This window comes from Mytilus californianus, unplaced genomic scaffold (genome assembly GCF_021869535.1).
Source record: "Mytilus californianus isolate M0D057914Y unplaced genomic scaffold, xbMytCali1.0.p SCAF_4, whole genome shotgun sequence".
Classification (NCBI taxonomy): Eukaryota; Metazoa; Mollusca; class Bivalvia; order Mytilida; family Mytilidae; genus Mytilus; species Mytilus californianus.
The window spans coordinates 36,258,940-36,331,028 of record NW_026262690.1 but is presented as its reverse complement, the minus strand read 5'-3'; the positions used below and the strand labels follow the sequence as shown (position 1 = coordinate 36,331,028).

Below are 72,089 nucleotides of genomic sequence, written 5' to 3'. Positions count from 1 at the left end.
GTACTCCTTTGGCAATGGGACATGTTATACTATTAACGCATGCATCCTTGTGAAGTACAAAAGGCGTTTTGATTGAACCAATATATCCATATATATTTGTAGTGGCGCTTTTGATATTTTCATCTGGAAAAAAAATAAATCGATTTTTCATTAAACAATGTCGTCCATTTTAACGAAATTTTCCAAGAAGTGCTTTTCATTATTAATCTTTATAACGAATTTGTACTTTCGAGCCGAATGTTTGAAAAGCAAACGATGTATAAAGATATATGGAACACTTTTAAAAAAAAATGATCCAAACATGATAGCCAGATTTATTCATTTAAGAGATTAAGTCATTTTGACGATATGTCCATTAAAATTGAAAAGACCAATAATCATCTACATGGCTTACCAAACGACTTTGGATTTCCTCGGCAAACACTTAAATACGTATTTCAAGTATATTTTTGTAGAATGCTAAAATGTCTAGCTGACATTTTCAAGTTTAAAATATGCTTAATCATTTTTGATCGTATTTCGGTGTATTTGATAGTATTTTGGTGTACATGTGTGACTAGTTTTTAATGTTTATTACGCATTTCTCTTTTTTCATGATACGTCAGAAATTGAAAGAACAAATGGCAGTCAAGAGTTCGTAAGTGAAAATAATGGTCGAGGTAGTTTTTTTTTTGGTCTAAATAGTGTCCACCTACATTCACATTTATATTTAGAATTCACAAAACTGATGAAATGAATATTTTGACTTACTTGGTGTCAGTTGAACAGTCAGTGTTACATTTGTATTCCTTTTAAATAGACATGGGCCTTTAGGACAATCAGACACTTCAAAAGTACTTATTACTGCTGCACTTGATCCTTTAAGATAATATTACAATGCACAAGTTAATACCTGAGAAATCAAAAACAGATCGAACCAATACCAAGCAATTTCAAACTTATTTCATTATTTGTCATCATTCTGACAAGTAAGAATTAAGTAATAATTCGAAAGCTTTTCTTAATAAAAAAAATGTCATAAATTATATTTTCATTGGAACGCAATTCAAATGATATTCTATCTTAGTGATTATTATTGAACCTTGTAAAGCAATGTCAAAATTAAAATGAATAAGTTTATTGAAAAAGTAATGCAATAAAAGAGTGAAGAATTAACATACCGCAGTCCTTGAATTCAGTACCAACTGCACCAAATATAAATTGTGCTAATATGGACCATATATGCAGAAACACTCGCAAAATCGATGCCATCTTCACAAATTATTACAAGAAAATAGACATAATGTTAATTTATATACATTTCAAGTATTAAAAACTAGTCTTTGGACATTCACTAGTCGAATCAAATTACGAGATTACAAATCCTTATGAATCGAACCATCAGGCGATGTTAATGATGTCTTTACTTTTGATGTTGTGGCTAAACGTCAAACAGAAGGTACAAAGTACTGTCCATGTAGAAATCTAATGAAAGATAGATATCGTTCATATCTGAAGTAAAAGAATTATAAATGTATATCAAATAAAAAAATATACTCGAAATATGTATTCAACAAATAAAAAAAAAACCACACACACAGCCAAGGTAGATGTACTTGTGACAACTGAAAGACAAAATAAAATAATGATGATAATAATAATAAAACACCACATTCCTGAACCAGATTTTGGCATAGGAAGACCGTCAATGAAATAGCAAGTCAGTATTATGGACTTGCACACAAATAAACCCACATGTTATCATAAAGTCTGCAATTGGCGAACAATTTTCGAAACGTACACAGGTATAGGTTGCAATTCTGTAAATACTGACAATGCAATTTCCCATTGGAACTCCCTTTGCGGCTAAAATTGTGACACTTTTACTATGAAGTTTCGTGAAAAATAATATCCCAGAACGGAAAGTTTATATGCACTACTATTTTATTCAAAGGTCAAAATATAGGGCTGTGCGGCATATTTTCAACATTTATATGCCCTGAACTTCTAAGAGTTTAAACTTATACTAAAATTCTATACTACCCTTACCTCCATTTTTGGACCTCCTAAGAATTAAAATTTAGCTGCTACCATGTTTTTCAATACTGGTTACATTCCCAAGTGATGTCTCGATGAGATGAAACACAGAGATCATCAATGGGAACCAGTACGTTAACAAATTAACATACCTATGAATATTAAATATCTCCCCAAAAGAGGCGTGGTTTGAGAAACAGCTGTATTTACAAAGTGCAACCTATAAAGACACGTTGAGGGGTTACAGTTATTTTCTGCATACGTACCTAATAATCTCTTTGCCAAGAGAAGTTCTAGAGGGGATATCTATTGCTTTTAGGAATTTTCTAATGTCAATTAATGCATGATGTTTTTTTACGAAGGTCCACACGAAAATAATTCATCTTGACCATTTATCCATGAATAGATTATTGGCCTTATGGTCGAGATATTAAAAAGTATCAATATGATTTTATAATTTTTATGATTTATAAAGTATAATAAGGTCATCGTGACCTCCATTTCATCCATGAATGGCTTTGGTTAAGTCTTCAGATAGTTTCAAGTAGAATTAAAAACTGCCAATAGCATTAATATCGGAAAGTCTTATACTGACATAACAAAACAAAGGTCGAACACAGATCAAAATGAAGATAAATGTCGTGTCGTAATACAAAAATGGTAAAATAGTCGTGTTTTTTTTTTAAATAAATGAATTAATTCGAGGTGTACTTTAGTTCAGAGATACTCAATCAACATTCACAGATAAGAAAAGGAGTTATAAGGAGGGAGAAATGGTGCTATAATATTGCATTCTCGACTTATGATCATGACGATAAAAAGAAATTGCTTTAAAAGAGGGTTTTAAAACATAAGAAATTTCGAAGATGTTTTTGTGGAAAATTCAGTTCTTAAAGCTCAACGTATTCCGAACACTAACATGCGTTACATAGCGGAGACAATCAGTAACAACAAAGAACAGATAGTAGGTAATTCTGTTCAGAGGTCAAAACATTGTAATTTGGAAATATTGGGCATATAGCTGAGTTGAATTGAACAAGATCGAAAAGACTTCACGAGGAATGATACTAGTGGATAGGTCCGTATGAATATAAAAAGCATAGCTAAATGTGGATTTGTAGGAATATGAATTAAAAGATAAGGCATTTAATTTCCAGGTTGTGGACGATCGTATCGATGGGGATTTGTGGACACACTTTCAAATTCAAATTATGTGCTTACAATATATTTTAAATGTGTGTGGTTGATTTACCGCCAAATAACTCTACACGAGAAAAAAATGTATATGAACTTTTGATGACTTTGATGACTGAAATCTACACTATACCAAATTGGCATATATTCTATTTAAAAGGAGACTACAACAGTCTGTGTTAGAACTTTTCCGCCCTTTTTGAGGGGATCGATAATCCCCGGAATGCAGCAATGTTGATTTTTAACAGAATGCATAAAGCAGCTAAATATCCGAAAACGGCTGCCGTAATAAACCTAGAATAAGCCAAAAAGCTTGCCGGAATATTAACTTTCAAAACTTTGGAATGATGAGTGTGCTGTTGAAAAGACTGAAATGAAATTCTAAAAACTCTAAAACAGATCTACGTCATGTTTGTTTTGAAGGATGAAAAGCTATCGACAGAAGTGTTCAGGTAAAACGTCAGGCACTATTGATATTCTGTATACTGAGCTTGTAAATTCTATTAGCAATCCGAACGAATAATTTGAAGAAAAAAAATCGGAGTCTAAAATGTGTGTTTTCACAACATTCAGATTTACCAGAATGATTGATACCGGATAATTTTTTTTTTTTGGCTTATATCCCGTGTCATAAAGAAATAAACAATTGGAAGTTATATAGTTCACAGTAATTAGATTTAACTCTTTTTGTTATTGTTATATAATACATAATATCAGATTTGAATGTAGCATGCGTGTGAATAAGGTATTAGCAAATCTTTAATTAACATGTGTGGCACTTATTCAACAATTTTCTAATTCCAGAACTGTAAAATCGTCATTTCAGATGCAGAAGGTAATTATATCGAAAGTATACAATGTATTGTAATTGATAATTGAATGGGTATATATTCTAAAGTGAATTCCTTTCTCTTTGTTTTTAGATATAAGTCATTGGTTAACTTTCTTAACAAATTACTTACACTCGTTTGTATAAGATTAGTTTATGAGTTCCTAAATATGCTTGATAACGAAATAAACGCCTCATATTTCAAAATATGTCCCCGGGTCCAGATTAAGTAAGATAATACAAATGTACTATAGATAAACATATGGTGTGATCAGTGAAAGAAACTATGATATAATGGCGTGATATTTTCAAATTTGTGTATTCATATATTCTCATCGCCGTAGAATTTCCAGTTTGTTTACATTTTTATGAAAGTTAGAATAGGATATTTAAACATGTACGCATATTCCAATATGAGGTGATATTTTCAGCCGAGGAATGCTTTTATGTACGTGTCAAACTTGTTATCGAACCATTTTTGAACTGGTTACATGTGACAACCTTTCGCAATGGCATGGAAAACATAGATAAGGTTAGTAATAATTACTCTTATCTATCTTCTCCCTTTCCCGTGTGACCAGTAGATCGTCATGATGTCCCTCAAAATTGTGGTTGTTATTCTGTGTTTTGTAGCATTGCAGTTAGGCTCTGCAACAGTATTCAAAGATTGTGGTAGGTTCATTTTGTTTGGAACTTTTTTTACGTCATTTTTGTTTTTCAGCAACGTAATCAAGTTAATAACTAGAAGAGCTCCAACAAATTAAGGTTGCATTAGTTCTTATTTGTAGAACTTAAATCGATGTTAGAGGCCACTATTCGAGAAACAAAACTGCTTTCGCAACGCATTAAAGAGTTTTTTTTTTTTTAATAAATGATTAATTAATTGGTTGATTTGTTACAGTTATTTGTTAAACGTCCAATGTCAATAATTTCGGGAATATTATGGATGATTACAAGTTTTAAAATTTACGATAAATTCATTATGTTGGAACATCCCCGAAGGATCTACCAAATGCTTCAGGTGGAAATTTTCAACTGTTGCTTGAAAAGATATATTAGATAGCGGCAGAAACTTTTTCTTTCTTCATCAGGTCATCAAAGGACGCCCTTAAAAATTTATCGGAAGGTTTTTTTCACGTGCAGAGAGAGCACGAGGCTCTTTGTGAGACATCAAATGAAACGTCACCATTCAGAACGGACGTGAATGTATTTATAATATAAATCCAAACCGATGTACATCTTTACATATGTTTTAAAACCCAATAGTCCAGGTGACCATATTTTGTATTCCCAAGTGAAGCCTTTTGATCTATTCTGAATAACTGAATGGTATCGAATGATTTGAAACATTACAAATTTCGCAAATCCGTGGAACCTTTAATCAAATTATTTCATAAAAAAAACAAAAAAAGAAGAACGGTTATCTACTGCATGTCTCATCTGTTATATTAGGTATCCACTGCATGTCTCATCTGTTATATTAGGTATCCACTGCATGTCTCATCTGTTATATTAGGTATCCACTGCATGTCTCATCTGTTATATTAGGTATACACTGTACAGCCACGTACTTATACATCACAAAAGTTAAGTGACGAATATTCAGTTGCTCAATATAGAACCTTTACTATTTTATTGGGCAGTTGCCTTTATGCTATAGTGAGACTGATTTTTTTTAGACTTAGATTCATTCCACATTGGTCGAAGTAGATTTCTCTTCTGCTTTTATGAATACCGGTATCCTATTTTTTGGGGGGTTATTGTATTTAGAAACAATTCAGTTAAAGACAACGGTGAACTGTTTCAAAACATTAAATAAACTCATCATAGATACCAATATAAAAACTTTGTCAGTGGCTATTCTTCCGGCTAGCCGGAAAAATAGCCAAACATGTCTATTCTTGCTTTTCTCTGCTATTATGCTATTTTTGCGGCCATACGTAACAATGAATAATAAATATGTTTTTAGTTCAGTGGTCATTGTAGCATCCAGTGGAGAATGCATTTGCAAAAATTTCCTCCCGTGCAAACACTGAGAATTGGAACTATTCATTTTTGCAAGTTCTACGCGCGGACGTTACTGATTATAAACTCAAGATAAACCGTTCTGGAAAATTGTACTACTAGTAATAAAAACAAAAATAACAACAGAATAACTAGGGGAATAAAATCCTCAGGTATACCAAATTTTTTTTTTACTTGCTGTTCTTTGGAACACGCCGAATCTCATTAAATAAAAGCAGCTTGCCAAAAGAGATGAAAAGAAGAATATTAACAAAATCGATTGATAAACAACAAAGACACTTTTGAATTAAAGCTACTTGGCAAAACTAAAACAAATCAAAATTCAAATGAATTTATTTCATAGCATACAGCATATTCAGACTTTGTTCTTGCTTCTATGTTCTACCTATGAATTTCCCGCAAGGTTAGTAGTCGGGCCAGTGATTTATGGCATCCGCGAACGTCTATGATTCCTAAAGAAGATCCTCAATTTATCTTCTCCTGGAAGTTTGGTTCCAATTTATTCGTCAAATGATTTTGCACGATTTTTATTTAAAATTTTCAATGATTTTTTAACACATAGAAAACGAGAGAAAAGGGTAGGCACATGTAAACTGCCCCCAAAGTAAAAAGACTGTGTCCATAATAGCAAAAAAAAATATTTATTGGGAAGATAAACAAAAAAGAGTAAAATGAAAAAAAGGGGGTTTAACTTTATACCCCAAGTCTGGAATACTATTCCCAGCCCAGGTATATCAGTTCATGTTAATAGATCTCCGTTGTAGTAGTACTTACACATCATGCAGCCAAGTTAGTATATTTGATTTAGCCGTTTTCCTGTGAATTAATTTATGTGTTTTGCCTTCATCAATACAGGTAAAGGAAATGGGGTAAATCATCAATTTCAGTCTGATTACACGCTTTATTCCTTTCAGTTTACGTGCACAAGCTATTGTTCTGGAGTCTGTCCCATAGAAATTTGTTATAAAGCAATCACATTCTCTGTCATTCTCTTTATGACATCTTTAAATATAAAACACGATCTCCAATTTTCACAACGTCCATTGCATACGCGCGTTTGCATTTCCGACACCTCATCCGGGTGACTGTCTGCGCCACATGACACTGCTGCTGAATTAAACATTTGGGCATGCGCTAACGGATTGCCGGAAAAATAGGCATTTCACCTATTTTACTGGTTTAATAGCCGGAACAATAGATATTCCGTAAGATTTTGTACGCCAGACGCACAGTTCGTCTACAAAAGACTCATCAGTGACGCTCGAATCAAAAAAGTAAAAAAAAAAAAAAATTAAAAAAAAGAGCCAAATAAAGTATGAAGTTGAAGAGCATTGAGAACCCAAAATTCCAAAACGTTTTGTCAATACAGCTAAGGGAATCTATTCTTGGGGTCGAAAATTCTTACTATTTTGAAAAATTTAAAGTTTTGTAAACAGTTAATTTATAATTATTAAAAAAAAGTATTAACAAAAATACCAATGCAAATTCAAAAAGTCCACAAAACTAGACAAAATCAAACGCTCGACTACATCAACCAGCGGAACGAATGAAAAACAATTGTAATTTTCCTGATTTTGTACAGACATTTTCTGAAGAAAATGGTGGGTTAAACCTGGTTTATAGCTAGCTAATCCTCCCAATTGTATGACAGTTGTTTATAGTTCCGTTAGATTGGCAAAACTGGATGAGCAACCAAAACATACATAATTAGTTAACAAGACAATAATTGGGATCCAGCAACCAAAAACTGGGTAAATATACATCACAGAAATACAAACACAACTGACTTAAAAATTCAGACAAACATACAAATATTGATAAACGAACATACAAATATTGATAAACAAACATAGAAATATTGATAAAAAATATTGATGTATTTTGCATTATTCATGTTTACTGATTGAATACTCAATTCACGTTAGATGAACTAAGTAGAAATCCGAATGCAAAAGGGAATTTTTATCCTTCTTTATCGTTCTTTAGATTGTAAATATTACATTATGTCAGTTGTTGATTATATATTGAAAATTCAAATAAACAAACATTATATCAGTATTTAGTTAGAAACACATCAGTTTTTGCCACAGCATTTGGTAAACAAATACTACAATCCTCAATCGGGACCTTCACACGTTTTACTGTGAAATTGCATTTAATTATAACTCCATCACGAGTACACTACTTGTTAACGTACCAGTTGTGTGATATAAAATTGAGAACTTGGCCCATTGAATTTGTATACTGGTCGTATGTTATTTCGAAAAAACTATGTCCGCAAACAAATCGAAGTATTTCCTACACGTAACGCGAGCGTGCGTGAAAAGATTCTGATTTTCTTTACTTTATTACAACATGATTATAATGGCATTAAGTTAACGCTTGATCCATTAATTGCATTAAACACGTCATAATTCCTTTCCAATTGGCTCGTCAAAGGTTGTTTATTTTTGTAAAGTTTCCTTCGTCTACCATTGAAAAGTTGATACAAACCACGGATCGATCAGAGGCGGACCAACTATGGCCGAAATCTGTATTTTTACGATAATATAGTTACAGACAAATGCATGGTTCAGATGACTGGAGAATAATGCACTCAAAAGTAAAATGTCGCATTCAGCGCCCATTTTACAAAACTTTGAATTTTTCGAACTACCAAGGAATAGATAATCTTAGCTGTATTTAGCAAAGCCTTTCGGAATTTGGGTCCTCAATGCTCTTCACCTTCGTACTTTATTTGATTTATCTTCGGATTCGCCAAAATTTCTTAAAAGCAAACAGTTACTATAAAGGATTTGAGAAACAGGTATATTGAAAATAAAACACATACATTAAAGTGTTAGGAGCCTAGAAGCAATCAAACATTTATGTTATTTCTTTCTTGTTTTAGGAACGAATGCAGGTACCCTTGCAAGTGTAGATGTTTCAGATTGTCCTCAGAATACAGTTCCATGTCCGTTTAAGAAGGGAACAAATGTTACATTGGTTGTTAAACTGACACCATGTAAGTTTTAAATGAACATCCAAGCTATTGCAAAGTTTCATCGAGATGTTTATGAATTTTATAAATTTATTTTATTGTAACTAATTATTACACAAATATTCATACAAATATCAACTCCGTACATTCTGAAATTTCAAGAAAGGCTTACTAAAACAGAAAAGAAATTAATCTAATAGAATTTTATTAGTCCATATTAGTTTAAGAATATGCCATCTGAAAATTCTTTGTAGTCTCTATATATAATAGTCATTTAAATACTATCAAATGATTACTTATACGGCTTGTCATTTTCCTTTTTTATAGAGTGTTTTATTGTTTATGATTATTTTACAGAATCAAATGATAATCTTTAACAAATTAAAGAAGAGTTCAAACATTAAAAAAACCTGAAAATCAACGTGTATTTCATGCCTACAAGTATCTGATAAACCAAGTTATAAGTTTTTAGGTACACGATTGTAATGAAGCACTGTAGTAATTGTTTAACCTAACGACAAACTATGCTAGTTCGAAATGCGCAAACACTTATTATGCATTAGTTATACATATGTATCTTGGCGTTTAAGGTAAATGTATACATCATTGCATGTTTTTTTTTTATTCTGTACAAGCAGCATGCAAACTTCCGTGGACAACTGTCCTTGTTTATTAAAGGGATGTTATGCTTAATCATTTTCCGGGGTATTTGTATGCATAATTATGTTTAAAAAATCGTTTCAGCCGAAGCCTCAAAAGGAGCAACATTAAATCTTTACGGCATAATTGCTGGAATAAAGACACCTTTTCAAACAAAAGTAGATGCTTGTAAAAACGACATTACTTGTCCTATTAGTCAGGGACAAGCAACAACGTTCACAGCTATAGTTTATGTTCAACCAGCATATCCAAAGGTAGGGAATGTATTCTTTTAGCTATGACCAGTACGCCCGGGCGTGGATTGGTTTTTAATAATTGAGAGACGTTTATCCAATACCAGAGGGGTTGGACCAGGAACAATTATATGTAAAAACCGTGAGAGAGACAGAAGAAAAACGACTTCAAATCGCTGAAGATACTTCACATAAAATAATTTTTTTTGTTTATTTATGAGAAATAATCAATAAAAAAGATATTTATATAATAGAATATTCAAGCAAAATCACACTAATGATATAGGCGTGAAAGGTATCTTGATGAAATGTTAAATTTTATTGCCAAGTTTTAACTCGCTATTATTTTAAGAGTCATTCTCTGTAAGCAACACATTTTCTGATATAGGGTTGGAAAGTGAGGACCTCAAATTGCAATGAAACTTGATACTTTATACTCAAATGTCAAACTTGTTTGAAATAAAGTGTTAGACTGATACACGGGTTGCCGTTGCCATGGTTTCCATACATTACCAAATATGGGATCTACAAAACGGTCCTTCGAGCTGTGAATTACGAGTTTATGATTTCTGCTTTTGTCAGTGTGTCTCGGTCACTTTTATTGCAGATACGCACACATTTCGATGTTTTAAAGCAGATACATTTTTGTATAAAGCTCATGAGTTTAGAATTGTTCTTCAAATTATTTCCTTTTGGCTTTAAAGATTTATTGAAAGAAGTTTAGAAAAAAAACTATTGTTGTTCAGTCGTTGAACCACTAAAACAAAAATTTTCTGCATTGAAATTCTGTATAAATAGTTTGTTCGTGTCTATGAATTGTTTATAATGTTGCTACAAGTATATGCAATGATCTACTCTTAAGGTCTTACGATTCAGTTATAGGGGAGGTAATGATGTTGCTAACGTAAAATGTTATTTTTCACGACGTCAAACTGTGACATATCGTGAAAAGATGCATTTTCGACTGATTTTTATCATTCAGATTGATTTAACTTGAAATCAAGTTCATGGACCCCTCTTTAAAAATGAAATTTGGCTTGATTATGTATGAAGATTCTTTGTTCCAATTTTTATGAACAAATCACCGATGAAATGTTTTCAAATTAGATAAGTATACATAAAAAAATACCGTTCTTTGACCAAAATCAAGAAAATGTGATAAAAATTAATAATTTCCAAAGAATTGTTACACAAATTCAAAGCACACTTATGTAGAGAAGATATTCCAGATGCTTTTACAAAAATCCGCTTGTGTTATCTTTTGAAACAAAAAAGTTATGTATGTCTTTCCAAAGGATAGAAATGTTTAAGAAACCGAAATTTCCAGTAAATGTCTGAAATTTCAACCCCATTTATTTCTTAAAGTAGCACATGAAGGTATATTTTTTATTACATATTTGAATTGACTAGGTGAAAAAATAGCTTGTATGCAAACTTTCGTCAAAAATTCACCTGGGGATCAAACCTGTATCATATGCCCTTAAGTACAGCGACCGATATAAGAATGCAGGACAGCATGAATTTAAATCGCCACGTTAATTAATTTGAGCTTGTCTTAGGAAATGCGAGTTGTAAAATTGTTTATTATTGTTTTGGCGCTGATTATATATTATAAGTAAATTATTGAGCTGTGCCTTTCTTGTACTGATTTCTAAGGTATAGAAATAAGGAGATGTTGTATGATTACCAATCATACAAGTAGCCATTCAAGACCAAAGGATAACTATTGTACAATGTGTCATCGTACGTGACTTCAACAATAAGCAAAATCATATCGTATAATATAAAGGCCGTCGGCTTGGAAAATGTGAAACAATTCAAGAGAAAGCCAACGGCCGGACATATACTACAACAGTAAAACGAAAAACCTTTATGGCATATTGCAACAAACGAAAACCAATTCATTAAAGGTTTTTTGATTTGAATAGGAACATAAAAGAATATGGGACAGTGCAGTAATGACACAACATAAGAACATACTGAAAATATCAGTTGTCTCATTAGATCGGTACTTAGAACAAAAACGAATACAAAAAGGTCAAGAGACACTAAGTATCGATTCAGGAATACCCGCAGTTAATGAAAGCTAGTTCAAAGGCCAATTACATTTAATAAATAAGCCATATTTTCTAAATTATGTACCTTTTGTTAGTCAACGGATCGAGATTAAAAAGAAGGGTTGACTATACAAATATTAACAGATTCCCCTTCATTACGTGTTTAAATCTAGTGTCCATTTATGTTAATGTATGTAGGATCCCATCAAAAGATTGAACTGCTGAGAGATATTGTTCATGGTAAATCGCTTGTATTTAATGATGCATTTCTATTAACTAGGGATATTCTGTAATATTTGATCGAGTCGATATTTAACATCAAACTATTAAATAGCATGTGAATAGTTATATATTTTGTTGATATTTTGTTTCAGCTCCGCCTAGTGGTAGATGTAGAATTGACATCAGATGATGGCAAATTTCTTGTTTGTGTCCAAGTTCCTGCTGAAATAACAGACTAGTTTAATATTTGAATGCATTGCCTGATAACATATTATGTTCTTACATACAATATCACATACTTATTGTTCTAAACGAAATAAAACTTTAAAATTCTGAGAGTAGAAATACAAAGAAACGTTCATTTTATTTAACTAAGTATTTTCATTGTTGTGTCTATCGGAAGCATGCTTTTCAATCCTTTGTTCTAAAATAAAAAAAAAATATAAACAAAATACCGAACTCCAAGGTAAATTCAAAAAGGAGAAGTCCATAAAAACTGACAAAATCAAACGTTAGGCTTTATTAACCAAGGGAACGAATGGAAAAAAAACTGTCATATTGCTGACTTGGTATAGGCATTTTCTGAGGAAAATGGTGGGTTAAACCTGGTTTTATAGCTAGTTAAACCTCCCACATAATATATCACTTCTGATTTTCCTAACCAGTCGTAACATACTGAAAAACAAACATGTAGATGTTGTCAGAAACAAGTCGGAGGAAAAAGTCCTTAGTGTACGATGGATTTACTTTCCGAAACGACACAACACCTGTCTATTTTACCAGATTCCCTTTTTAGTCTTTGGGCATCACTACGGTCAGCAGAATCCAGGCGTACTACAAACGGTCCGGAATCATTCCATGCTTACTAAATTGAGCAATTTTATTCAGCACATCCATGTATTTTTGTATTTTGTGTTTTCTTAAAGCAGTGGTCTTCAAATATACAGTACGTTACGACATGTAAAATCAGTACTTTTAATCTTTAGATATGCTATATTTTTACATTTTTATCTGTATATATTTCAAGAAATAACTGCTTGTGCATAATAAAACGAGCGTATCCTGCTCTAAAATAACAGTTGCATAAATAAATAAGTATAGCCTACCTGTATTTACCTGAGTTTACTTGCAAAAGAATGCGTGCAAATGTAATCAAAAGATGCGCGCAAATGTAGTGGGAATGCGCGCAAATGTAATGCACCGACTTTTCAATCCTTTGTTCTAAAATAACAGATCATTTCTGATTTTCCTAATCAGTCGTATATTAAGAAAAATTACATAATTGACGGCTTACAAATTTGTTTGTATCCATTATAATACCGATCGATAATGGCTCAACGGATAAAAACAGAAGTATGATGGATGTTACTAGTGAAACACAATCTATCGCCACTTCCAGAGAAACTGAATTCTACTTTTTCGAGTAGTTTGTGTTTCTCAATCAGCTTTTTCTGTGTGTAAAGTTATGTAGACTTATTCATCTTTTTACCACTATGCTGTTGTCTGTCTCTCGTCGTATAATTTTGATAAAACCCTTTGTATCATCTTATTTTTCAGGTTTGAAACATCCCTAAAAAATAGTTTGGCTACCTAGGGTCCCGTCGTATACATTTACATATGTTTAATTATTATGACAAATGTAAGAACACTGAATGCAATGTTTGTATGGAGAGTTCAAAAGAGTTATTTGTGCACCGATTAGTTTAGCTTCAAAACACTTATATGTGGTTTTTTTTATTGGTGAACAACCGTTTGCAACAAATACGCCTTCAGTGAATTTTGCTATTATAAACGTTCTTTATAATCCTTCTACAATTACTAACGCTCATAGACTACCCAACTCTATACACATAACCACAGCCTCATAACACTAATAAAAACCAAACTAATGTTTCAAATTGAATACCCACACGACAGTGCCATGTGCTGATTTTAATTGCACATTATGATACATAATATCATGTCGACAAAATATAGTCAGTAATTTATAAATACTACTGAAATCAAAACATTAGATATAACATGAAATAAATTCACATAAGCAAGATAAATTTTAAACTGTGAAACGTCTATTCGAGACGGCCCTGTTGTGCTGAATGGTTACCGGTATATCCCATGAAGCGCGGGAATAAAAATAACGGTCTATGGGCAGACAACTAGAAGAAATTAATTTCAATCTAATTCAGTTCCTTCAAACGGTTGAAATTATATTTTCATCAAAACGATGAACTTAATATACTTAAATATTTTATGGCAAGTCATAACCACATTAATTAATTAATTAATCCTAGTTTATATTTAAAGATAAACCGAGATTATCTCGGCTGAATTTCCTACACATCTAATATTTCCAGAGACGAGCATTACCGAATTACTTCGTGACACTCCACAGATCAATCAGTGCAACTATTAATACAGAAAATATAACGAAATAAAAGAAATTCTTATAAAGGATGTGAAATTTAACTGATTTTGAATTATGTATACAGGCAACATCATGGTCTGAATTGAATTTAATAAGATTTATCACTGCCTTTGATGCTGATCGGTAGGTCACATTATTCTATGCATCATACAAATATGTCCCTCGCGGCGGGATATAAGTATAAATTTATGCACATTGAATATATATATAAGAATAAATTTTAATCCTTTGACAAGATGAAAGGTTTTATAATCATGATAATCCTTGTCACGTTTTAGCTAATTTTCAACTCATAGGGTGAAGATATGTAAACAACTTATGTTTTGTATTTGTTCGATAACGGTTCATAAGATATAGGTTTTCAAAAGTAGTTTTTAATTTGAATTAATTCGACACCTGTGGCAAAACATTAATCATATCATTGTTTGTATAAATATACTAGATGTATTAAGCCATAGATAAAGTACTCAACATATGCCCCTTTACATATCCTTGGCATAAGAATTGATACAATTAATTTCTGCAAATGCTAAAATTTTAAAATTTAAGTTATGATTTTTTTAATAATACAGCTTTCTCCACGAAGAGGAAAAACGTTTTTTTTTCTAAAAAGTCTGATTGCAAAAAAATAATCTGAATAAAACCTAACGGAATATAATTGCCATCAGGGTTAAGACTGCTGAAACACTTTGAGAACATGCCAAATGTGCACAATGTGTAAACAGGCACATTTGTCAGTGTTATATGCCTGATTACAGATTTTCGTTCGTTTGTTCGTTTAGATAATGTAGCGCTGTACCTCCATGTTTACAGTGATTTGCAGATGATTAAACTGACTGCAGTCCTTTTATACCAATACCTAGTTTTATTTTTGAGATATATATATATTTTGTGTCAAATTTTATTTTTCAAAAGTATCAATTACGCCAGAATACGAAATTCATTTACTTCAAATTACATATAGGCCTATTTATCAACTTATAACTATGTTTACCTGTTAGATAGTTCAGGCCTTAGTAAGTTATGGAATCTTAAATACAATAATATATGGAATAAACGGGACTGCTGTACTTCACGTTAAAATGCCAGATTTTGATTGGTTAATACGAGGGAGATATTTTTTAATGTCATCGTCTCGTGCAGACCAATAAAACACATTGATGATTTAAAAGACATTACATCAATCTGTTTAAAGACAATGCTAAAGTTCAACGTATCGACCTCAGGCCTGATTCATAGACTGTCAATAACGAAATAATACATCTTGCTTCACTTTTGTTACGTTTCTAATGACTGTTATGTTGTTATGTATATAAGGTCATATTTATACCCCAACCCCCAATAATGAATTGTGAACATCTTGATAAGACCTTTAAAGGGGGGTTAACTACGTGATATAAAAAAATTAAATGTCATTTCTTTTTTGTTCAATCGTTAATGAAAGTGAAATGATGTTTCGCTTTTATAGGCCAATTTGGTTCAATTTTGTCAAAATAAGCTAAGAAACATCGCCGATGAATTATTCACTTGCAAGTGAATAATTCGCCCTCATTGAATCCTTATTCATGTAACCTTCAATTTAACCCCTTAGCTGGAGATGGGTTGCGCATGTATTCAGCTATTAAAAGGAAAAGAATGTCAACATTGAAAGTGAAACAAGGATTAACCATTTGGTTGACTGATTCGATCCACAAAAGAATCATTCTTATACAGGTAAAAACGATGATAAACACACTTTCTCACCTGCAATATGAAATCAAACAGACCTAGAAAAATCCAATTACACGTGGTCGCTATCTATTTATATTTATTTTTACTAGACCACACCCGCGACATAGCGGGTCCATGACTGAATTGAGTTATCTAATCATGTATAAGCCTTATTTCTAATCTGGATTTTTAGTATTGGTATTGTCATATGATAAAGTCATGTTGATTATAAGAGGCACGGTTTTCTCTGCTTTCAAAATCTTTCTGTTTGAACCTGTCGACCTGGAACTTATTAATTACTATTAGTATTTATTATTTGAAAAACAAATGGGCCTGGAGTGGTGTAATTTGTAATCAACATCATTGTCCTATATTAGTTATATATAGTTGAATTCTTTAATTCGCCGTTTTTACGTCATGCCGGCTAACAAATTGGAAATTGTACCTACGCCTTTATTCAAGTATGGATTTTTGTCTCGCCTTGACGGAGTCAAAAAGCGAGACATAGGTATACTGTTTCCGGCGTCGGCGGCGGCAGCGACGGCGACAACAATGTATTAGTTTGTGATTAGGTCTAGTTCATGGTGAACCACTAGTGGTAGGTCAATGATATTTGGTATGCAGTTGTATAAGCATTGGTATGGAACGCCATAGCTGTCTTATGTGTCTTTTTTATTGCTTTTCTATTATACGAAGGTGCTTTTCTATTATACGATGGTGGTTTTCTATTATACGAAGGTGCTTTTCTATTATACGAAGGTGCTTTTCTATTATACGATGGTGCTTTTCTATTATACGAAGGTGCTTTTCTATTATACGATGGTGGTTTTTGATTATACGAAGGTGCTTTTCTATTATACGAAGGTGGTTTTCTATTATACGAAGGTGCTTTTCTATTATACGATGGTGCTTTTCTATTATACGATGGTGCTTTTGTATTATACGAAGGTGCTTTTCTATTATACGATGGTGCTTTTTTTATTATAATAAGGTGCTTTTTTATTATGTGATGGTGGTTCCCGTGATTAACCGGAAGCGTGGCGTGTATTTGAATCTCACCGAACCAACATGGCGGCCATGGCTGTGAATACTAAATACTAAAATGTTAAATATTTTACAGAAATTAAACTTGCAGCAAGCATTTCCAAACTTTGAGAGAGAGAAAATCACTCCAGACATTGTATGTAGGCTTTCGACACATGAAATGGAAATATTAGGTGTATCTAGTAGGGCAGATATGATGAAGTTAAGAACTGAATGTGTAAAATATGGAACGTCTGCCCCTTATAAAATAAACTCTGAATGCGGCCCTCCGAAATTTGATATTCCAAAGTCTGTTCTAAAAAATGTTCTGGAAAATGGATTTAAAATATCCGACATTTCTAAATTGTTGTCCGTGTCTGAAAGCACCATTTACCGAAGAATGTCACAGTTCGGATTAAGCAAAATGAATTTTACACAAATTGATGACAGTTATATAGACTTGACACTTGGACAAATAATGAAAGAGTTTCCATTGTGTGGCGAAACACTATTGCAACAGATGCTTCTATTAAAAGGCATAAGAGTACAGAGATGGAGACTGAGGGAGTGTATGCATCGATTGAATACCTCCGGTGTACAGGCGAGACGTACTGGTAGGCTTCATAGGCCTGTTTACAATGTAATGGGTCCAAATCACCTCTGGCACATAGATACAAATCATAAACTTGTCCGGTGGAGATTTGTTATTGTAGGTGGCATTGACGGGTTTAGTCGATTGATAACATTTTTAAAATGTACCGACAACAACACATCAAGAACAGTTTTGGATTGTTTCTTCTCCGGTGTTGCAAAGTATGGGATACCCAATAAAGTTAGGTCTGACAAAGGATTGGAAAATGTTTCTGTGGCAAACTACATGTTGATTCCAAAAGGCCCAAACAGTATGGTAACGAGAAAAAGCACTCATAATCAACGGATTGAGAGACTATGGAGAGATGTGTATGAAGGTGTGCTTAGTTACTTTTACAACTTATTTTATTTCATGGAAGATGAAGGTTATCTAGACCCACTAAAACTGACAAACTTAGCTGCTCTCCACTTTGTTTTCATGGACGAAATAAACAGAAAGCTGCAATTTTGGGCAGAGGCATGGGCTGGTCATAGACTACGCACTGTCAATTCATCTCCATTGAGCTTGTGGACTTCAGGTCAACTTCAAAATGCCGTAGGAATTACCGAAGGAGAAACAAATTTGCAAGATTATGGAATAGAATGGAGATCAAAATGATGTAGAAGAGGGCGAGAGACCAATATTTGGACCCCTTGCACACATGATAAGTGATCAATGCAGGCTGGATTTAACTCGACAATTGATAAGAAGCAATACTAACTTTGGAATAGATTATTATCTTGAATGTTTGGAAGTCATTGAAAGAAATAACTAAACTGGTTATTAAAACTTATTTGTAATTTACTAAATTGCCTTCATATCTTGAACGTAAATGGATAACTGCATAACTTCTTTATATACTTAATCTTATGAAACCCCATGACTTTTCAACAACTTCAAGCTTTAAAGTGGTATATTGGTTATATGAAACTGTATCATTTTGTGTAGAGGTAGTACATGTACAATGTACAGATCTGTATATCCTCTAACTATTTTAGTATTTTTTATAACCAATTTTTCTAACTTATATGGATGCTGAGTTGGCAATTGTATTGTGCAAGCCTTTTTGCTGCGCGTCTTTCGAATCTTGATAGGAAGTCGAGTAGATTGAGGGGCAAGGTTAGTGTACCCATAAAAAATGGTCCAACCCCGCCACTCTGCCAAGTTTTGCCTGAGTGCCTGTACCATGTCGGGACTTCTCTCTACCTTCTGTACATTTTCCTTTTTGTGTTGTCGCTGTATGTCTCTATTTTGATGGCTTGATTGGTGGTGTTGGTGCTGTTTGATGTTTTATATCGAATTATTGTCCTTCCCTGTTTTATCTTTATTTTTTATATATAAAGGTTGGCTACATGGTTCAGCTAAATGAAATTCTTCGGTAATGCTTTAAATGAAAACTTATGTAACTGTGACTTGTACATGCATTAAAAGAATTTGGCCGATAATGAACAAATATTTAAATGTTTGTGTTTGAACTGAAATTTATTAATTGTGTCCTGAATATTAAGTCATTGGTCTTACAATTTGCCAAATTAAAAAGTACTTCAACCAGAGACATATTATACTAGAGATAAGCAACTTTGTGAAATCTCGAGAAATATCGCAGCCACATGCTTTGATAAGAATATAACATGTTTAAGAGTCATATATAAAGAAAGAAAGTAGTTAAGTTTTCAGAAATAATCTTTAATTTTTCAAAAACTTAACAAGATGTCTAAATATACCGATCACAGAAGTTGTAAAAGAAGTATCAAAAATCAACACATGCCCCTCAATACTTTGTTATTTAGTAAGTTTCAAAATATTGTCATGATAATATGAAAACTTCATTTTGTCATAAAATGTTCCAGACCGAAACCTCTTCAATTTTCTATTGTATAATATTCAGAGTTTCCAATCTCTTGTTTAATATGTCTCTACTTCAACTAACTGTACTCGGTTCGGTTTAGACATGTTTTACTGTGTCACAAGTATTGCGGGAGTACACAAGTCCATTGATTTTTAAAAAAATGTGTCGGCAAGCTTTAGCGAACATGTACTTTTCGAAACTGTCCGAGGTACTAGTATGTAGCTGAATGTATTTATTTTTACTATTAGATTTGGGTTAAAATCAATGCTAATATTTGCGAAAATGCTTTCCAGTGATTAAATTTGGCTAAATAGGAGTATCACCTATCTTGAACTTGAGCTAAATTTCATTTCAAGGCATCTTCTACCGTTCTCCTACTAAGAACAGTCTCCAACTTGTGTGGTGATGCTCATCTATAACGCAGAGGTGTTTATCTAAAGTTAGTCTATCAGTAAAATTTGAATGTTCTCAGTTTTTTTTAGTAGTATCAGTGTTAAGGGCCAAATGCGAGAAATTTTCTAAGAGGGTCTGGAGGGCATGCCCCCCCCCCCCCCCCAGATACCTTTTTAAAACTTAGAGTCATGGTATGAAGATATCAAACACAGAAAATTCAAATTAAATAGATTTTTTCTACTGAAATTCCTCCAGTCAGGTTTACTAAAATAAATAAACTGTTATCATAGAGATATGTCTCCCTTTTTGGTAATTTTTATAATGCATATGTTGAAATTAAAATAGCAACATTTTAACATGCAAGTTTTGCAAATATTCAAAGTCCATGAACCATGACTGAAGGTACATGGCTAAACAATCTCCATGGAAATGAGATGTGCCAATGCTAATACCAAATACCATTGACTTATCATAATTCCCTTTAAACAAACTTAAACACAAACTAATACATGTAAACTAAGCAAAATGTCAAAGTCAATAAACCATAACTGAGGGGGCAAGGTCAAATAATCTTTGTGGTAATGAGGTGTACCAATGTTATGACAACTGCATACCAAATATCATTGACCTACAATAGTGGTTCCCGATAATTACAAACTAATGCATGAAAACTAAGCAAAAGTTTAAGTCAATAGACCATGACTGAGGGGCGGGGCCAAATAATCTCCATGGAAATGACATATGCCAATGCTTATACAACTGCATACCTTAAAAAAGCTTCTTATTATAATAAAAAAGCACCATCGTATAATAGAAAAGCACCTTCGTATAATACAAAAGCACCATCGTATAATAGAAAAGCACCATCGTATAATAGAAAAGCACCTTCGTATAATAGAAAAGCACCTTCGTATAATAGAAAAGCACCATCGTATAATAGAAAACCACCTTCGTATAATAGAAAACCACCATCGTATAATAGAAAAGCACCTTCGTATAATAGAAAAGCACCTTCTTATAATAGAAAACCACCATCGTATAATAGAAAAGCACCTTCGTATAATAGAAAAGCAATAAAAAAGACACATAAGACAGCTATGGCGTTCCATACATTGGCATATCTCATTTCCATGGAGATTATTTGGCTCCGCCCCCTTAGTCATAGTCTATAGACTTTGAAAATTTTGCTAAGTTAACATGTATTAGTTTGTGATTAGGTCAGTTCAAGGGGAACCATTAGTGGTATGCCAATGTTAATTGGTGTTCAGTTGTATAAGCATTAGCACATCTCATTTCCATGGAGAAAATTTGGCCCCGCTCCCTCAGTCATGGTCTATTAACTTTGAAACTTTTGCTTAGTTTACATGTATTAGTTTGTGATTAGATCAGTTTCAGATGAACTGCTAATGTTAAGTCAATGATATTTGGTATGCAAATTTATTGGCATTTGCAAGTATCGTTTCCGTGGAGATTATATAGCCCCACCCCTATTCATGGTTCATTGACTTTGAAACTTTTACATAGTTTACAAGTTAATGTTTGTGTTTAGGTTTGTTTAAAGGGAACGACTTATAATAAGTCAATGGTATTTGGTATGCAGTTGTATTAGCATTGGAACATCTCATTCCAATTCCATGGAGATTGTGTAGCCATGTGCCTTCAGTCATGGTTCATCGACTTTGAATATTTGCATAACGTCTAACATGTTAAAGTATTGCTATTTTAATTTCAACATTTGCATTATCAAAATTACAAAAAGGCGAGACATATCTCTGTGATAACAGTTTATTAGTATTTGTAATTGTTATCTTATAAAGTAAAACTGACTAAAAAAACTACAAACGAAAACAATGTGACAATGATTGAATTGAGTAGTGTCAACCCTGTATAATGACGAAGTTTAGGTGTGTTTATGACCCGTGTATATAGCAAATGGTGGTGCGACTGACAGATGTGGAATGTACAGATTAGGTAATAGGTAACAGGTGACATATACTATTGGTATCGGTATCGACCATGTACTTGTTAATTATTGATAATATTAATTATGTTGAAAACAAAAGGGCCTGGTATGGTGTAATTTTTATATCAACACCATTGTATGTCCTATATTAGTTATATATAAAGTAGAATTCTTTGATACGTCGACTGAGCATGCGCGAAAGCGTATAAGACACGGATCGATAACGGTCTCCGAATTTGGATATTTTCTCAAAAATTGGCATTTTCTGTGGAAAAAAAGATTGTTTCAAAGACAAAATTAGGAAGTACAAAACACTAAATTTATACGTCATATCACAAATATTTCCAACTTTGTATGGTTTCAGAGGAGTTGCGGCTCAATGAAATCGGTCTCTTCCTTTAGTAGTATAGATGTTTATTTTGGTGTTTGTTTTTAGTGAATTAAAATTCCCTAAATGTTTCAGTTATAAAATGTGTTCTTGATCCTATTCATACGATCTTTAATTGCCAGTAAGGTCGTATGAAAAGGAGCAAGAACACATTTATTGATTGAAAATAAGTAGAAATTAGAAGAAATTTTGTTTAATACGCGTATGGGCGGGCCATATGAGTATACGCACATGGTCATGACCATACGCGTATGGTCCAAATACTCATATGGTCCGGAACATTTATATCGGGTTAAATGACCGTCGGCAGTCTTTGGAGGTCATCTCGATGGTTAATTTGATAACGTTTAGACAAAAATACACACGAAATGTTGATACATATTTTCGAGTACTTGCATTGTTAATTGTTTATTTAAGACTTTTTTGTAATTTGGATATACGTTTTAGTATGTTATAAATCAAATAGGATAATTTGAGTAAAATCGGCGAACATGAATTTGACAGCTGATGCCCCTTTAAGTTTACAAATTAAAGTAAAAAAAAGAGATGTTTGTGTCAAAATTCGTTTTTTCAACCTTATAGTCGATACTTCCGATATTAAAGATGATAATATCAAGATTAAAAATGGTATTATCAAGATTAAACACATACAAATTAACACTATGTTCCTTGTACACTCCCGTACGTCTATACAACCTGATGGTGCATTACTTAAAAATGGAAAACAAAAGGAAATAATTTCCTACTTGCAAATGCACACAGAATATCAGCTAAGAGGAAACGAGACGATCAGAAACGCCCACAAATTTTGACTTTGGTAATAGTCAAAATTTTAGAATTCAATACTTTGGCTTTAAGTTAAAATGTCCACTTTTAAACAACCGAGTTCACTGGTTAGAATAGTTGAATTTTTAGTTTTATAGCCTAAATTTTAACATTTTATAGATGATTTTTTTGCATGAGGTATTGTATGCATAATTGAATAGTAACAGACTTCAGAAAATTTGTTGTTAACATATTATGTATAAATACTGTTATATAATAGTATAAATTTCTTCGTACTGCAAATTTAAATTTACATAAGTTATATATTTGATTTTAAAAATGAATTAAAACTCTGTGTTCAGAATCAAAAAGAACGCATCCTTGCGTACAGTTAACCACATCATCCGATCCTTCATCCAGTAAGTGATAAAAAACTCATGAAAGAAAATTTATTTTAATCGATATAAAAAAGATTTCTAATGATTATAATATCATGTGTAACTGTTGTCAAGGTGTATACAAGTATATAAACATCGTCTCTTATGCAGTCGGATTATATTGGAAAAGATGGATCTGAAAGTTATTATCGTGCTTATAGGCGGTCTTTGTGTGACAAACGCCAAGTCGTGGGTAAGTCATTTAGTAATTTCGTTTGTTTTGTTTTGTTTTGCTGTGTATAACACTAAGTAGAAGAAGAATCTTACCTTGATATATGTTTTTCACTTGCACTGTACACGTGTCTTAGGCAATTTTGCTATGAAGAATGGTCAGTTATATTTTCAATAGTGTCCAATGCAAAACTGAAAGCCTAACGAAGACATATATTTTATATTAACATTGATCAAGCACCATGAAAGAGACACCAGGTGTAGACAGGCTGATCTTTTCTTTTTTTTTCTTTTTAAAATTGTCCATCATTGTAAAGGGATTCATATTTTTTGGTCGATCTGTAAGTTTCAAAGGATTTAAAATTTACTATGACCCGAAACTATCATTTTTGGTCGAGGTTTTCTATTAGTTCTAAATATTGATGCGAACTAAATATACAATGCAAAACTGAAATATTGAATCATGACCAATGCCGAAATAAAGAGCATTTTCTGTAGAAAACGCTACTTCTGTCAAATATTGTGTTTACTACAGTGCCCTCTTTGATATAGATCAACAACTGTCAAATATTGCGTCTACCTAAGAGCTTTCTATGGTGGAGTTTAATTATTGTTAAACATTGCGTCAACTGCAGAGCCTTCGTTGATGTAAACCAACCACTGTCAAACATTGCGTCTACCGCAAAGCCTTCTAGGGTTGAGTATAATCACCAATCAATCAATCAAGTATAATCACTGTCAAACATTTCGTCAACTACAGAGCATTCGTTGATATTTCAGTTTATAGTAGATCAACCACTGTCAAACATTGCGTCTACCACAGAGCCTTATTTGGTTGAGTATAATCACTGTCAAACATTGTATAAACTACAATAACCTTTGTTGATGTAGTTCAACCACTTTCAAACATTGCGTCTACCACAGATCCTTATATGGTTGAGTACGTACAACAACTGCCAACCATTGCATCTACTGCAGAGCTATTCTTGGTTAACTACACTCACTGTCAAACATTGCATCTTCTACAGAACCTTCAATGATTAAGTACAACCAATTTCAAACATAGTTTTTATAAGAATTCTTCGATTGTTTTATAAATTGTTTATTTATCATTGTCTCTTGTGGAGAGTTGTCTCATTGGCAATCATGCCACATCTTCTTTGTTATATATACAGGGTTTCTTTGAGTTATTTACATTCTAATGGGAATTTATCTCAAACTCTACCCTTTACAACTCTAGTTCATGTTTGTCAGTTAGTTTCACAAGAGTAGATTTTAAAATTTGATTTCCTTTTACTTATGGGTTCAATGGAAACAATATTTCATCATTGTCATGTATGCCACCCTATTAGTACTCCTTTCTAATATAAGAATTCTTAATTCAGGTTTTTCAATCGTCATTCTTTTGAACACAAATAACTTTGTGTTTTAAGAGAAGAAAAAAAAACAGATAAGTGAGCAATAGAAACAAGATTTGCTTCTGGTAGCAATACATTTCAACTGATTTGAAGCAAATAAATATTATTTTTTCAAAAAGCCTTCTATCAATTATTTTTTGGCAAGTTTGATAAATGTAACCTTAGTAAAATCATTGCCGCTATGTTTTCTTTCCAGTTAGCAAAACTTTAGAAATATCTGTTCTATCCACAGTTCATATTTTCTATAAAGTCTAAAAACGTTCAGCCAATCCGTTTATTATGATAAGATGTTTTGTAGACTGGCCAATCAACATCGAGGGCAGATTATAGTTATATAGAAATCTTCGTATCATTTTTCTCATGAAGTTTATAAACAAAAAATAACAGTTTCATAAAACTGCGTGCAACATTCCAGTAGCGCCTGCAAATGATATAGATCCCAGTTGATACGATATTCCAGGGCTTGTATTTTCTAATTGATAAAGGGTTGCTGCTCACAAGGAAGCTATTAAACAATGAGTTCCAAGTGGTGAAGTTGAAATAATCCCTTCGTAAATGTTACGGACGCCATCAACATCAACATGTTCCCGAATTGTCGTAACCACAACTCGGTCCTCTTTTCTCCGAATTAGACTAATCACCGGATTTATACTTACATGAACAACACGACGGGTTCCACATGTATAGCAGGATCTGCTTACCCTTTCGGAGCACCTGAGATAACCACCGGTTTTGTTGTGGTTCGTTTTGCTCGGTCTTTGGTGCTCTATGTTGTGTTTTGTGTAGAGTTGTTTGTCTTTTGATCGTTTACTGTTATTGCCATGGCATTATCAGTTTATTTTCGACTTATGAGTTTGGATATTTCTTTGGTAGCTGTCGAAATGCGCTTTAGTAAAATTGGTACCGTAAATGTTATTACAAATTTAGAATATCATCTCGCAATGGCTTCTGAATTGTTTTACTTAATTATTGCTTTTCTCACTATTGCAAATAAAATGCAATGACTTAATCATATATTTTCAGGCAAGATCATATGGCCAGGATAAATATGAAGAAAAATTAATACGGGACTTATTGAGAAAGTCTGATGATGGTGGTATGTTTTTTTTTTTGTTTGCACGCTTGAAATATTTTTTTATATCTTATGACCAGAACCAGACAAAAATATAACAATGTCTTCAAAACAATAATTAGATTGAAGTATATGAATTCAAAAGAGTAACTGTCAGATAAAATATCAGGAGCAAACTTTAATACTTTGATAAGCGCAATCTTTGGTTACCAGGGTGAAGCTAATGAAGTACAAATTAAGACCGAACCATATCTTAGTGTCAAAATGTCTATAGTTGGTTGCTAAGGACTATAAACAATAGAATTTTCATATATTGCCATTCTAGAAGATTTTTTCCTTCAGAATTGAAATAAGAATCTAACAGTGGATTTGTAGAAAGATTTATCTATAAAAAGGTGCAAGTCTGTGCTTTCTGATGTGCCATAATGTAGCACTCCACAGTTAGAAAATAAAATTAAGATTGAACCACAAAATGTGTAATCATCTTCAATTCCTGGCTTTCTGAATCCACCATTTTCTACATAAGGAAACGCCTGTACCAAGTCAGGAACATGACTGTTGTTTTCCATTCGTTTGATGTGTTTGAGCTTTTGATTTCGCCATTCTATGCAGGACTTTCCGTTTTGCATTTCTCATGGAAATCGGTATTTTTGTTATTTTACTTTTTTCTAAATCATTAAGCCAATTGTTGGTGTCATACTTGTACATATGTATGTGATCAGTATCTTCCATTGATTTGAGTTTCAAAAGTTAAAATGTTAAACTATAACTACCTTTTTGTATATCCATGGCAAGGTGCTGCATTTATTTACCAAACAATATTGCAAAAAGGGGCATTAAAATGTCACATATTCCCCCAAAATTTGGTTCAAATTGAATTTTAAATCCCTTTGAAATATACCTTTTCTGAAACTATTGACATTAGTCTACCAAATGGTCAAATAATAATCGGGTGTCTTTTGCCTCATTTTTTTCGTAAAATTTAATCGCAAAGTTCGTGCGACAAAAAGATGAAAAAAAAACATTACAATAATTTCCGGACCAATGTGTGGTATGGATATGAAAATATGGACTGTCATACAGATCTAGAAAACAGTCGATAATACATACATTACACAATCTTGATGTTCCTATAAACCCACTATGAAGGCTATATCAATTTTCAGCTATCCAAAAATGAACGTTTTTGCACACTAGCCTTCATATTTGAAAATTCACAGGAGGCAAAATGCGAAACTACACACCTAACTGTGAAGTGCTACCTTAATCCGTCTTTTCGAATCATCATGTGTTCTTTGAATGTGACGTCATCAGACATTGTTCGCCCAATTTTATGACGTCACAAAAGGAAATACATAAGAAAGCAAGAAAATTTGACGTCATATTTGATTTCTTTTACCAATGAAGAATTGAGATCAAACGAACCTCACATTGATTAAATAAAAATAATCAACAGGTCAGGATAGTAATTGGAGAAATTTTTTTATTGACCGGCTGTTTATCTATATGATATGATTTGAACTTGATGCATGAACTTAATCTTATAATTGAATAATGTTCATCTTCTTGCCAAAGGGACACCTTGTCCGATTTTCTTCTATACAAATTGAGTACAATAGAGATATACACATGTATAGACAGCATACATCGGTGAAATCTTTCACTAAAAAGTATCAGAGGGTATATTTCAATGAACATGCATATTGTGTTTATGCAACAGTAAATTCTGTCTGGTAGTAAAATGTGTTCCCATACTTTGTTTCCAAGGTATTCAAGTCCATGACCATAATTTTACTTGGAAAGTAAGTGCCAGGATATATATTCCGTAGCTAGAAAAATATGTTTGGCACTTATTTTCAAAGGAAATTTCAAATTTTTATCAAACTCTTCTGCAAATGCCTACATTATGAAAATATGAAAAATATGAATAATGTTAAAAAATTAATTTCCTAGTTAAAAAAAGTCTATCTTATCTATTTTTCGTGGACAAAAAGTCCCTTTTAAATTTCAATTCTCATAACTTTCTTAATATTAATCCAAATGTCAAAAGAGTAGAATATAGAAAGAAATTTGTTTAGTTATAAACATGATAAAAATCTATAATGTAATATATTTTCCTAAGGAAAAGTAAGTGTAAAATTATTAAAAAAAAATATATATATTATAAAGTAATTAAGACATGGAATTTTAGGACATGGACATTAATACTCAAGAAAATTTGTCCGAAGACATAAATTACTGACATTGGACTAAGTTACTATTGAATTCTGTAACCATTTAAAACTAGCAATTTGTGTCAGACCCGGACACATTTTTCCAGGACTAATTTATCTCCTTACATTACAGCTGAACGCTAAGCATCCATCAACATTCAAGTAATTGAAAAATAAAATAAACTCATAAACATGTCTGCTTGTATTAATATTTAAAACTATTTTTATTCTGCAGATGATGGGCCTCCACCTCCAACACTACCACCACCAGAAATTATTTATGGTATTGTGTTATTAATATTACAAATTTATCATTGCTTGTGTTAGAAAATGAGCCGAAAATTAACACTCTTTAAAAATATAAAGTTATGAAGGATGCGGAGAAGCCAATCAAGCTGCATTACTTTTCATCATACCATCGAATCGTTTGAATTTTTTTAAACATTTCAAAATCACTCACGTTATTTCAAAAGACTATAGAAGGCATATCATATAAACATCTGATACCGACTACTCAGTCCCAGTTAGAAGGAATTCACCTTTAAAGCGCTTTCAGACTATTTATTACCTTTCAACTGAAGCTACACAGTAAAAGTGTTTCAGAATGGATACCTGACTTCAGTAACTATTAAGTATTGTTACTGTGTTAGTGATATTATAAAAAAAAAAGAAAAGAAATTCAGATCAGAACCTCCAAATTACGTGTTATGATATTGTGAAAAGTGTTCGTCAATATTACCGTTGCAAAACCTACTGCCAATATTGGCCTAGTTTAAAGCGGTCAACGTGTATATGACAGTATCATATTATATGTTGTGCATATGCAAATACATTTTTATGATATGATAAACTTGAGCATTAATCTATCAATCACACCATAAAAAATAGAACAAATGAAACCCAAATATGACAATTTAACACCAACGTGTTGATAACATTTTTTTTGCAGATGAGACTCCACCTCCAGGACCACCTATGCTAGGTAATATGTTACTACATTGCAGAGTTGCCATCCCTCTAAAGTTAGACATTGCATCATCTTTTATACTTATTAAGATTTCAATGTGCTGAATCATACAATAGATGGTCAAACTGCGTATCTTTATCAAAGATATTTCATTCATTGAATCGCCGGATTTTCCAACACCAAAGCAGTGCATATGTATATGTATTTTACAGTAACATGCTATCGTTATGAATATGCATAAGATATGTGAAGCTGAACGTAAAGCCCCCATCAATTACACTAATGTCCCAGGTTAGGGGGGGGGTTGAGCACCCACCAACATGTTTAACCCCGCCGCATTCTTTATGATCCTTTCCCAAGTCAAGAGCCTGTAGTTCAGTGGTTGTCGTTAGTTCATGTCTGTCATATTTGTTTTTCGTTAATTGTTTTGTTATGAATTAGGCCGTTAGTTTTTTCAATTGAAATGTTTCATATTTTTCATGTCGGGGCCTTTTATAGCCGACTATACGGTATGGTTTTCCTCATTGTTGAAGGCCGTACAATTATAAAAATTACTTACATCACTTTATTTAAACTTTGGTGGATAGTTGTCTCATTGGCAATCATCCCTCATCTCCTTATTGTATAAAGCATTGTCAAACAGAACAAATTCAAAACTCAAATATGGTCCCTGAAATTCTAAAACATTGAAATTCTTCAATATCGCATAACTATTTCGACATGAATGGTAATACTACATTGTTATTATCGTTTTACAATATTTGCCATTCGAAAAGGATTATTGCGCGAATATTTATAAATATTATTACCCGTATAATATTTTTGTGCACTCGCAAACTAGATATACAAAAAAAACACCAAATTTTAAATCCATAAGTAAAAATATAGATAAAAGGTTCATTCAACTTGTGCCAACATTTTGAAATATTTAGGGGCTAATCAGTTTACAAACAGTTTTAACTACGTTTAGGTATTTCAAAACTATTTTTATTGCAATTCAATTCAATATCTATTTAAGTCTCATCTCTCAAAAATGTATAATACAACTTTACATTAATAAAATAGAGAGTCAGTCATACAGAATTATAAGAGAAAATTCGTCATCATAAAACACATGTAATAATGTATATAAATATAATTTTATATGTAACAGTTGCTGATCTCTTTTGTATTTGTAGTAGGAATTAAGATAATTAAAAAAATGAACATTAACTATTTTTGATAATCTGTTTAAGGAATAATCATTCATTCATAAAACAAGTTGCTTTCTTTAAAAAGAGAAAAGCAATATGTGAACCCAAGAACCCTGACTGGGCACCAAAAAATTGTTAATCTATTTTTGCTTTTATTTCAAATAATGGACTGTGAACAGAATAAGGTAATGATGATGTTAAAACACAAAACACCTTTATTGAAAATAAGTAATTGTGTGAAGATTTTTGTACAAGTCAATTAAAAGCACTGTTGGATATTAGTTGTAAATAAAAAAGTGTCTACAGGTACCATTTGAAATGACCTTTGAAGAATTGACTATTTTATCCTATTTCAATTCTCAGTTTTTGAAAACGGGATATCTAAAGCAAATTGCAATATAAATTTCAGCACTCAGTTTGCCTTATAATCTGGATGCATTTATTCTATCTTTCATATCTTCCTATTTTGTTTCTTGGATGCCTTCAAGTATTCTTATACTCATTATTGAAGCTTTCTGTACGCATTGTAGAGGTGGTATAGAGACATTGGAAGTCCATTTCCGTGTGTAGTGTAACTCTGTGTCATGCAACTTATAAGAAGCTTTCGTATTTTATTCACGAGAGTAACACGCCAGCTTCATGAGGACCTCTTATAAAATGACAATTATTTTGGTCTTCTAAAACATCTCAAATTTTAAAGGTTTTCTAAAGTTACTTAAATAAATCCAAATATTCTACAGGGAAATCTTAGTTTTGAAGAATGTCTTGTTTTCAGAAGTTTTATGAATACCTGAACATGCCCCCAAACGAACCAATTTGTATAAAAAGGTATGTTTGGTAAAGTCAACTCATCATAGATACCAGAATTCAAATTATGTACGCCAGACGCGCGTTTCATCTACAAAAGACTCATCAGTGATGCCCGAGATTTATTTTTTAAAAACACCAAATAAAGTACGAAGTTGACATGGTTGAGGACCTCACATTCTGAAAGGCCTAATACAACTATTACAATCTATTCCTGGGGAAGAAAATCCTTAGTATTTCGAAAATTTCAAAGTTTATAATAGGACTGACTCTCGAAATTTTTTTTTTTTAAAAGACCAAATGAAGTACGAAGTTGACATGGTTGGGGATATAAATTCTGAAGGCCGAATACAACTATGTTAATCTGTTCCTACGGTAGAAAATCCTAAGTATTTCGAAAATGTCAAAGTAGGACTGTCATTCAAATAAAAATAAAGGAAAGAGAAACAACTAGAGGTCAGAATACTTAATGATGACCACGTTTCAAAGTCACATGTCCAGCTCTTACTGCCGGGTCCTGAATTTAGATAAGACTTGCGAAAATTCACATTCCAGGAGTGAAATTAGTATTAATGCATGCACGTGTTTTCTTGCTCAAGAAATGGTAAGTGGAAAGCATACGCACTGATATTCTGGATAAGAATATGCAGTTGCGTTATCACGGATATCTATTCCAGGCTCAAATTTAATGTTAGTTGAATTCGAATGTCTATCTACCTCAAGTGGTTAAACTCCGGATTTATTTACCAGTTTCAAAATATCATCATATTGCAAGTATTTTGATCCGATAAGATGAACTATTAAAATTAAAAAAAGAATTGAAATTCAATAAAGGGGGTACTGAACACATAGAAGAGGTAACTCTTCAAAAATCAGCTGAACGTTTTAATCACAAAATACAAGTAAAGAAAAATCAAGCTTATCAATGATCAAAATTAGTGTTTGTCAAACTGCTATATATTCATTGAAATTATTCCTGTGAATTGTAAGGTTTAAATTTTTGAAATTTTTATACTTTTGTCAACAAGTCAAAGTAATTGTTTTGTCAAAATTTTTTGAAAATTAAACGACCCAAATCTATTTTAGTCAACGTGTTGGGTATCCCTTTAACATACATTTCTGTAAATAAATCTTTTTCCGAAAATTTAAAATATATTATCAATAACACACACGCCAAGTATTTTATACTGATGGACATTTTTCTTGATCAAATCACAAAATATAAGCAGAAACTTATACCAGACTACACCGGTACAAGATAATTAAATAACTATTGTAAAATATTAATTACGTTTTTTGTGAGATACAATGATTTAAAATCCTTGTGAATTGAAACCATGCAACTATTTTTCGTGTTTATATTCACTACAGTTTAAATTTTAGACTCTCATTTATTTGTGTACATCCCTGATAATTGGTGCTCAATTGTTGCATATAATTTTCATAAATGTATCCACTGTTGAAACATGTTGGACGTAATATCACTTTATTAATCATGTTCCATTAATGATAAATTCAGTTTAAGTTTAAACTTAATAATGTTAATGAATATTCCCTTAGTCTGTTAGTATCTATTAATGAAATTAAATATTTTTGACAGAAATATCGTTTTGTTTATAATTTTACCGCAACTCACACGTCCATTACAAATTGTAATCAACAGTATAGTGTTTTTAAATTTATGTCAAATTCAACAAGGAATTATATTTTTAGTACGTAGAAATCATAAATTGAATACCACCCCCCCCCCCCCCCCCTTTCCCCCATTCTGTTAAATCCAGTAAAAAGCCAATATGATATATATTATTACCACCAAAAAAAAGAGAATAAATTACTGAATATAATTTGATTCTAACAATTACTAATAATTTGCAAATATTAAGTGTTCTTTTGTATTATTGTCTTTTATGTAGGAAAAAACTAATTAATTTTATAGAGGCTTTTTTCGAGATTTGTACATAAAATTACCAAATATGAACTTGTTTTGAGTGATTAAATGTTTAAAAAACCACGAAAATTAAAAAAATCACAAAATATATGAATTTCATCATGGTTTGTTGCTATGATAATTTGTCAAATATGAAAGGTGTTTTTATTTCAACTAAACAAAATTAAAACAAAATTAAAATCATGTAAAATTGTTACTTTTGAAGGGACATTAGCTACGAGATATACAAAAAATTAGATTATGTTTTTTTTTTTTGTTCAATCATTAATGAAAGTGAAATAGTGAAATAATAATTCGCACTTAGCAGCCAGTTTGGTTCAATTTTGTCAAAATATGCTAAGAAACACCGCTGATGAATTATTTACTTGAAAGTGAATAATTCGACCTCAATGAATCCATATTCATGTTACCTTTAATTTAACATTAAAAGAATGTAAACGTTAAAATTGAAACAAGTGTAAACCATTTCATTCACTGATTCGATCTACAAAAACTCATTCTTATACAGGTGAAAACGATGATTAACATATATTTTTAACCTATAATATGAAATCAAACAGACCTAGAAAAATCCAATTGCACGAGTTCGCTATCTATTTATATCTATATTTATGTTTATATCGGGTTATATGACCGTCGGCAGTCTTCGGAGGTCACCTCGATGGTTAACTAGATGGCGTCTAGACTAAAATACACACGGAATGATGATAAATATTATCGAGCCCATGCATTGTAAATTATTTATTTTAGACTTTTTATCATTTGGATATACGTTTTAGTATGTTATAAATCAATTATGAGAATATGAGTCAAATCGGTGAACATAAATTTTTTATCTTTAAAATTACAAACATATTACAATCAAGTAAAGAGGTTGTCTTAAAAAACTTTCAAGGTGTTCTTCCAAAGAATAAGGAAAAATAGAAAATACTGCTACTTTTGTACTATTTACTATTTCATGTACCCCGACCACTAATAATAATAATGATAATAATATTAGTAGAAAACAAATATGTTTTTGTTATTATATATATAGTGATATGATAGTAAAAAAAGCTCGAAGTGATGAAGGTCGTGTAATCAAACTATAAAAAGGTGGAAACCGACAGCTATATTTAATAGTTCAAGATTACACCACTTTAATAAATTTGCTATAAAAACAAATACTGGTAAACTAGGAGAAAGAATAGCATATCTGGGTATGGTGACATATCATCTTGTTTTTATGATAGCAACATTATGTACATTGTGTTTGCCGTTGAACGGAAAGAAACCATCAACAAATCAAGACCTTGAAAAATAGAATAGATTAACTCATAAACATGTCTGCTTGTATTTCCACACGAAATCCTAGCGCGTTTATGAACATTTGCAAACTATTCATTTTTATTTTACAGGTGGACCTCCAGCTATAACCCCACCACCAGCACAACCTAGTTATGGTATTATGTTATTAATATTACAAATTCAACATTACTTTTGTTAGAAAATGTATCGAAATTTAACACTCTTTAAAATTGTATTGTAATGAATGATGCGAGAGAAGCCAATCGAGCTGCATTACTTTTGCACCATACCATCGAATTGATTGATTTTTTTAAACACTTTAAAATCACTCGCGTTATTTGAAAAGACTGGAGAAGGTATATCATGTAAACAAATGATACCGATTGCTCGGTACGAGTTAGAAGGAATTCACCTTACAAAGCGCTCTTAGACTATTTATTACCTTTCAGGCTACAAAGAATAAGCGTTTCAAAAAAGGATACCCGACTTCAGTAATTATTTAGTATGTTTAATGTGTTAATGATATTATAGAAAAGAAAGTCAGCTCAGAACCCCCGATTTACGTGTCCTGGTATTGTGAAAAGTGTTCGTGAATATTACCGTTGCAAATCCTGCTAACAATATTGGTCTTGTTCAAAGCAGTCAAGGTGTATATGACAGTATCATATTACTGTTTTGAATATGCGAATATTTTTTTATAATATGATAAACTTGAGTATCAATCTAACAATTAAAACATTTAAAAATAGAACAAATGAAACTCAAATATGACAATTTAACACATTTTTTGCAGATGAGACTCCACCTCCAGGACCACCTAAGCTAGGTAATATTTTATTACATTGAAAAGTTGCCATTTGTCTAAAGTTATTAGACATTACATTTATTACGTTTATTTAGAATTTCAATATTATGACTCATGATGGTCATTTCATTGAATCGCCTGGAACAAAGTAGTGTATATGTATATCTAATTACCAGAAACATGTTATCTTTATATGCTTAAGATAATTGCCTTTCACCTCAAAAAAATCCATCAACCATTAAAAAAATTCAAAACACAAATTTTATCCTGAAATTGTAGAGTAAAATTTTTCAATTCTTTCACAATTAAGTTAGTTCTAATGATGAAAGAAAAGGATCTATGATATAAACTGGACATTTTAGAAAAAGAGTTGTCAGTTTGATTTCTTAAACATGTTATGCATAGTTTTTGAAAATAAGGTATGAACCGATGCCTTACCCATAAAGATATATATTTTATTTTTTTGAAAAATATCGGTTTAGGTAATGCATTGGGGCATATCTAAATATTAATAACAAAATTTCTCAATGGGGCTATTTTGGATGTTTTTTTTTACATTCGAAGTTAATGCAAAACGTTGGATGTCCTAAAGTTAATTTGTAGGACACAATTCAAAAATTATAAATACTGATATCCGACCGACTAATGCATGTCTTGCGCACATCTGAAGGGTTAACATGTATTTGATAGATTTGTACATTAGCTCAATATCGCAAGAACATTTCGACGTGAAGGTAATTAGACATGGTTCATATCGTTTCAAAACATTTCCCATCATAAAAAGGATTATTCCACGACTATTGGTGAATATTATTACTTGTGTAATATTATTTGCACTCGCAAACTAAATATACCGAAAAGACATCCGTAAGTAAACATAAAAATAAAAAGATTGAACGTTAACTATTTAGACCTGACGGTGCCGGCACAGGGTAATTATCCTCTGCTATGAATACTATTGAGACCTGACGGTGCCGGGACAGGGTAATTATCCTCTGCTATGAATACTATTGAGACCTGACTGCGCCGAGACAGGGTAATTATCCTCTGCTATGAATACTATTGAGACCTGACGGCGCCCGGGACAGGGTAATTATCCTCTGCTATGAATGCACTACTATCATACTTTTGTATGTACAGTAGGTTGTGTCACAAAAAGGAATTTAGACAAAACCGGTAATAAACTCAAATGTATAAAAACAGATATGAATGACCTATTTTGCAAGGTCTTAAATGTTACTAGTAAAAAGAGAGAGCATAAATGTCTCGAGTAAGTTGAGGTACATATACAGCGTATCATTCAACCAATCCGTGATAGTGAACGTAGAAGGTGTGGAGTCTTGGCTTCTAATGGGTTGAGGTACATATACAACGTACCAGTAAACCAATCCGTGACGATGAACGTACAAGGTGTGGAGTCTTGTTTTCTAATGGGTTAAAGTACATATACAGCTTACCATTAAACCAATCCGTGACGAAGAACATACAGTGTGTGGAGTCTTGGTTTCTAGTTATGACATTAACTGTACCATATGCGCATTTCCACAATAAATGTCTCTTTAATGAGATGCTGGAAGCAAAAATATTTAAAAATCCAAAGCTTATTAACAAGACGAAGAGCTATAAACCAAAATGGACAAAAAAGTATAGCTAAAGCCGGGCAAGGAATCAGAACTTTGCATGAGGGAGATATATTTCTTTAATTTAAAATAATTTCAAAAATTTTGTAAGAGCAAATTTTAAAAACACAAAATCCGTATTTTCTTGCCAGTACAGAAGTACTGGCTACTGGGCTTTTGATACCCTCGGGGACTAACAGTCCACCAGCAGAGGCATCAACCCGGTGGTAGTAATAACAATAACGGTACCAATTTTAAGAAAAGGTATGTTGATGAATATATACAACGTACCAATCAACCAATCCGTGACGATGAACATACATGTTATGGAGTCTTCAGTTTTATTTGTTCCACATAACCTTTATTGAATACTTTTAGAAGTCAGAATACATTTTGAGAACGCGGAAAATCAAAAAAATATATCTTGGGAAAACGTTATGACAATTCAAAATGATTTTTCAGAGAGAAAAGAATCACCACCAAAAATTGATCCACCCTTCATACCTCCTCCTGGTATGTATTTTCCGCAATATTCTGATGGTTTGTATTCTCAGCCACAGTATATATTCTCCACCATCTCCTGATGTATGTATTCCCCAACATCTCCTGATGATATGTATTCTTCCCCATCTCCTGATGGTATGTATTCACTATGTATTCTCCAACAACTCCTGTTGGTAAGTATTCTCCACCATGATATGTTTTCTCCCCTGTCTCCTGATGGTATGTATACTCCGACATCGCCTGATAGTATGTATTCTCCACCACCTCCTGACGGTATGTATTCTCCATCTTCTCCTTATGTCATGTATTTTCCACCACCTCTGGATGGTATGTATTCTCTACCACCTCCTGATGGTATGTATATTCTCCACCATCTTCTGATGGTATGTATTCTCCACCACCTCCTGATGGTATGATTTCCCCACCACCTCGGATAGTTTGTTTTCTCCACCACCTCCTGATGGTATGTATTCTCCACCACCTCCTGATGATATGTATTCTCCACCACCTCTGCATGGTATGTTTTCTCCACCACCTTCTGATGATATGTATTCCCCACCACCTCCTGGTGGTATGTATTATCTACCACTTCCTGATGGTATGTATTTTCCACCACCTACTGATGATATGTATTCTTCAACATCTCCTGACGATATGTATTCTCCATCTTCCCCTGATGTCATGTATTCTCCACCACCTCCGGATGGTATGTATTCTCCACCACCTACTGATGGTATGTATTCTTCAACATCTCCTGACGGTATGTATTCTTCAATATCTCCTGACGGTATGTATTCTCCACCACCTCCTGATGGTATGTATATTCTCCACCACCTTCTGATGGTATGCATTCCCCACCACCTCGGATACTACGTATTCTTCACCACCTCCTGATGGTATGTATTCTCCTCCACCTCGTAATGGTATGTATTCTCCTCCACCTCCTGATGGTATGTATTCTCCACCACCTCTGCATGGTATGTTTTCTCCACCACCTTCTGATGATATGTATTCCCCACCACCTCCTGGTGGTATGTATTATCTATCGCTTCCTGGTGGTATGTATTTTCCACCACCTACTGATGATATGTATTCTCCAACACCTCCTGGTGGTAAGTATTCTCCACCACCTCCTAGTGGTATGTATTCTCCATCAACTCCTTATGGTATGTTTTATCCATCATCTCCTGACGGTATGTATTCCCAACCACCTCCTGGTGGTATGTATTCTCAACCACCTCCGGATGGTATGTATTCTCTACCACCTCCTGATGGTATGCATATTCTCCACCACCTTCTGATGGTATTTATTCTCCACCACCTCCTGATGGCATGTGTTCTCCTCCGCATCTTGATGGTATGTTTTCTACGCCACCTCTGGATGGTATGTATTTTCCCCCATCTACTGATGGTATGTATTCTCCACCACCTCCTGGTGGTATGTATTCTCGACCACCTTCTGGTGGTATGTATTTTCGACCACCTCCTGGTGGTATGTATTTTCCACCACCATCAGGTGGTATATATTCTTCATCATCTCCTCATGGTATGTTTTATTCATCATCTCCTGATGGTTTGTATACACCACCACCTCCTGGTGGTATGTATACACCACCAGCTCCTGATGGTATGTATTCCCCAACACCTCGGATAGTATGTTTACACCACCACCTCCTGATAGTATTTATTAACCACCACCTCCTGATGGAATGTATACACCACTACCTCCTGATGGTATGTATTCCCCAACACCTCGGATAGTATGTACACACCACCACCTCCTGATAGTATGTATTCACCACCACCTCCTGATGGAATGTATACACCACTACCTCCTGATGGTATGTATTCACCACCACCTCCTGATGGAATGTATACACCACCACCTCCTGATGGTATGTATTCACCACCACCTCCTGATGGAATGTATACACCACTACCTCCTGATGGTATGTATTCACCACCACCTCCTGATGGAATGTATACACCACCACCTCCTGATGGTATGTATTCTGTGGAAAATCCTCATTTTCTTAATTATGCTATATTGCATTATAGTTCCTGTTGAATTTTTTTTGTGTAAATGTACATCTGATAAAGGGAGTCGAGCCAGAAAGATTCTGGTATTCGAATCCTGTCATATCTCAGTTTAAACATATTTACATTATAAAATATGAAAACTGAAATAAACGCAATATTTTCCATAATTTTCTTAAAAAGAGATGAATAATTCCAAGGGGACAACCAAAAGCATGAGTCCTATAAAACATACATCACCACGACCAAAACGACAAATAAAATACAAAAAAAAACTATAGATTGGGCAACACGAACCCAAACAAAACAGATGAACTGAAGTGCTCTGGAAGGTACGTCAATATTAGCAGTTACAAATGTATGATAATCCAGTTCTGTTTTATTGCACTTTAACTGCTAATTTTGTTCAGGAAAAAATAGCCAAACCCTGGAACATGGTCAATTTGTTGCAGAAAGATAAATATGGATCTCAAACATCATATTACACATCTCAAACAAATGAGTCCATGATGTAGCTACTGTTTTCTACCTCAAAAGGTTTCGGAATTCAGTTCAAATAAGTTAGATTATAAGATTTTTTTTTTAATTTTATGAAATGCAGATGTAATTCATTATTACAATTATTCACTTTTTGTACGTTTTTAGATGTGTCCCCAGCAAATTTGTCATTTATTTTTACTTCTATTGAAATATATTAAAGGGGCATTAGCTGTCAAATGCTTGTTCACCAATTTGACTCAAATTCTCATATTTGATTTATAACATACTTAAAAGTATATCCAAATTACAAAAAGTCTAAAATAAACAATTAACAATGCATGGACTCGATAATATATATCAGCATTTCGTGTGAATTTTAGTTTAGACGCCATCTAATTAACCATAGAGATGACCTCCGAAGACTGCTATTGGTCATTTAACCCGATATAATACATAAAAATTTAAAAAAATAGAAAGCGACCACGTGCAATTGGATTTTTCTAGGTGTGTATTATTTCATGGTATAGGTTAAAAAATATGCCAATCATCGTTTTAATTTGTATAAGAATATTTTTTGTGGATCGAATCAGTCAACAAAATGGTTCACCCTTGTTTCACTTTCAATGTTGACATTCTTTTCCTTTTAATAGCAGAACACGCCTAGTACATGCGTAACCAATCTCCAGCTAAGGGGTTAAATTGATGTTCACATGAATACGAATTCACATGAGGTCGAATTATTCACGTCTTATGCAAGTCAATAATACATCAGCGATGTTTTTGAGCTTATTTTGACAAATTTGGGCAAAACTAACTGCTTGAAACGAAATATTATTTCCAAATTCCACTTTTTTTAATACTTGTAACAAAAAGAATCGTATTTAGATTTTTTGTCTAAATCGTAGCTAATGCCCCTTTAACAACATTATATACAATATATCTAAAAAAAGATAATGCTATATGCGATAAAGGGATGTTCATGAATTAATTGGTAAATTGCTGCGATACTCGATATTTTCTTACATATGAAAATAAGAAGATTTGGTACGATTGCCAATGAGACCAAGTGACACAGAATTTAACAACCATAGGTCACCGTACGGCTTCAACAATGAGTAAAACCCATACCGCGTAATCAGCTATAAAAAGCCCCGAAATGAAAAATGTAAAACAATTCAAACGAGAAAAACTAAAGTCCTGATTTAAGTAAAAAATAATGATCGATAAACAAATGTGATATACAGCAAAAAACCGACAACCACTGAATTACAGACTCCTGACTTGAGACAGGCACATACAGAATGTGGCGGGGTTAAACTAGTTTGAAGGCGCCAACCCTCCCCTAACCTGGGACAGTGGTGTTACAGTACAACATAAGAACAAACTGTAAAATTCAATTGAAAAGGGCTCAACTCATCAGATTGATACAAAGATGGATACATGCTTTCTAGTATACTTATCTTCACATAAAAGAAACTTTCATACAAGTAACAACTTTAACCATTTTGCATACTAATTGTGTTAACGTAACTAAATGCCTTATAAATGTCTCCCCTCCAGGTTGTTCTTGCCCACCAACAAAGCCTGGAAAAAGAGGTATGTATATCATTTTAGTAAAAAAACTAAATGGTAAATTGAATATAAATTTCTAAAATACGTTAATAATTAAGAAATTATCAAAAACTAAGGTTTCAACTCCCTCTTGCAAATTTTGCCTTAGATCTTCTTTTTATGTCGTTTCTGGCCATATACAGTGTTAGGTCAAAACTGTTTTACCTATCCCAAATTCTCCTATAATTATTTCATATAAAAACACCTTTTTTAAAACTATATTTTGAAGTCCGATTTTGAAGAAATTTTTAATGTTAACCTGACAAATGGAACATTTTTTATGGTTATTATGGAATATTCTTATGACGTGTCATTACTAAAAAAAATCATTATTTGTATACAAATATTGAAATTAAGTGTCATTTGTTGCTTTATAGCTATAAAAATGTTCGTGCAGAAATTCATATTTGTCTTTGAACATTGATTTCCCTACAAATATTAATCATAAATATATTTCATAATTATTGCAAGAAACTGCAGACATTTTTGTCTTTAATGAAAACAAAAATTCTTTCAATTTGGACAATAAATATCTTCAGTAGAATTTTTATCAAAAATGTGTTTTATATGAAAAAGGGGAATCTCCGATAGGTGAAACACTTTTGACCTAAGCTCGTCAAGTATCTTTACCTCCCTTGCTTCAAAATTTTGGTTTTGAGTATTTCTTATGAAGGTAAACCGAGAAAAGCGATTCTTAAGCACAAAAATTATAGAATGTTATTTTCAAATTGTATAAGAATCATGGAGCATTTCAGAGGATTTGAAATATTCTATTCATTCGCTTTTCAAAACCAACTCAACGATGCAACTAAAAAAATTTAAATTCAAAGATTTTATTAAAATTTAAAAAAATGCAATAGTTAATTCTTCATTCACTATAATAAAATGATTTCAATCTGTTATAACGACAATTGTGCATACATTGTAACACGAATATGTTCACGTACCTTTTTCGTTGTAATATTCCTTCTGTTTTGTAGCTCTTACTTGTGAGAGAAGCAAAGCATTACTGGGAAGACATTGTATCTAATCAATATCTAAGGTTAGGAAACCGTTATATAAACCATTTTTTCTTAAACGTTTTTTAATACCTTGCAGCTCGTCGTTGTGTTTGTCCACCACCATCACCCCCACCAATACTTCCAACTACAGCACAGCCTGCAAGAAGACGTATGTAAATATTAGAATGTTGTTTTTTTTAGACATATTTACCATGGATAGGCAATAGTTGCGTATAAAATATCTAGGGAAGAGCGGGGCGGTCCAAAAATTATGGGAAACAATTAATATGTATTATACATGCTGCCAGTAACTTATATATAAGACACTATCGGTAAATCTTATATATAGTGCGAGAGTGTGTATCCATATTAGGTCACTGACGGAGTGTATAATAATTACGTGTATATCATATCTACCGACAGTATTTATTTATTATACGTCATGTCAAAATGCCAAATTTTGATTGGTTAATTCGAGAGAGACAATGTACTCTATCCCATGGCAAATACTCTATTACCATTCACGGAGACGCCTGCTCAAGTGTGCGCTTTAATAAATACGGATGATTGTTATGTATGAGACGACAAAGTTTATTACTTTGAATTTTAAATTTAATAGACAGTAATAACAGAACATTCAGTATAATAAATTAGATAACACATATCTGAGAGGGTGATAGAGCAGATTGTTACCCCTCGAAAAGACATTGTCAACCTTGGCTTCGCCTCAGTTGACAAGGTTTACTCGGGGTAACAATCTGCTCTATCACCCTCTCAGCTATGTGTTATTTATATATTATCACTTTGAACATTGATCGCATGCCGTAATGTATCGAAAATCAAAAACGATAACTCGACATTATAAACGACGTGCATTAAATAAAATTATCAGCACATGACGTCGAGCGACCAATGATTAAATTCTCTGAAATCTATAGAAGATAGGATATACACGAAAATATTAAACATATACCTATACATTGTAGATAGTCCAATACATGTTCTTGTGAAAAATAGGCAAATTAACACGAGAATTGTCTTAATGTGTAGCTAAGTCATTGATGTACTTATAGCATTTTTATGGGAAACAAACTACAGTAATTGTTACATCGTTAATTTGTAGGCAGAAAAGATCGAAATTTCAGATATCGTATGTCTCCAATAAGTTAGAAAGGATTCACGTTTGTTTTTATAAAAAAAAACGAGAAGCCTTTCGAACTTATCGCACTTCATGATTTCATGCATTACTAAAGTGTCATACAGCGCATACGTTTGACATCTTCTTACGACATCAGTAAAGGACTCGACAACATTAAAGCTACCAAGGACTGGAAAATGTAGATTCGCCTGTGACAGATCTGGGTCATCCGTCATCTTGTATTGTAAAGGAACAAAAAATAATTGTCCAAGATCTTTAATGAAATATGAAAACTTTGAGAAAGGAATGTTATTCATTTGTGTTACTTTTCATCTATAATAAAAACTATGGGGTTTATTTTATTATTGTTCTTAAAAAATTAGTTTTGGTTGGTCCACTTTTGTTAAAAAGCCAAATGATGGGAGGTAGCTCAGAACATTTAATTTTATGAAGAAATGTACAGTAAATGTACTACTTAGTGTGTAGCATGATAGGGAGTACGGTGAGATTCCCAATTTGTTGTTCTTTCTGAAAAGTCTTTATAAGGTAGCAATACACAGTTAGAAGAAGTTTAGTTTCGCATTTTGGCCATGGTGAATTTTTTAAATATAAAAGTTTTGTACAATAAAATTGATTTTTAGATAGCTGAAGTATAATATAGCCTTCAAAGTGGGTTTATATGAACATCAAGAATATTTTTTTGCATATTTTATAGGCCATTTTTCTGTTTGACAGTCCGTATTTTCACATCCATACCGCCCATAGGTCCAGAAATTATTGTAGTGTTTTTCAACAAAGATTTGACCCTCGAACTTTTCAATTCAATTTCATGGAAAAATGAGGTGCAATGCATATGATTTTTTGGACCTCTTGATAGATAAATGTCTATGGTTTCAGAAAAGGTTTCACTCTTATGGATTGAAATTCTTCTTTGGACCAAATTTTGGGGACTTTTGTCACATTTTTACCCCTCTTTTTGTAATATTTTGTATCAAATAAATGCAGATTGTTGCCATGGTTACACCAAAAAGAGATTATATTTCACCATCTTAACTATTGGAAACGAAATCTATGGAAGATGCTGTTTTCATACATATGCACATACATTAACACAAACTTTAAACCTTATTTGTTGGAAAGCAAGGGAAAGAGGGTGGTTAAAATTATGAGTGTCAATTTAAGTTTTTTTCCTAACTATGTATTGCTACCTAAAACAATATTGCACAATCCAGGCCTCAGAAAAGCGCAATAAACCGTGGTTTTTGTCTCGCCTTGACGGAGTCCAAAAGCAAGACATAGGTTTGCTGTTTCCGTCGACGGCGTCAACAATGTATTAGTTTGTGATTAGATATAAGTAGATGTAGATTAGGTCTAGTTTATGGTGAACCACTAGTGGTAGGTCAATGATATTTGGTATGCATTTGTATAAGCATTGGCACACCTCATTTCCTTGAAGATTATTTTGCCCCGTCCCCTCAGTCATGATCTATTGACTTTGAAACTTTTGCTTAGTTTACATGTATTAGTTTGTGTGATTAGGTCAGTTCAAGGGGGACCACTAGTGGTAGGTCAACGATATTTGGTATGCAGTTGTATAAGCATTAGCACATCTTATTTCCATGGAGAATAGTTGGTTCTTTCCCCTCAGTGATGGTCTATTGACTTTGAAACTTTTGCTTATTTTACATGTATTAGTTTGTGATTAGGTAATTTTAAGATGAACCACTAATGTTAAGTCAATGATATTTGGTATGCAAATGTATTGGCATTTGCAAGTTTCATTCCATGGAGATTATATAGCCCCACCCCCTCATCATGGTTCATTGACTTTGAAACTTTTGCTTAGTTTACAAGCTAATGTTTGTGTTTAGGTTTGTTTAAAGGGAATGACTTATGATAAGTCAGTGGTATTTAGTCTGAGTTTTATAAGCATTGACACATCTCATTTCCATGGAGATTGTGTAGCCCTGTAATTTCAGTCATGGTTCGTTGACCTTAAATATTTGCATAACTTACATGTAAAAATATTGCTATTTAAATTTCAACATTTGCATTATCACATTAACAAAAAGGCGAGACATATCTCTGGGTTAACAGTTTATTATTATATCGTTTTAAAGCATGTTATTAAGGTGGTACATAACACTACAGGGAGATAGCTCTGTAAATATCAGCTGAACGTTTTAATCACGTTCTAATGTTAAGGAAATATTACGCTTCTTAATGATCAAAATTAGTGTTTGTCAAACTGCTATATATCCAATGAAATTTTTCCGATAAAGTGTGTGGTTCAAGTTTTTTGAAATAATTATATTTTTGTCAAAGGGTTAAAGTAAATAATTTGTCAAAATTTAATTTAATTTTAGTCAAGGTGTTTGGTACCTCCTTAAGGTGTCAGACCAACAATTCACCCACTCCAATTTAGAACATGTGCAGAAGTAGCCCTTCCCTGACAAAAATAGTGCTTTTTATGCCATTGTTTACTTTAACTAACCAACAAATTTGCAGAAATGAAACTTTTGGTGAAAGAGAAATATACTTAGACCATTTTGAGCCAAAATTTACATTTCTTTGAGTTTGCATTAAAAATTAAGGATTAATGCGCTCCATAGTATATTTATTTTAAATTTCCAGAAAACCAGGGGTTATTTTATAGTAGTAGTAGCCTTCCGAACGGTCGTGTTTCATTACAAGACTTTAAACATTGGTTGAAAATTGGCATGTAGAAAGGTGATACATGTACAATCCAGGATATACCTAGTTTCGGTAAAATATCTAGATAGCTGTGAAAACTGAAAAGAAATTTTGAATAGATAGGGAATTTGAATTGGTGGTCTGACACCTAAACTTCATTTTGGTAAAGTATTAAAAAATTCTATCGTTTTTAATTTAGACTCCCATCTACCTTCATGGAAATGATTGAAATATACAGCTATATTTAGTGCGTCTCTAAGTTAACCCTTATTTTAGCACATAATCAATTCTCAAAAATCAATGAAATACATGTTACATCATATTCTGTTATTTGAAAAAACTTTGTATCTTTTAAATGTTAATATTTTATATAGAAAATAGAAATATCAATCTACATTTTCTTCGAATCGCCATTTAAGTTGGATATTATACCATTGAATCACCAGTTTTGTTGGATATTAAACCATTGAATCACAATTGTTTTGGATATTATACCATTGAATCACCATTTTTGTTGGATATTATACCATTGAATCACCATTTTTGTTGGATATTATACCAATGAATCACCAGTTTTGTTGGATATTATACCATTGAATCACCAGTTTTGTTGGATATTGTACCATTTAGTCCTCAACCTTCTTTGAATTAGTTCTCGTTCTTGGTTCTTGCAACTTTGTAATTTCCGACTGCTCTGTCCTAAGAAAGAAAGTATCAGTTGTTTGAACAAATAGGTCATTCTCATATAAAATTATCCTATGAAATTAGTATTGTAAAGTATCCGTCATTTTACGTTATGTGCCTTACTTCTGTTGAAAATACTTCTTCCGCTCTTTGATTGAACGAGAGGAATGTCCAGCATATTGGCTTCATAATATCGTTTCCTTATTATTGTTTCAGTTTTTGCTGAAAAATATTTTAAATTGTGTTACAGGATCAAGATTGCAAAACATACGCTTAGAAGCAGCTATTAGAAATCTTGAAGCTGTGCTCAATGAAGAAGGAAAGTAGAATGTATATATGTTGTGAAGTGGTGAGTACATATATTTGTATTGTTAATTTTTCTATATTATTTTTTTAATCGTCTTGTAAATTGATACAGATATTTTTGTATCTTGTTATGGAAGAGGAGCTCAAACTATTATTTGTCATTTGGTCACTTTTAATGGGAATTAAGCAATATTTAGTATTCATTTGTCAGGAATATGACAGTTTTTTCCATTCATTTGATGTGTTTGAGCTTTTGATTTTGCCATTTGATAAGGGACTTAAATTTTCCTTGGAGTTTGGTATTTTTGATATTTTACTTTTTGTTTTGACACATATAACCAAATAACCTTTAGGGTTCAACATGCAGTTTTCAACAATAGACAGTGTCTATAAAATATATCAAGCCCTAAATCACACACAGTCTAGAATAATGTGAATGGACTAAACAGAGGATATCATAGATCTACCATCAACACAAAATCCTTCAAATAACAAAAACATACAGCTATGAAGCAAAACAAACATCGGCTAAGTTTCTGACTTTGGACAAGCACATGCATGTATATGACTAGATTAAACTAGTTTTTCAAGATATAAGTTATGTTAATTGCGATTGGTGATCTTTCAAAAGGTTCATTAAAGACCAAAAAAGGGTCTAAGACACAAAATATATTTCTAAGGCTTAGTTCTAAAAAATTGCCTGAATAAAATAAGTTTTCAAACTTTTTTCTACTAGAATGAAATATAAGATATGTTCGTCATGTATAGTTTAACCCGAAACATTCAGTAATTTTTATTACACTAAGGTAATATAACACATGTACCACCAGCGTTGATTTTTTTTTTAAATTTCAAAATATAGGATTTACACTTTGAAAGTTTTTAAATCAATTATAGCATAAAACAATAATAATGATTTAATAGTGTCTATTTGGTTTTTCAGCAGAAGATTGGACCGTCCCTGGACATGAGATTGAAACAAGAATATCTAACTTTGAACTATAATTAAAACAATGATTTCTCTTTATGCAAATAATCACTCTTTAAAGCTATTTATATAATCAACGTTAACCATTAATTTCTTTCCACTGCATCCATTTGATGTTAAATCTGCATTAAATTGCCCCTGTTACCATTGAATTGAGACTTAGGAATTGTAAATACCGATCAGATTATAGTTATATACAATACAGTATTGAACTTAGCTGATGGACTGTTTAATGGTTTAATAGTTCATGAGTGTATCAACAGCTCTGTCGGGAACTTAGTACTTCAGTACTGGCATGCAAATATGAATATTTTATTTTTGAAATTTGGTGTTACACAACTTGAGAATTTATTTGAAGTTAAGGAATGTAACTCTTCATGCAAATTCTGATTCCTTGTCCGCATTTTGTTTTTGTTTTTTTTTTACTTTTTGGCCATGGTGCTGTTTGTCTCCGATTGTTTTTGTTGGCCTCCGTTGTATATTTCCCTTTTTAAGCAAAAGTTGCTGATGTATAATTCAAATTTTATTTTAGACACCTACGATGGAAAATAGGTAGACGACAGGGGCAGTAAAAAATCATACGTCGATCATAAACACACAACACCATGGGCAAAATGAAAAACGAAGAAAAGACAAAAAAATATTTATAAAACACTAAACAGAAATTAAAAACTGAGGAACACGAACCCCGCCAAGATCTAAGGGGTGATCTCAGGTTCTCCTACAGGGTAAACAGATCCTGCTCCACTAGTGCAACAGTCGTGTTGCTCACGACATTCGGTGGTAAGTCGTATTCGGGTAATGTCACAATCGAGGAAAAAGAGGACGGGACTGTTATTATGAAAATTTGAACATATCCGTGGAAGGACTGTAGCAAAATAGCTCCTTTTTAATGTCTGGGTACCTTAACTTCTATCTTTTACTTCTAGGGACAAAACATTTCCTGACCGAGCATTCATATTACTGCGACAAAAAGAAATAGACACGCAGGCAATGCTGTCGATATAGGACATTACATTTAATGCCCCAGATCCAGCTAATGTAATAATTTTGGCACATAAAAAGAATCTGTTAACAACTCTGTACATTGTGTAGTGCGGCATTTTTTCAAACGTTTTATTGGACCTTTTTAGCAATTTAGTTCATCTATAATTTCGATTAAGTATCCCTTTATTATATTTATTGAATATCTACGGGAAATATTCAATTTTTATGGTCTCTATTAAAACAGTATTCTTTATTTTTCTACACTTGGACGATTAATTATTATAGATGGACATATCGACTGTAAAGACATTAGTCTATTGTTAAATCAGTATGTTGACTTCTAGATGTCCGTCATATTGTGTGTGCCTTTGAGTTGTTGTCTCAGATGATTACCGTACGACAAGAACTACAGAGGGACAGGATTTTGCTTACCCGTCCGGAGCCCTTCACGCCCAGTGTTTGGTTGGGGTTGTGTTGCTTAGTCTAGTTTTTGTGTAGTATTTTATAAACTTTTCGTCGTTTTTCATTTTGGCCATGGTGTTGTCTTTTTTTCTTCGACAGATGATTTTTAGTGACCTCTTTTTCTCTCATATCCTTTCATTTACATGCATTTGTTTCAACCCTCCAGCTTTGAGTTTAATAAAGTGCGCTATTATCTACACTCTGCCAAGGTTATAGGGTTTACTTGTTTGGGAATTTGTAGTACATTCAAGCATAGTTGTGATTTCTGGAATTTTTTTATTAGAAGTAGCTTGATTATCTTTGTCCACTCTTCATTCATTTGTTTTACGTTTCTCCGACAATTCAATCTCTGTCCTGATTCATTATGTACACAAAGTACCGTTGAAGTTTCATTGACATAAAAAAATATAAATATTTTTTGGATGTTTATCGTCACAAACTTGGTATATGTATTTTGCAATAACGACACATTGCGTCACCCTACACGTCTTCTATTGCTTGGGAGCTGAACGAAATATAAAAGTTTCCCTCATTTTATGAATAACACTACGTCAAAGGGAATGGTTAAAATATTGATTTTGCAGTATATGATGAGTTACTATTACTTTAATGTGTTTATGGGGATTTCCCCCTTAGGATGTGGATCTAACAATAGATATGTGGTTTCGCTATGCATATGATCTTCCATGAGTAAACGAATTACGTACGATTGATCTGAATTTTATTCAGATTGGTTGATCTAGGTGATGAGAAGGAAGTCGGCGGCAACAAAATTCCCTACATGTCTCGTATGTCTAATTTACATGTAACTCTTAATTATTTATTGCTTTTCACGAATGACCTCACAAAGGATATTGCAGTACAAGCCCTTTTGGATTGCATGATATCAACAGTTCCTGTTTTTGAAAGAGTATGCATCGCTATTATTACTCATTAGTGTCTTAGCGTTTTTAAGTTTGCAACTGGACGTTATAAGAGTAAACAACAGTCAATCAGGCAATATTTAAACATTCATATACAATTTTGTTTAGATCATTCATTAGAATCTAGATATATTCATACAAAGTATAAACTGTTATTTAGAGCAAAATATAATGATTGTCAATAAAAGGATACTACAAAAAATGTACTAGGAATGACCAGCTTGAACGTTCCTGTTCTATCTTTTCATTAATCTCAAATTCGGACTGATCAATGTGATAACACTGTGTATCATCGCCACCGGAGATTGGGTACCAACGAAGCGGGGAGAAAGGAGAAAAAAAAATAAACAAGGTAAGAAACCATTTCTACCGTGTTGATGAGGTTACCGCTCATGAAACGATTTTCTGATATATAATGCTTTAATTTTTTATACCAACAAGTAGCAAACAAAGACAACATTGTATATTGTACTCCAAAAATGTGCACTTGGTACCAGAAAATTTCGAGATCGATCACCGTCCGACGTGCCGCTGGCTAGATATTCAACTGTTTTTCATTCTTTCTAGACAAAGTTTTAGATTATGATTGTGTGCCTTCATATTTACTGAAATTCGCTATCAAAAAGATGTTTTCTAAAGAATATAGGTAAAAACCAATAAAGCCTAGGGTATGACAACTTGCTCTTGTTGACAGGTTTACAGTACGGCAACTTGTTTTTCAACTGTATTGCAACTTGCTAGTTTTATAATATTTATATGTCGTCCTTTTCGAAAATTATTGCGAGTACCTAATTATACATTTTGTAAAAAATACAAATTAACAAGATACGGATTCGAAGTTCTTTTATGGAAAATAAATAAAAAAAATAATCAAATCTCTTTCGTTAAATTGGTTTATCTTATAAATGAGATAAACCGTATTAAGATTCGATTATTTTTATATATTTGAAGAATAAATGTTGATTTTTAAACACCATCATTTCGATTAAATCTGATATATAGGTCAAGTTCCAAACCTGTATAAGGGGATGACCAGACCCTTTAATATTCTGAGAGGGCTGGCAGGAGGGTTTTTTCTCGGATTGATAATTTATTTGCTTATTTTTTCCTCGTGAAATATAATTTTTCACTTTTGTACATATTTGTTTCCGGCATTTTGTGCTGAAGGTTATTCATTTTCATCCTGTTTATTGCAGAGTTATTTATTTTCAGTTCTTACCAGGCCAAGGTATTCATTTTCATAATCCTCCTCCCCTCCCAGAAATCAAATTGGCATCTCGTAACTTTCAAAACAGAATGCGTGTTTGAAAAAGAAACACGTGCTGCTATAACTGTTAATGAATTTGCAAGTCTTACTTTGTTGAATTATATCATTTGTTTCACACAATATCAAAGTCTTATTTGTTAAAAAGTACTACAAAAAGAGAAGTCCGGCGAATGTACCCAATCCCCCGCAATCCCTCCACCCACTCCTTTTAATTTAGACCAAACAGAATTAACAATTATATACAGTCTTTTAATTTTCTATCTTGAAAATTAAAAATGTTTTTTTTTTCTTTTATCTGAGACTATTTGTCTTTGGTTACTACACATGTATTGTCTGCCATAATAGTAGTTTGGATGATTAATGTCCTACAAAAGAACTAAATATTCTAAGTCGTCGGTTCCTTTGCGGAATTTTTTTTCCAAATTGTATTTTAGGCTCTGACCATTTATTTTTTTTGAGGGGGCATGGTTTTTCTCTCGTGACAAACATTTTTTTTTACTTAAATAAGAAAAAGCTTATTTTTGCTTTCTTTTGTTCTGTTACATTTTGGCGGGAATATTGAACACACAACAAAACTTAGAAAGATTTATTCGGAATAAAGACTAACTTTCAAGATTTTTGTAGAAAAAATCCACTAAATTTCCAGTGTCTATGCGGGGAATCGAACTCAAGACCTTAAGCATTTGAAGCCACGATTCATACCCCTAAACCAGGACGACTCGATACAAACTCACTGTTAATTTGACATATTTAAACATTGTATCCGGGGCTCATAAAGGGTATATACTATATAGTAATATATAAAGTATATTATAATTATTTTATGGCATTCTGAACTAGATGTTATGAAGCGTAAATGTTTTTTTCATATAGTCTAGAAGAGCTGGGATGTAAAATAGTTATCCCACTCGGACTTGGTGTGTCAGTGTAAGATCAACCTCTGGCCTCCGGTCATCGGGGTGATCTTACACTGACACACCATGTCCTCATGGGATAACTATTACAGAACACCCCACAAAAGATGAATGGACGGTGTTTTATTGAGTTTTGATAATTCGCCCTTACAACAATTAAAACAACAGTTGTCAGAAGTATAGCGACATAGAAATATATTTAGAATGATTAGGTTAACGAAACAATTTTTGTCTTTCAAACACACAACGTCCAAAAAGGCCGGTTCGCGACAATGACATCTGAATGAAATTAACGGCATATATTTTAGAATGTTATGCCTTGTAGTATGTAAGCTGGTAACGCATTAATATGTACACCATATATTACCTATACCTATATAGTTATTAATATCATCTTTACATTACAGTATATTGCAAGACGCCGTAAAGAAAACAAGTTGTTGTTTTTGCAATACGCCGTACAACGCCCTGCAATTCGCCGTACAGTAAACAATAGCTGTTTAGGTTCACATTCTTTAGAAAACATCTTTTTGTAAGCGAATTTCAGTAAATATGAAGTCTCACTACCATAATCTAAAAATGTGTCTGGAAAGAAAAGGGAAAACAGTTGAATATCAGGCCTGCGGGAAGTCGGATGTCTATCGACCTCGAAATTTTCTGGTACCAAGTGCACCGTTTTGGAGTATAACACAAAACCTTGTCTTTGTTTGCTACTTGTTGATATATAAAAATGAAAGCACTATATATCAGAAAATCGTTTAATAGCGGTAACCTCATCAAAACGATAGAAATGGTTTCAATTTAAGGAATTCTTACCTTATATATTTTTTTCTCCTTTTTCTCCGCTTCGCTGGTACCCAATTTCCGGTGGCGATGATGCACAGTGGATAATAAAAAGTCAAATATTTTATTATTGTTCATCACAGACGTCATGATGAATGATTTACAGTTTTATTCAGATTCTTAGAAGTTAGTTGGCTCACTCAAATATGAGCTAGTCGGTAAAAAGGGGGATCCGAGTTGGTACGAACTACGTTGTAAAAAAAAACCCCACTAAAACATGACTTTATACGAATACTATTTGGTATGAACTCTTTAATCGTCGGTTATCATAGATAATGTCTGACCCCATTTTAGGGAGTTGTTCTTTTTGCAATATTAAAAATAACCGAATAAGGGTTGTTAGTTTATGTTAATACAGAACCAATGGTAAACTTTTTATAACCATTAAATCAATCTGATACCATTATTCCTTTCTAATTTTTCTTCATAAATTGATTGAAATGTTTATTTTGTTAGTAACATTTGTTCTTTATCGATCCTATGACATCAGAACGAATGTTGAAGATTTTAATGATAAAAGCCTATCACATTGATTCCATCAGGTAAACCAGCTTCCTTGGGACACAGTCTAAAGATTTTAAGGTAACTGTTTGATTTCTCGATATTCTCATTAAGGATAATGCTGTATTGACAGATATTCATGTGATATCATGAAGCAATTACTGTTACGGACTTCTTTAAGTTAACTATAATGACCGATTGTTTGTTTACCTGTGTCTTTGTTGCCTTTGTTATTACTGATGCTGACCTGGATTCAGAACCTTCACGATAACCAAATATAACTTCTTATAAATTAGGTAAGCTAATATATTTAACAATGGTAATAATAACATGTTAATGTACATTTCATTAAAAATGTTTGTTTTTCCTACATATAAACATAAAACTCTCGCTGATACAATAATGTTAATTGCAATAACCTCTCGTATATGTATTGTGAAGAAGGGGACGTATGTTTGTATGAACAATGCTTATACATTTGAAGAATACTGTCAACGATATTCTATTCAAGATCGTCCTTTCCTAGATTTAGATACTAGTATTTCAGTTTTACACGGGAAACTCTACATTAAAATTAACGACAAAAGGGACGATTTTACGTTCCCTATTGGTAATTTTCCTTTTTTGGATGGTGATGTTCCTTTGGCACCATCTTACGGTGTTTATATATCACAACTCGTTCGCTATGCCCGTGTCTGTTGTGACGTTTTGGATTTTAATGAACGTAATCTATGTATTACTGGTAAATTATTAAGTTAGGGATTTCGTTACCACAAGTTACTTAAAACCTTCACTAAATTCTTCCATAGATATAAAGATTTAGTTTTGAAGTTTGGTTGTACCTGTAGAAAACTTATTTCAAACGGGATAGCACATCCTCATTTTTACGGAGATGTTGTTTACCGAGACCGGAAATTTAGAAACGATCTGGGTAAACTCATCGATCCTTAAAATAAACGTATTCTGAAAGGTTACCAATTCAACACTGTAATTAGATCTTTGAATATTGCTTTTATTGGTATTAATATTGATTTTGCTATCAGTAAATTAAAATCAAACTTAATATTATTGTTATATACATATGCACATTCATGGCTCTACAATCTGTCGATACGTGTATCTTGGCATTGCACAAGGTCATGTTTTTTTCTGACTGTTAATGACGTCTTTACACTAAATCCATTGGATGTTGGATGTGTACTGATTGATAATTTAGTCTTAGATGCATGAATTTTTTTATTAGTTGTTATTGGCTTTGAACTTGCTGTAAGTAACTGCGAGTACTCTCAGATCTGTACTTAGTGTCTTTTTGTTGTTGGGATGTACTAGTACCCGTCCACGTCCACTCTGTGTTTTTGCTAGATGTATTTCTATTTGTATCCATCTGAGTTAAGCCTTTTTCAACTGATTTTTATAGTTTGTTCTTATGCTGTACTGTTACACCACTGTCACAGGTTAAGGGGAGGGTTTGGCGCCAATAAACTAGATTAACCCCGCCACATTCTGTATGTACCTGTCCCAAGTCAGGAGCCTGTAATTCAGTGGTTGTCGTTTGTTGCTGTGTTACATATTTGTGTTTCGTTCATTATTTTGTACATAAATTAGACCGTTAGTTTTCTCGTTTGAATTGTTTTACATTTGTCATTCCGGGGCCTTGTATAGCTGACTATGCGTTATGGGCTTTAGTTGTTAACTTCTGTGTCATTTGGTCTCTTGTGGAGAGTTGTCTCTGTTTGGGTTTAGTTGGTTAGTACTTCGCTTGTGTAAATAGAATACGTGTGAACAGTTCTTAACACTGGGGGCGCCGAGAAGTGAAAATGATAAAAATTCTAAATAAATACATAGATATCGCAAATATTCACAGTTTAACTTAAAGTCAATGTATGTAGAAAATAAAAATCATTTGAAAAATTAAAGTCTGTATAAGTATAAAATTAAGACATCAACTGGCGAATCTTTTCCCTGGCGTCCTTCTTCGATTTACGTTCTTTGGTGTCAAGTGTTGATTGAAACAAATCGCAAGAAACCTCTATCGGGTATAACTTTGAAATTGGACGATTTGTATGTCCATTGTTTGTACGCAAATTCACTGCTCTAACGAGTCCATCCTTGACAACCAATAGTTCATCTACAATGGCTAGCTTCCAATTAATTCTAGGCGAATCTTCATGTATTTAAACCACATCACCAACTCTGATAGTCTGATTATTGTGTCCTAAAGTCGTGTGGTATTCCCTTAATGATGTAAGATATTCATTTTTCCATCTTCGTCGAAAATGTTGAATAATGTTGTGCTGATCCTGTAGACGTTGATTCAAGTTGTTATGTGTACTTGGTTCAAAATTAATCAAATTGTTCATGTTTGTAGACGGATACGGTAAACATCTTATTCTCCGGCCACAAAGAAGATGAGAAGGTGTCAATGGTTCAGGTTCGTTGACATCTGATGACACATACGTGATTGGTCGGTCGTTCAATGTAGATTCAATCTCAGTGATGACTGTCTGTAATGTTTCCATGCGTATACATTTACTCCCTATTACTTTCTTTAAAGTTGTTTTGGTAAGTCCGATCATACGCTCCCAGAATCCTCCGTACCAAGGTGCTCCTTTTGGAATAAATTTCCATTCTGTTCCTTGATCTTGTATTTTTTCTAATAAAGATTGCGAATTCGTTAGCCGTTGAATTTCATTACTGGCGGCTATGTAAGTTGATGCATTGTCTGAAATCATTGTTTTTGGTAACGATCTACGACTTACAAATCTTCTGAAGGCTAAAATAAAAGACTCCTCTGTCAAGTTTGAAACGATCTCTAAATGTACGGCTCTAGTAGAGGCGCAAGTAAATAAACAGATGTAAACTTTAGCTCTAGAGTTGTCGGAATCTTTTACATAAAGTGGTCCTGCAAAGTCTACGCCTGTCACGGTAAATGGAAATGTATCTTGAACTCTATCTACTGGTAGTGGTGGCGGGTCCGGTTTCTGATAAGCCTTCCCTTTAACTTTACGGCAAGTGACACATTTGCGTAATACTGCATTGACGCATTGACGAATTCTCGAAATCCAATATGTCTGACGTAATAAAGTCACTGTACTAGTTACTCCTCCGTGAAGTTGTTTCACATGTGCATCTTTTATAACCAAAGTTGTGAACTATGTTTTGTTGGCAACAAATATGGAAATTTAGCGGTTTCGCTCAAAGGTGCATTGTTAATTCTGCCTCCGCATCTCCAAATGTTCTGATCGTCTTTATAAAGTTTCAACTGTTTTAATATTGACGGACTTTTAGTCGAATTGATGTGATGAAATGAATTATCCTGAGTGCTCTTGATCCATAATAATGTTGAATGATTAATTTCCTCTACCGTAAGGGCTGGTGTGTTCCTTTGATTCTTTTGTAGTTTACAATTCTTGATAAATCTTAGTAAATATGCGGTAATTCTCAAAAGTCTTCGTAAACTACTGAACTGGTCTAAATAAATAATCCGGTGAAGTCCCGATTCTTCATTCTGATTCTGTGTTGATGTGAGTAGTGACAAATTTGGCTCAATGTCATATTCAGCATTTGTTAGCAATGCCATTTTGTTTCCGTTCCAAGTAGGCCATTCAGTTTTGTTGATAATCCACTTCGGTCCTTGTGTTCATAATTTGTTGTTCAGAAATTTATCTGCAGATGTGCCTCTAGTTTGTAAATCTGCAGGGTTCATGTCCGTTGGGCAATATTTCCATCACTGATTTTTAACAAGTTCTTTGATTTCAGTCACTCGGTTAGCAATAAATTTCTTCAGTGGTTTCATCGACGCAATCCATGCTAAAACAATTTGACTATCGGACCAAAATGTTACTTCCATGTCTCCTAAATTTTTCAGTAAATGATTAGCTAGCCTCGCTCCTGTTAATGCTCCCATTAATTCAAGTCTTGGCAATGTTATTTGCTTTAAAGGGGCCACTCAGTTTTTCGCCATAACCAGCGTTGATTCATCTCCGGCTCCCGTGTGAAAAGACGCAGTTGATGTCATATTATCGGACATACATATATTAACATTACCAGCCTCTTGTACATACATCTCTTTTGCTAAAGCTTCACGCAGCGATATTTTATCCCAGCTATTTTTTCCGTGTTCCCGTGTTAAGTTTTTCCTCATTTCTGCGGGTAGTTTCCCGAAAATTATGGGTACAAGAAGGGATCCATATGTATCTTGCGTCTGACCTAGGGATTCAAGTCCCCTGATATTCGCTTCCAATCTGTCATAAAATGACTTAATACTACTGAGGGTAAATGAAGGACTTGGTAAATCAAGAAGATTTTGCATGTGTGCGTTGATAATTTTCTGTTGTTGACCGTAACGCTCCTTCAGTAAATTAATTGCTTGATCATAGTTTGCTTTGGTTAGGGCTAACCCTGTAATACACTGTGCTGCTTCGTAATGGAGTTGTGAATTTAAATAACTAAACTTTTGTATGTTTGTAAGAGCAGGGTTCTGGTGTACGGTTGATTCAAACGAATCCCAAAATGTCTGCCAGTGTAAAATATCTCCCGAAAATGAAGGCAAGTCTAACTTTGGTAGTCTATGATAGAAATTCGGGGAAGGGTTATAAGTTGAGTTTGCTCCGTGATTAACAAAAGTGCTTTAAATAGCATCCTGTGTCTGATTTGTGTTGTGATTAATATTGCTTGTTGTTGGAAGTGTTGAAATATGTGCTGCTGGACCTTGATTTAAAAAATCACTCACCGTAGGTTTTAGAACGCTAGCTCCTGAGTTTGATGTAATGTCCTTTAATTTGTGAATTGACACTTCCAAATGTAAAATGAATTTATCACTATCCAAAATTTCCTGTTCCATATCTCCGACTTCTGTTCCATCTAGAATCTGTGTGTCCAAAGTTTCGAGTAAGTTCCTCTTCTTCATCAGAGTGTCTGTGGCTGCCGAAAGTTCTTGATTCTCGATTTCATTTTCTGAAATTTTCTGGTTAGTTCTATTGATTAGTCTTGTGACGGCGCTTCTGTGTCCACCACGAATTGCTTTCAGCTTCTCCATGAGTCACGGCACCAATGTTTGGGTTTAGTTGGTTAGTACTTCGCTTGTGTAAATAGAATACGTGTGAACAGTTCTAATTGCTTTTAATGACTCTACTTGCTTGTATGACTACAATAACGTAATAAACGTGTTGACGTTACAAAGGTAACGTTGGTTACAGTCCGTGAAAGAATAGCGGCAAAATACTTGACAGTCTCATTGGCAATCATACCACATCTTCTTTTTTACATTAAGCTTGGTATTACCTTTTCAAAGTGATTGAAATATGTACTTTTCGTCTTAAGCACTCAAGGCATTAATTTTGGCAACATTTGGCATAGTATATGGATTGATTAATTGCTGTTTGCTTAGCGTCAAGTGGCAAATCTTTCATGCATTTTCAGGACGAGAAAAAATAAACAATATATAAATATTATAGGTAGGTCCTGTACTAGGGGTCGACACTGAATGAACAGCGAGAAATTGGACTGCAAAATGTGGATATATTGGATAGGGACAGAATTTATCCAAACAACAGGCCACCTACAAAACCTTTAGAGTTGTTGCAATGGGTTTTAACGTGTGGAGTGCGCGACACTCTCTACACGAGACATCTGATTTAAAGTCCCCATTCTAAACGAACGTGTGTATTTATACATCCTGCACAACAAAACAGACACCCCACTTTGGCAAGGGTTTTACTGCTGGTTGGAAGAAGACCAAAAGTGACCATATTTCTATCCCCAAGTCACCTTTGGGGTTGGTACATGGATGATGTGTGTGTAATTAACTTTTCGATTGTATTCAGGACTTTTGTATTCCGAACAGCTATATATTAAAGGATATAGAGCTATTTGCGATATATTGAGGCATACAATGCCAAAAGATATCATAAAAAATTAAATCCTTGTACATTCTAGTCTAAATCTAACAATATCAGTTATACAGCTGTGATAAGTAAAGAATTGATAAACTGTTCTTAAATTCATCTTTCATACTTGTTAATAACAAAAATCAATTTACAACGTTTTTTTTTATTCTAAGAAGAACAATCTAACGTCCCTATAAAAGTCTCGAAACCTATCACTTCGCATTGTCTGTTCTATCTACATACATCAATCTAACGCCCCTATAGTAGTCCTGTAACATATCACATCGCATTGTCTGTTCTATCTACATACATCAATCTAACGCCCATATAGGAGTCCAGTAACGTATCACTTTGCATTGTCTGTTCTATTTACATACATCAATATAACGCCCCTATAGTAGTCCTGTAACCAATCATTTCGGATTGTCTGTTCTATCTACTTACATCAATCTAACGCCCCAATAGTAGTCCTGTAACCAGTCACTTCGGATTGTCTGTTCTATCTACTTACACCAATCTAACACCCCTATAGTAGTCCTGTAACCAGTCACTTCGGATTGTCTGTTCTATCTACTTACATCAATCTAACGCCCCTATAGTAGTCCTTTAACGTATCACTGCGTATTGTCTGGTCAATCTACTAACATCAAAGTAATATCTCTATAAAAGTTTCGTAGCCTATCACTTCGGATTGTCTGATCTATCAACATACATCAATCTAACGCTCTTATAGTAGTTCTGTAACCAATCACTTCGGATTGTCTGATCTATCTTATCTACATACATCAATCTAACGCTCCTATAGTAGTCCTGTAACATATCTCATCGCATTGTCTGTTCTATCTACATACATCAATCAAACGCTCCTATAGTAGTCCTGTAACGTATCACTTCTGATTGTCTGTTCAATCTACTAACAACAAACTAACGTCACTATAAAAGTCCCGAAACTTATCACTTCGCATTGTCTGTTCTATCTACATACATCAATCTAACGCTCCTATAGTAGTTCCGTAACATAACACTCCGGATTGCCAGTTCTATCTACTTACACCAATCTAACGCCCCTATAGTAGTTTTTTTTTCATTTTTTTTTTTTGACCTTCAGAATTTGTTTATTCTTTCGTTTTATATCATTTGCAGTCGATTAAGACCTATTTGTTCGAACCTTTTTTTCTTCACTAAATGCCTTCAAATTGTGATTGGGACGTATGTACATATAATTAGACGCGATGTGTATGTATGTATGTATGTATGTATGTATGTCATGGTCGCCTTTTTTCATGCCGTCACAATAGGAGATTCAGAGGAAAGCAAGAAAATTCGACGTGATAATTGGATTTTAATCAATGAAGAACTGAGATCAGACGAACCACGCGTAGATTAAATTTTTTTTATACAATGGGTGCAGAAAGGGATAAATTGACGAAGAATTAGAGAAATGAAGTTATCAAACAAGTTTTTGGTTATGTCATTAATTATTTCTCTCTAATTATAACTTAAACAATACTGACAAAATGGAAATATCATATCATCCGAATGCAAATACAGATGAACGAAAATGAATACACAACAATAAACATAATTGAAGGAAAATAATTCGTCCTTGCTCATTTCCGGTAACCCTAACATTCTTTCCTACTTCTGCTTTCTTAATTGTTCCTTTCCGAATTAATTCTGTACATATTTCAATAAATTGTTCCGACTCATTTCCCTCAGAGGATCTTCTGCCATCAGATTTTTTCTGTTGATTTGTTTTGTCTGTTTCGTCCTTGTCAATAAGGTTTACAAATTCTTCTGTTATTGCATTCTGTTGTATGTGATGTACTTTTGTTTCTTCGTTTTGTTCATTCCTCTGTACACGATGGCTTCTCATTTCACTAGACAAATCATAATCTTCTGTAGAACTTGTATCATTGTCCGTTTCTTTTACTTTCGGCCAATGAATTGATTTCCTCAAATTTCTAAGATATCCTCCCTTTTTTGCATAATTGCAACTATAGACTAAACATTCTGTAGCTGTTTGGTGTAACTTCCAGGACGGCAGAAATCATGTTTGTTACAGGAACACTACAAATTATCTTTGTTTGTACATGGCATGATGTCTATCCGCTATTTCCGGATTATGTGTCATATGCCTTACTAGTATTTCGCTGCTACCTGGCTGTCGTAGGTGTAGCTTTTCTAAGAACCTTGGTTCCATATTCATTGCATTGCTTTATTAACCAGCGAACTCGTCACCAATGAAACTATTCCATCCTGCTTTGGCCAAGTTCTGAATAATCGAGGGGAAATCCTGGTATAATACGAAGCATTTGAAGATATCGCTGTAAAACCCATACAGTTTTGGATTGACTTGCAATATAATTGGTCACATATTTGCGGTAAATGTCTACAATGTAAAGCTGCGGTCACACCTTAACGGATAGCTCGAACGGACGCCGAACGGATGAAAAAAAGTTTTCCGTTGACAAAATTTGTTTCCGTTGGGAGTCCGTTGGTTTATTGACCATATAAAACGGACGCATAATGAATGGTTAACGGACACACACCGGATATGTAACGTTCGAGAAACGGAAACGTACCGGACAGAACGGATGTCGAACGTACATCCAACGGACGAGTACCGCATAAAACGGACACCTAACGAAAGCGTACCGGATAAAACGGATGAACAGGATAAAAGCGGGAAATTAAAGGCGGCAATATTAACACATGTAAATCACATAAACGTGACCTTAACATAATTAAAAAGTGTTCGTGTAACTGGTTGTAGTTTATAGTCTAGAAGGTTTATATTTGCAAAATTTAAGTGCAGTCTTGCCTAAATAAGAGCTGTTTGATAATGAAGTCGTGCCCTAACTCAGCGATCCATTATGAATAATAAACAATCATGACATTCAAGAAATCTGACATACCAATAATTGGCATTTCTAACGCGAAATTTTCAATTGTTATTTATTCGTTTTACATTCGGTACGTATCCGTTTTATCCGTTATCCTTCCGTTCATGTTCGTTTCACATCTGTTTATCATCCGTCTTATCCGTTATAAGTTCGTTATACGTCCGGTAGTAGTCCGTAAGTGAATTGGTCTACCGGACCATCAACAGATGTATAGCGGACAAGTAACGGATACAAAACGGAAACGAAACGGACGAGTACCGTTAAAAACGGACGACTACCGGACGTTAAACGGACACTTTATCCGTTGGACGTCCGTTCGAAGTTTTGAACATGCTCAAAATTTTCCACCGGACAGAACAGACGTCGCGGATAAAACGGAAGCTGAACAGACATAAAACGGATATGGACGGACATCTTACGGATATGAACGGACTTCTAACGGACATGAACGGATTAAAAAAAAAGTTATCCGTTCGGCGTCCGTTCGCGCTATCCGGTAAGGTGTGACCGGGGCTTAACCAATTAACGCATACATGTAACCATTGAACGCATAAATGTAACCATTAAACGCATATATTTATCCAATTAACGCGGAAATGTATCCAATTACAGCTGCGTTAATTGGTCACATATCTGCAGTCAATGTCTACAATGTAACCATTAAACGCGAATGTGTATCCAATTAACGCATGAATGTATCCAATTACCACTGCGTAAATTGGTTACTTCATTGCGGTAAATGGCTACAGTGTAACCATTTAACGCATAAATATATCCAATTACCGCTGCGTTAATTGACCACATTTTTGCGTGAAAATTGCGTGAAATGCCTACATTATTGCGGCGTTATTTGGCAACATGTTTGCGTGAAATGACTACACTATTGCGTTAATTGGCAACCATACTGCGCCAACTGGCCACCTTTTGGTAGAAGTTTATATATTTTTTAAGTAAATAGTAATGTCAATAACTTAAAACAGAAATATCACTTTTTAACGTTTGTTTTAGGCTGATGGCATTGAATTAACGTACCATTAAATGTATGTTTTGTTATGGTGTTATCACAATGTTTCCCATGTCATATTTTCATTAGTAATTCATAAGACGTGGAATGCTTACAATCAGCTAAAACGGAATAGAAAGTTCAATTACCGTTATTGAAGCACCACCATCGTCTGTATTCTTTACCCTGTTTATTCTCTGGATTTGAATGTTCCTAATGGCAATTGGCCTCTGTGTATATTTGTGGAAGTTCACGTATACATGTGACTGCATAAATGTATGCATGTATGTATGTATGCATGTATATGTGTGTACATATATGTGCAAACTCACACACATACAAACACACACACACATATGTGTATATATAAATGTGTTAACATATATTCGTCTTCGCCATTTTAATATGTGTATAAACACATATATGTATGTACACACATATATATCCATGCACATTGATATGTGAACATACTTGTATGCATTTTTATACACATGTAAATGTGCATAAACACTTGTATATAAGTGTGTATAGAATGTAGAAGATGTGTACATGAAGTATTTAAAATCAAAATTATTTTTCTTTTGTCACTCATTCTATCTCCGTTTGCTTTGACATATCGATCTCATCGTGTTCTTCTCTTGTTTATGCATGAAATATTTGCGACTTGATGTTTAACATTAATCGATCTATCAATAATTGGTAAAATTGGTAGAACGACATATTTTTTGCCCAATTTTCATTAGTATTATATTGATTTTCCCTATGGTGTAAGACACTCATATCAAAATGATTCAATTTATACACATATAAACATGCATACACACATATCTACATACATATAAACACACATACAAATATATACACACATATAAACATGTATACACGCATATAAAAATACGTGTGTGAATACACACGTGCGTACACAAATATACACATACAATCACATATATACACATGTTTGCATACATATACACAATGTGTATCTATGTATGTATGTATGTATGTATGTATGTATGTATGTATGTATGTATGTATGTATGTATGTTTCTTTAGTCTTTTCTGTTCCCTTATCTTCTTTTCTTAAATATTCACATAAAATACTGTTAAGACTTAAAAAAAATAATGCATGTACATAGCTATTTATGGTTATAAAATCACATTTAAAAAACACAATATAACACCATTTGACAAAATATTCGAACTTTAAAGATGTCATCTCCATTTCAGTAAACAATGCTAGTATGTCTTAAATATTGAAAATATATCAAAATTTAAAAAGAAAATAGTATTGGTTCATCAGATACACTGAATGAATCACTACTTAATTCAATCGTTTCCTCAATTGTCGAATCTCAGATGGTGCCATTAAAACAAAATACATATATGGATTGGCGATATCTGGCCACAGCTTTTATACATAATATAGATTCATATAATATATATATATATATATATAGATATAGATAGATGTATATGCAGATAGATGAATAGTTGGTTACCTGAATATAATATGGCAACATTGCAGTTAGATTCCAAATATATGAAAATGTAAAGATGCACCGTGGGATACACGGGTTCTTTAAATTTAGAATGCACCGTGGGATACCCAGGTGTAAATATCCAAAAACCTAAAATGTCATAGTTAAAATTAAGATTATATGCAGCGAATTCTGCCATTTACTGGGAATCTATTTATGATGCTTAAAGTTCAAAAAGAAAATAGTATTGGTTCATCAGATACACTGATGGAATCACTACTTAATTCAATCGTTTCCTAAATTGTCGAATCTCAGATGGTGCCATTAAAACAAAATACATATATGGATTGGCGATTTCTGGCAACAGCTTTTATTCATAATATAGATTCATATAATATATATAGATAGATGTATATGCAGATAGATGAATGGCTGGTTACATGAATATAATATGGCAACCTTGCAGATAGATTCCAAATATATGAAAATGTAAAGATGCACCGTGGGATACACGGGTGCTTTAAATTTAGAATGCACCGTGGGATACACAGGTGTAAATATCCAAAAACCTAAAATTTCATAGTTAAAATTAAGATTATATGCAGCGAATTCTGCCATTTACTGGGAATCTATTTATGATGCTTAAAGTTCAAATAAAAGTCACTAGTTTACATCATTACAGTCATCTCTGGATTACCACTGCCACGGACAGAAAACTGAAAAATAAATACAAATGAGCAGTATCTCATACGAAAACGGAGTGGGAGGGCGGGTTTTCAATTTTACCGCTAACAAAATTTAAACAGCTTGCTTGCTTGGAAATTCTGTAAAAGACTAAATTACGTCACAGATGTAACGTCACTCATTTTGGGTAAAGCTAAATCACGAAACACTATCCGAACGATGCTCCAGCGATAACTGAATTTAAGTCTATTTACTTTAAAAATTCCATTATTTTAAACTTAACGTCATTCATTTTCTCTGAGTTACTAGGTTGTGATGGGGATTACGTCGTCGTCGTATGAAGATGTTTGAAAAATAAAATTTACATTCTTCATGCATTTATCCATTACAGTTCTGCGATTGTTGATTTCTATTTATCTATATCACGCAAAAATGTAAACATTTAACGCAACACTGTAGCCATTTCACGCAAAAATGTACCCATTTAACGCAAGAATGTATCCAATTAACGCATGCAGGTAACCATTTAACGCAAAACTGTAGCCAGTTAACGCTGCGGGGTTTGGATACATCATTGCGTGAAATGGTTGTGTGTATCCTTTAACGCATGAATGTAACCATTTCACGCATAGTTGTATCCATTTAACGCAAAAATGTAGCCATTTCCCGTAAATTACTTTGCGTTATTGGTTACATTCTTGCGTTAATTGGTTACATGTTTGCGTTAGTTGTTTACATTCTTGCGTTAATTGGTTACATGTTTGCGTTATTGGTTACATTCTTGCGTTAATTGGTTACATGTTTGCGTTATTGGTTACATTCTTGCGTTGATTGGTTACATGTTTGCGTTAGTTGGTTACATTCTTGCGTTAATTGGTTAAATGTTTGCGTCAGTTGGTTACATTCTTGTGTTAATTGGTTACATGTTTGCGTGAATTGGTTACATTCTTGCGTTAATTGGTTACATTTTTGCGTTAGTTGGTTACATTCTTGCGTTAATTGGTTACATGTTTGCATTAGTTGGTTACATTCTTGCGTTAATTGGTTACATGTTTGCGTTAGTTGGTTACATTCTTGCGTTAATTGGTTACATGTTTGCGTTAGTTGGTTACATGCTTGCGTTAATTGACTACATTTTGCGTTAATGGCTACATTTTGGGGGCATTTGGTGACTTAAAAGTTTGGGAAACAACAGTCTATTTCTTCCTGTCTTATCTGTTTTTTGCAACATTTTCAATGAATCTGACAATGGGTTTATGGTCAGCGTGTTTTACATCGCGTGCTGAATTTTTTCCATGGAATGATGCCGACTAGGAATGGTATGGAAAGGTAACGGAACAGTACATAACTGACAGTATGGTACGGAACAGAACAGACCACAAAGTTTGGTACAGAACGGTATATACAGAACGTTTGGTACGGAACGGTATAAAACATTATAGTTCAATGTAGTAGATATGGTTTTGTATGGCAAGATACGTTACGTTACGGAACGATATATTTGAAACGGAACGATACAATAAGGAACGGTACGATTTGATACAGTATGACGAAAATGGAACGGTTCGGTAGGTTATTATGAAAAAATGTGAAAATGCCGTTTTTTTAAATTAAGGCATTGCTAGGGTTGATATTTATATTTTTTTTGGTTTGCAATATCATAAAAAGAATTTATGGTATGTAAAGTATAGGGAATGCAGTTTTCCAGACTTTTTTATCTAGTCAAAAAATTAACAAAAAATAGAAAACTTTTACCGCGAAAAATGGCTTTTTTGAAACATTCAGATATCAAAGATAAAAATTATCTCCATGTAATGGTTATTTTAGTCTTATATTTGAAGAATATGATCCTTTATCTTCATTTTATAAACTTACTTTATTATTATTGTTAAATAAAAAAGGTTCTGATCAAACTACATAGGGACCAAAAGCTATCCTGTGAATTTTATTTTTCTTAAATGCAAAGGGAATTCAGCGATACTTTGTGAAACTGATCTCTTTAATAAGTAGATCATTTCGGCAAAAGGATATTAGTCTGCATAAATTGGTTTAGCGGGAATGGCCTACCCTTGAAAAAAATAGGGATTGCCTTTATTCCTATATTTTCGATGGGCTTTGATTAAAAAGTTGATGCATTGGTTCGTAATGATGTAAAGTTAGTGTCAAAAACTTGTTTTATCCTTATGTTGATTTTTATTGAAAAAATATCAAAATTACTTTTATATAGGCGCGTGAAATGGCTACATCGATGAAAGTCCGAACACCATTTCTTGCGAATTTCTTTTTAAAGAGGATAGGATTGGGGATATTTTTTGCATGCAAGGTCCCCTATACATAGGCAATGTTTCCACCAAAAATCAGGTCCCTATTCCTTAAAATAAAAGAGTTCCGATTTTTACTTAAGGAATCAAATACATAAGCATTTTGGTCGTGTAGTTGGTATACCTCTCAAGAGGGAAGGAGTCCAGAAGTTGCATTATTGGGATTACACCACCCATTTTTGGTAGGGGGTTATTTACAGGTAATTAGTTGGGTTAACCCGTATTGGTCGGGGATAAATCTCGGAGGGTTTAGAGGGATAGGGCGAGGGTTAGCGTTAGACTTTGGTAGCCAGTCCAAAAAAATCGGAATGTGCGGTTTGCGGGAAAAAAACCTGGGATCATAGGTACCATCCCACCTTGACCTGCAAAAAAAAAACCGGACTTGAATCCCATCCCTAAAAAATGTAGGGTAGGATACATACCACTAACGAACAGATATATTCCCAAAATATAAACTGCTAAGTTGTCTGTTCTATCTACTTACACCAATCTAACACTCCTATAGTAGTCCTGTAACGTATCACTTCGGATTTGCTGCATGTTCTATCTACTAACATCAATCTAACGCCTCTATAGTAGTCCTGTAACGTATCACTTCGGATTTTATGCATGTTTTATCTTCTAACATCAATTTAACGCCCCTATAGTAGTCCTGTAACCAATCACTTCGGATTGTCTGTTCAATCTGCTAACAACAAACTAACGTCACTATAGTATTCCTGTAACAAATCACTTCGGATTGTCTGTTCTATCTACTTGCATCAATATAACGTCCCTATTTTAGTCCTGTAACCAATCACTGCGGATTGTCTGTTCAATCTACTAACATCAATATAACCCTCCTATATTAATCCTGTAACGTATCACTTCGGATTGTCTGTTCAATCTACTAACAATTAAGTCGTGAGTTGGTTGAGCATTTTGCAGACATTCCGCCAATTTTGACATTATTGTCATCATAAATGTATCAAGTTTGATATTCCTTTTCATATTCAACTGAAAAGTTAAATCATTTTGTTTATTTTGTATTGAATTATTCTCTCCGTTGCGAAAATCTGTTCATTATTCAACAAATAGTTGATGTATTTGTAAATGTAAATATGCATTCTAAATATACTTGTACCTTCAACAGGAACGCCCAAACACAAAATGTGAAAGAACAATAACCTAAATACGTGAACAGCTATATGTCCAAAAGAGACCCAAAAATTATAGCCAAATCCATCTATGGACAATATTGCCTAAGGAAATTTGTACCTTAGTTTCTTATTATTTTCTAAATTTATCAACGGGGAACTATAGAAAGGTATGTTATAAATGATGTCATTACCGAAGCAATGACTACTGAGCTGTTGATAGCCGCGGGAACTAACAGTCAGAAGCAGTCTCGACCCAGTGCTAGAAAACGAAAATAACACATAAGAAATTGCAAGTTTCACCAGAAACGCTCATACTCACAAATGTAAAAGCCAAGGGTGTATAATTACCTGAGCTCAAGAGGACAATACATTCAGAAAACAGGACCTTTAGAATCTATTCCATTTGATACCTTCCGCGCGTCCAATATTTCCTCACATTCAAACTAGGATATGAAAAAAAAATATCCTATTAGTATTTTTAATTGTGAAAAGTAGTTTTTTTATACTTATTTAACATTAATTTGATCAACACTTTTCTTACAGCTCATCTGCTAATAGAAAATGTAGAACGTTATATCTAATTAGTTGCTGTTTTGACTTTTTGTCAGTTTAATGGTTTTTATTTTTTCTTATTTTTTTATCACGAACTCGCTAGAAACATAGTAATATGGTAATTTGTTTATTGTGTGAATTAGATTGTTTAAGCTGTCAAAATATACTTGTACCTCAACACGCCTCCTACAGCCCTCTCTTGGATTCTTAATCTGCGTAGCATGTATGGCAAAACCGCCTGCATAAACCCATCGTTCTAGCATTCGACCACAGTCATATATAGATATAAGACGCCAATGAAATGCTAGGACTAATTAGTATAATAAAACAATCGCAAAAATACTGAATTTTAAAAAGGATACGTCACTATGAAACTAGACATTTATTTATTTATCCTTTTTATGAAATCTAAAATACAACACCATGATTCTGGTGAAATAATCTCATACGTGAAAAAAAATCATATAACAGTCAAATAAATATGTTCCAGACCATATGAGTATTTGGACCATACGCGTATGGTCATGACCATATGAGTATATACTCGAGCTCGTTTGGTTATTAACGGGCCAGACCATACGAGTATTCAGACCTAATAGGTATTTTTCGAATAATTTCTTACTTTCTTCGCAGGAACACGACTCATTCTATGAACCAAAATTGGTACAAGTTTACTAACTGAAACCTTTTATCTTTGACACGTTGTTTTAAATTTTGGTGTATCTGTTATTTTGCCTTTTTTAGACTGGCTTTAAAGCGCCTTTATCCGGTGGAATTTTTGTTCCATAAATGAATCCACAAGCATTTTAGGTCGGAACTTTATTTCGTTTTCCCCGGTGTAAGATTTGTTTAAAAAAGAAAAAAATAATAATTTTCACTTATTTTTGCACATAAAAAAGAGGGACAACATGTTTAAACTGCTGTTATTGTAAAATCGCATGAATATGAGCAAGAACAGCTTGAAAACTTACTTGACTATTCATTATTTAATTTAAATTTTTTAACGTACTTCAGTGCGATGTTGAACAACAAATCTTTGGAGGGGGTTCATTCGCTCATTTTTAAAGATACAGTCTAAATTGGATTTCATTGTTCCTGATCCAGATTCTACAAGGAACTGGCTTACTTCATATATGGATGTTGGCTGTTAGTGTGGTATGGTGTAATATTCCGTGTTTCGGTGATTTTTTTTTTATCATTTTAAGTTTAATTTTCATATATTGTTAGTTTGTTAAAGTGCTCCGTATGCATAAAATATCTGTCACTATATATTGAAAAGATATTTTTCAATCAGTCTATAAATCAAAGTATGGGTATCACATACCCTACAAAATGTGCAAATAAAATAAATCACATAAAAATGCAGAAGAAATTGAATAGTCAGTTACAAGTTGAATGAGAAGGAAAATATATTATCAGCTTATTTATCATCTCCTACATGCAAAAGGTTAATTGTAAATGACTTCATTGATTCCAAA

General features: G+C 33.2%; 3 protein-coding genes across 5 annotated transcripts in view; 2 read left to right on the top strand and 1 right to left on the bottom strand.

Annotated features, from left to right (window-relative positions):
• Window positions 1-1,389, bottom strand: part of LOC127736921 (ecdysteroid-regulated 16 kDa protein-like) — a 2,966-nt gene extending 1,577 nt beyond the window's left edge. Inside the window, exons 1-3 of the mRNA XM_052247487.1 lie at window positions 1,161-1,389; window positions 751-858; window positions 1-123 (exon numbers count right to left, since the gene is read on the bottom strand). The exon at window positions 1-123 is cut by the window's left edge and continues 47 nt beyond it. Of these exons, the coding sequence (XP_052103447.1) occupies window positions 1-123; window positions 751-858; window positions 1,161-1,251 (322 nt within the window). The 5' untranslated portion in view covers window positions 1,252-1,389. The remainder of the gene's footprint in view (window positions 124-750; window positions 859-1,160) is intronic.
• Window positions 1,390-4,617: 3,228 nt separating this feature from the next.
• Window positions 4,618-12,549, top strand: LOC127737971 (NPC intracellular cholesterol transporter 2-like). Its single transcript, XM_052248939.1, has 4 exons — window positions 4,618-4,711; window positions 8,955-9,068; window positions 9,789-9,958; window positions 12,369-12,549. Exons 1-4 carry the CDS (start codon window positions 4,630-4,632, stop codon window positions 12,453-12,455), a joined length of 453 nt encoding a protein of 150 aa, XP_052104899.1. The 5' UTR covers window positions 4,618-4,629; the 3' UTR covers window positions 12,456-12,549.
• Window positions 12,550-23,849: 11,300 nt separating this feature from the next.
• Window positions 23,850-48,960, top strand: LOC127737970 (actin-binding protein WASF2-like). 3 transcript variants are annotated; one of them, XM_052248935.1, is made up of 11 exons: window positions 23,851-23,993; window positions 26,413-26,485; window positions 28,910-28,957; window positions 29,624-29,656; window positions 34,987-35,031; window positions 35,670-35,702; window positions 37,763-37,813; window positions 41,882-41,917; window positions 43,031-43,102; window positions 47,700-47,798; window positions 48,699-48,960. In XM_052248935.1, exons 1-10 carry the CDS (start codon window positions 23,931-23,933, stop codon window positions 47,774-47,776), a joined length of 531 nt encoding a protein of 176 aa, XP_052104895.1. In that variant the 5' UTR covers window positions 23,851-23,930; the 3' UTR covers window positions 47,777-47,798; window positions 48,699-48,960. The 3 variants fall into 3 exon arrangements, with proteins under 3 accessions (XP_052104896.1, XP_052104898.1, XP_052104895.1); XM_052248936.1 differs by lacking the exon at window positions 37,763-37,813 and having other exon boundaries at window positions 23,850-23,993; XM_052248938.1 differs by lacking the exons at window positions 29,624-29,656; window positions 34,987-35,031 and having other exon boundaries at window positions 23,850-23,993.
• The last annotated feature ends 23,129 nt before the right edge of the window (window positions 48,961-72,089 follow it).

Bases quoted from the DNA above. Each gene is read 5' to 3' on its own strand.
- LOC127737970 (XM_052248935.1), top strand. From the start codon at position 23,931: ATGGATCTGAAAGTTATTATCGTGCTTATAGGCGGTCTTTGTGTGACA. The intron at 23,994-26,412 runs GTAAGTCATTTA...ATATATTTTCAG, and splicing joins TGACAAACGCCAAGTCGTGG to GCAAGATCATATGGCCAGGA. The intron at 41,918-43,030 runs GTATGTATATCA...AATACCTTGCAG, and splicing joins AACAAAGCCTGGAAAAAGAG to CTCGTCGTTGTGTTTGTCCA.
- LOC127737971 (XM_052248939.1), top strand. From the start codon at position 4,630: ATGATGTCCCTCAAAATTGTGGTTGTTATTCTGTGTTTTGTAGCATTG. The intron at 9,069-9,788 runs GTAAGTTTTAAA...AAATCGTTTCAG, and splicing joins GGTTGTTAAACTGACACCAT to CCGAAGCCTCAAAAGGAGCA. The intron at 9,959-12,368 runs GTAGGGAATGTA...ATTTTGTTTCAG, and splicing joins TTCAACCAGCATATCCAAAG to CTCCGCCTAGTGGTAGATGT.